At 43.7% G+C, this 72,089-nt stretch overlaps 3 protein-coding genes across 3 annotated transcripts; all 3 read right to left on the bottom strand.

The window, feature by feature from the left end:
* Positions 1-291: 291 nt before the first annotated feature.
* On the bottom strand, positions 292-1,260 carry LOC139380143 (trace amine-associated receptor 13c-like). Its single transcript, XM_071122586.1, has one exon. The coding sequence runs from the start codon at positions 1,258-1,260 to the stop codon at positions 292-294; it is 969 nt and encodes a 322-aa protein (XP_070978687.1).
* A 38,706-nt stretch (positions 1,261-39,966) lies between these two features.
* On the bottom strand, positions 39,967-40,926 carry LOC139380470 (trace amine-associated receptor 13c-like). The gene has a single exon (XM_071123160.1). The coding sequence runs from the start codon at positions 40,924-40,926 to the stop codon at positions 39,967-39,969; it is 960 nt and encodes a 319-aa protein (XP_070979261.1).
* Positions 40,927-62,436: 21,510 nt separating this feature from the next.
* On the bottom strand, positions 62,437-63,399 carry LOC139380142 (trace amine-associated receptor 13c-like). The gene has a single exon (XM_071122585.1). It carries the CDS (start codon positions 63,397-63,399, stop codon positions 62,437-62,439), a length of 963 nt encoding a protein of 320 aa, XP_070978686.1.
* Positions 63,400-72,089: the final 8,690 nt, after the last annotated feature.

Below are 72,089 nucleotides of genomic sequence, written 5' to 3'. Positions count from 1 at the left end.
ACATATAACAAATGTGGAAGTAATGATTAATAAATGGTGAACAAACTGTAAATTCCTTACAAATGGTTTATTACTGAATGATATCATAAAGTGTTACCCAAAGTTGCATATTCTTAAATTTGACCATCAACTACTTCCACAATACACCATTGAGATAGACTTGGATGTTATCTGATATCATGCATATTGTACATTTAATTTTTACTGTACTTGTTGAAGTGAGCCACTAGACACTAGAAGGGCAATTCCAGTCCTCGGTGGCCTCATTGGTGTCACACTTTTTCCCCATCCCTAGCTAACACCTGAACGCCTTAAGTTCAGAGTTAAAATATGTTTAGCTGTCACTTTGAACCATGGATAAAAGAAAGCATAAATTATTGGATTAATTAAGGAATTAACAAGAGGCAGAAAGCCAATGATAACTGATAATAAATTGTCAATTACAAAAGTAAAAAAGAAAACAAATAGAAATGGAATCCAACAATTAAAATAGTTGAAAACAACAATAGATAGAGTTTTTGTTGCTTTTCTCTCAGACTTATTTGCCTGTACAGTTTTAACACCAGACACACTGGCAGCCTCTTTTGAAAAAACATTTCTGGCCTGTGATCTGGCCACCACAAAGATTTTCACATAAAGTGTTATAATAATAGAGCACGGGACAACCATTGTAATTACAAGATCGATGATATTACCCCAGGTTATTCCTTCAACAATAAAACATTCTTTCAAACACCTACTGGGTACCTGTACATTGACAAAGTTTTTTATAATAGCAGCACGGTATATGATACAACAACACCAGGTAATGGATATACAACACATCATTCTTGTTGTTGTTATTTTAGAGTGGTACAATAAGGGATCACACACAGCAACATAGCGGTCAATAGCTATCAAGACCAAATTACCCAGAGATAAAGAAGTACATAAAAAAGTAATGTAGATCTGAAACACACAGAAATATTCTCCAAAACCCCAGCATGATTCCATTAATGCTACAGTCACTACTGGTATCACAATCAGTCCCACCAGGAGATCTGACACAGCCAAAGAGAGGATGAGCAGGTTGGTTGGAGTGTGGAGCTGCTTGAAGTGAGAGATGGAGATGATCACCAGTAGGTTCAAAAATACTGTAACTGCTGAAATCAATGAGAAGAAGATGTACAGTGTTATGTAGATAGATGTCGATAGCAAAGCCTTCCTGCATGAAGAGTTTCCGTCTTGAAAACAGTACTGAACATCTTCATGTTTCTCCATTTGTAACAAATGCTGAGGTCCTGCTCCTGCTTGGTTCTGTGTGTGACCTTGTCAGGTCCGCCTTTTGACTAACTCTGAGCTCTGCCTCTCTATTTATCCCTGAGCTACTGACACTCCCCTCCCAGGAGCCTCTCTGTGCACATACACATACACACACACTAACAAACGGTTAGATAAGCAAATAATTTGTGAAAACATGATGTAATGTATGACAGGATTGGATGTTGCTGTTTCCACCAAGCCTGTCCTTCAGCCTTACTGATATTCGGAGATGATAGAAAATGATGATGGAAAAAATAGCATGGGTGATGTTTTGGTCACTCAAAGTCTTTTTTACATTTTAAACTGTGTAAGACTAAATGTTTTGGGCGATGTCAGAGCTCATTTTGGACCATAAGCCACAAGCTCAGGACACATGATGGCCCACCACATGTCAGCTGGTCAGTGTGTAGGAAAGTTGACAGTAGGGAAGTTGATGAGATAGTATAAGTTTATGGTGTACATGCTAATAGCAAATACAATCAAAATAGTGGCATTCCATAGACCATAAAAATGTCGATCTGAACTGATTTATTAATACATCCCGTGTCTGAGCCGCTCAATTGCGACTCCGCTTTGTCTCTATACTGACATTTTGCCTGTTTGTTTCACACCCTGATCTGTTTCACCTGTCTTTGTGATTGTGTCCACCCCCCTCCAGGTGTCTCCCTTCTTCCTCATTATCCTCTGTGTATTGATACCTGTGTTTCCTGTCTGTCTGTGCCAGTTCGTCTTGTTTGTTCAAATCAAATGTATTTATTTATAAAGCCCTTCTTACATCAGCTGATGTACAGTGCTGTACAGAAACCCAGCCTAAAACCCCAAACAGCAAGCAATGCAGGTTGAGAAGCACGGTGGCTAGGGAAAACTCCCTAGAAATGCCAAAACATAGGAAGAAACGTAGAGGAACCAGGCTATGAGGGGTGTCCAGTCCTCTTCTGGCTGTGCCGGGTAGAGATTATAACAGTACATGGCCAAGATGTTCAAATGTTCAGAAATGACCAGCATGCTCAAATAATAATAATCACTGTAGTTGTCGAGGGTGCAACAAGTTAGCACCTCAGGAGTAAATATCAGTTGCCTTTTCATAGCCGATCATCGAGAGTATCTCTACCGCTCCTGCTGTTTCTAGAGAGTTGAAAACAGCAGGTCTGGGACAGGTAGCACGTCCAGTCAACAGGTCAGGGTTCCATAGCCGCAGGCAGAACAGTTGAAACTGGAGCAGCAGCACGGCAGGTGGACTGTGGACAGCAAGGAGTCATCATGCCAGGTAGTCCTGAGGCATGGTTATAGGGCTCAGGTCCTCAGAGAGAGAGAAAGAAAGATAGCATTAGAGAGAGCATACTTAAATTCACACAGGACACCAGATAAGACAGGAGAAAAACTCCAGGTTTAACAGACGGACCCTAGCCTCCCAACACATAAACTACTGCAGCATAAATACTGGAGGCTGAGACAGGAGGGGTCAGGAGTAGATACATAAGTTGTTTCTAAACTGTAAAACAGATACAGTGCATTCGGAAATTATTCAGAGCCCTTGATTTTTTCCCAATTTTCTTACATTTACTTAAAGCCCTATTCTAAAAAAAATTGAATATTTTGTTTTCCTCCATAATCAATCTACTCACAATACACCATAATGACTAAGAACATTTTAAGATAATACCCAACGCAGAGGACTAACGGTCAAGAGGAAATCAACGATCAATGGAAATAGTGTTTTCCTGTAACAGGGAGTTAATGATCATTGGGTCAGAGACATGGAAGGATTTTGTCTTGGTGTTGAGCCTGAAACAGGATACCTGTTATTTGGCTATTGGCCCAGTTTTATTGCAAGACATTCTAATTGGTCAACCACAGGTTAGGGTTGGGTTATAAAACAACATCCTCTCTTTGTTCTGTGGAGAGAATCACTGAGGACATGGGAGAATGAACATCTACCTCTCAGCATAACATCTATGATTTGTCCTCTTTGAATAAACCTATTTTCTCCCCTTGATGTGTTTTGTGGTCTGTGTTATTGAAGAGTAACATCAACTTCTAACCTGACGAAGACAAAACAGGTTTTATTTTTTTGGCAAATTTATAAAACATTTAAAACTGAAATTTACGTAAGTATTCAGATCTTTTACTGAGTACCTTGTTGAAGCACCTTTGGCAGCGATTACAGGGTATGACGCTACATGCTTGGCACACCTGTATTAGGGGTGTTTACCCCATTTTCCTCTGCAGATCCTCCCAAGCTCATTTAGGTTGAATGGGCAGCGTCGCTGCACAGCAATTTTCAGGATTTTTCATAGATGTTCTATCGGCTTTAAGCCCGAGCTCTGGCAGGGCAAGTTAAGGACATTCAGGGACCTGTCCCGAAGCCACTCTTGTGTTGTCTTGGCTGTGTGCTTAGGGTCATTCTCCTGATGTTAGGTGAACTATCGCCCCAGTCTGAGGTCCTGAGCGCTCTGGAGCAGGTTTAATCAAAGATCTATCTTTACTTTGCTCCATTCATCTTTCCCTCAGTCCTGACTAGTCTCCCAGTCCTTGCCACTGAAAAACATCCCCACAGCAGGTTTCTTCCACCACCATGCTTCACCACAGGGATGGTGCCAGGTTTCCTCCAAACGTGAGTCTTGGCATTCAGAGCAAAGAGTTCAATCTTGGTATCATCAGACCAGAGAATCTTGTTTCTCATGGTGTACGAGTACTTAAGGTGCCCTTTGGCAAACTCCAAGGCTGTCATGTTCCTTTTATTGAGGTGTGGCTTCCGTCTGGCCAGTCTACAATAATGACCTGGTTGGTGGACTGCTGCAGAGATGGTTGTCCTTCTGGAAAGTTCTTGGATCTCCACAGAGGAACTCTGGAGCTCTCTCAGAGTGACCATCGGGGATCTTGGTCACCTCCCTGATCAAGGCCCTTCTCCCCCGATTTCTCAGTTAGGCCAGATGGCCAGCTATAGGAAGTGTCTTTGCGGTTTTCCCCAGATCTGTGCCTCGACACAATCCTGTCTCGGAGCACTACGGACAATTTCTTCGACTTCATGGCTTGGTTTCTGCTCTGACATGCACTGTCAACTGTCAACTCATGTCCAATCAATTGAATATACAGTACCACATGTTGACTCCAATCAAGTTGTAGAAACATCAAGGATCATCAATCAAAACAGGATGAACTTTAGCTCAATTTGGTGTCTCATACCAAAGGGTCTGAATACTCATGTAAGTATTTCTGTTTTTATTTTTAATACATTTGCAAATTTACAAAAAAAAAACGGTTTATGGGGTATTGTGTGTAGATTGATGAGAAATAAAAATAATTGAATACATTTTCGAATAAGTCTGTAACGTAACAAAATGTGGAAAAAGTCAAGGGGTATGAACACTTTCCAAATGCAATGTATGTATGAAAATACCCTCAAATGAAAGGTGACATTTCTAAAATGTCGCCTCATATAAAACATTTGAACTCATATCCAAAGTGCTGGAGTAAAGAGATACATATTTTAGACATTTTCCAGCAGAAAAAAACAGAAGACAGGGATTACTTTCAGTATGTACAGTGGACAGAGTAAGGCAGTATAATTCACAATCTGTGACAGAGGGATAATTTGACTTATTCTCTACTGATCAAAAATATAAAATGCAAGGTTACAGTGTCACGATCGTCAAAATGATTGGACCAAGGCGCAGCGTGAATAGAGTTCCACATATTTTATTAAATCGAAACTCACCAAACAAAACAATAAAACACAAACGAAACGTGAACCAATAATAGTTCTAACATGCAACTATCCATAGACAAGATCCCACAAATCACAAATGAGGAAATGGCTGCCTAAATATGATCCCCCTTCAGAGACAACAATAAACAGCTGTCTCTGATTGGGAACCATACCAGGCCAACATAAACCCTTAATCACCTTGATCACCCACCCTAGTCACTATCACGCCCCAACCAACAGAGAATAAACAGCTCTCTCTGGTCAGGGCGTGACATACATAGTTACAGTCAATTGAAACTAATTCATTAGGCCTATGGATTTCACATGATTGGGAAATATATATATATATATATATACAAATATATATATGTTGGTCAAAGACATACAAAAGTATATGGACACCCCTTCAAATTAGTGGATCTGGCTATTTCAGCCACACCCGTTGCTGATAGTTGTATGAACTCGATCACACAGCCATGCAATCTCCATAGACAAACATTGGCAGTAGATTGGGCTGACTGAAGAGCGAAGTGACTTTCAACGTGGCACTGTCATAGGCTGCCACCTTTCTAACAAGTCAGTTCGTCAAATTTCTACCCTGCTAGAGCTGCCTCGGTCAACTGTAAGTGCTGTTATTGTTCAATGGAAACATCTAGGAGCAACAATGTCACAGCCACGAAGTGGTAGGACACACAAGCTCACAGAACTGGGAAGGCAGGAATCCTCTGTCCTCGGCTGCAACACTCACTACCGAGTTCCAGACTGCCTCTGGAAGCAACGTCACCAAAATAACTGTTCGTCAGGAGCTTCATGAAAGGGTTTCCATTGCTGTGCAGCACCACACAGGCCTAAAATCACCATGCACAATGACTAGTTTTGGCTCATGTGGTGTAAAGCATGCCACCATTGGACTTTGTGGACTTTGGAACGCCGACTGCAAGTCAGGCCTAAACGGCAAAATATTGTCTGATGCAAAAGGCATCTTCAAACTGTATGATGATGTGGCCGGTGAGACTTTGATTCTTGAAAGTAAAATATCTTGAAAAGTTGACATGAGACACTCAAATCATTTTGGGACTGTATCAACAGTGGACTAGTAAAAAAAAAAAACTAAAGATAGTTTTTGAGTGTAATTTCCCTTTAAAGGCATAATTGCTAACCTCTAGGCCACTCCACACTATTAGCCACAAACCAGGGTCAGTGATGCAGCACCACCCCGGGCTGCATCACGTACGTGCTCTAAAGAAGTTAACACAGCCATCTACACAGACGTCAGCAACGCAGCCTGGGAGTACAGCCTGCAGGTATATGGTACGTTAACAACAACCTCAGAATACTACATGTAGGTGTGTGTGTGTGTGTGTGTGTGTGTGTGTGTGTGTGTGTGTGTGTGTGTGTGTTTTAATACACAGTATGTGTGTTTTGTCCCTCCAGTTTCCCCATTATCTGTGGTCAGAACCAGGTCCCAGAACATGTGATTGTGGTGGTGAACAACCCTGTGTCTCTAACCTGAGACATTCCTCTTCCTGTTATCACCTCGCTGAATGATGGAAACACAACAGAGCAGGAGACCGCAGCAGACATTTCAACCTCAACATGCTGGTTATGAACACTACCACTACTCTCACTACCACTACTCTCACTACCACTACTCTCACTACATCACCACAGCCAGGTCAGGGGTCACACCAGAGTCTTTTGGCACGTTAGATATGTCTATATTGACCCTGGATCATATTATATATGTGTTGATCCTGGACCATGCCCCATGAAATCAGGATGTGCCAACTCAGAGAGGCCATGTATAAAACATTTCATTTCAGTTCTGTACTTGTGAAAATGTCTTGTTATTTTTCAAAAACACTATAGAAAGGTGTAGGATTGAGACTTGAGTGAGGTTAGGGGGAGGTTAAGTCTGAAAACCTTGATTAATGCCACCCCCCTATCTGCTAAATGACTTAGATGGAAAATGTGTATCAGAGGTGAGTTAGACTCATGCTCTCATGATAAGGTAGCCCTGACTGGTACTTTAAAATCAGTGTCACACTCAATCCAGGAAGGGCTTTTCTCTTGGACTATTGGTTAAGATGTTGGTTTTCCACTCAGGATACCACAGTTCAGATCCCACCTGTGACAGAGTCTCAATTCAGAGGTGGGGTTCTTAACCTGTGCAGGGAAGACTCGTTTAGGGGTGAGGGTTGTAACTGAGGCTGAGGCCTAATGGAAGTTGTACTCACACAAAATACATTAGAGCTGTACTTAGGTTCACTACAGGTTTCAATGTTTATGCTGTATTGGGGCCTTATTAGGGCCCTGGAGGAATGTGTGTGTCTCCAACACCTTTAATTAGTAGAATTCCATAGAGTTTTGGACCTCATTGTTCCAGAACCTTGCATACAGGTGATAACAGGACCCTCTGGTGTCAGAAACTCAACCAAGTCAAACTAACATCATTAAAGAGTTACACAGTAGAGACAGTATAGTCCCAATGACATCAGTCACAGAGCACAGGTTGAGTTATGCTGATGTAATATGCTCTCTAAGAATCATTCAGAGGTGAAATATGTATTTGTTGTCAGAGCAACTTACAAGAACAATTAGGGTTAAGTGCCTTGCTCAAGGGCACATCGACAGATTTTTCACCTAGTCGGCTCTGGGATTTGAAACACTGCTACCTCTCTTTTACTGGCCCAACAATTAAACAGCTAGGCTACCTGGCACCAGATTTTGAGAGTTTGCTTTGATTAATCTTGTATATATTGTATGTTCATGTTCACAAGGCTTCCTTATAAATGAGACCTTGGTCTCAATGGTGACCCACCCTGTATGAATACATTTTAAAAAGTTCACAATGTATTAGATGTGTTGTGTGTAACACCTTTAATTGGTAGAGGGATATACGTGTCATTTTGACAGAGCCCTGCATGTTTTGAATAATATGTGAATATGTAAATGTGTGACTTGTGTAGTAACATTACAGTTTTCCGTACAACACATACTGTGTTGTGGATGCATTTGCATTTTGTTTTGAGGCTGCTGTCACCACCCACCTCAGCCCACACCGCCACAAGAAGCCATCATGCACCTGAGGAAGATGAGTTGCCTACACACCTCTCTCATCTAAGAGACCACCAGCCCTGTTCCAGGCATCCTCAGTGGTCAGGGAGTGACCACACCCTCACCCGTTGGGAGCTAATGAGGGAATACGAGTACCTACATCACGAGCAGCAAGAGATCAGTTGTGCGTACTCTAGGCCCTCCTGGCCTGAGTCACCACTGCTGGAGCACCGGTACCACTGCTACTCTCCTGACCACCACAGCTCTAGGCCTCCCTGGCTCATCACCACCACTCGCCTCAAGGTAACCCCGTACCAGTTTTTAAAAATGAAGGGAAGTATGTAAGTAATTAGGTGCCAACAAATAGAGTCCAAAAATAAATCAAAAGGAACTATCTGTTTTTACCATGTCTTAATACAGTATACAGTATACAGTGCGTTGGGAAAGTATTCAGATTCCTTTAGCTTTTCCACATTTTGTTACTTTACAGCTTTATTTTAAAATGGATTAAGAAAATAGCTAAATGATCCATAGTATGACCATCTTAAAACAATTCCTAGTCTCAGTTTAGAATCTTTGGAGGGTTCATCCTAGAACCCTCTATGTACAGTTCCACCAGCCTTATTACCCCTTAATTAGTCCTGATAGCTCTGGAGCAGGTTCTCAGACTGGGTCGAAAATTCACCTTCCAACAGAACAACGACCCTAACACACAGCCAAGACAACGCAGGATTGGCTTCGGGACAAGTTTCAATGTTTTTGTGGCCCGGATTTAAACCCGATCGAAGATTTCTGGAGAGACCTGAAAATAGCTGTGCAGCGACTCTCCCCAGCCAACCTGACAGCGCTTGAGAGGCTCTGCAGAGAAGAATGGGCCAAACTCCCCACATACTGTATAGGTGTGCCAAGGTTGTAGCGTCATACCCTGAAATCACTGGCAAATGTGCTACAACAAGGTACTGAGTAAAGGATCTGAATTCTTATGACTCTCCAGAGAGTGGTGTGGTCTGCCCAATGATCATCAAGGACATCAACCACCCGATCCACGCCCTGTTCACCCCGCTGTCATCCAGAAGGCGAGGTCAGTACAGGTGCATGAAAGCTGGCACTTAAGGCCCTCAAACTGTTAAATAGCCAGCACAAGCAGACTACCACACAGTTATTCAACCCTACACCTTAGAGTATGCTGCCCTATATACATAGACATGGAATCCCTGGTCACTTTAATAATGGAACACTAGTCAATTTAATGTTTACATACTGCTTTACTCATCTCATATGTGTGTGTATATATATATATATATGTATTGTATTTTCTCCACATTGACTCTGTACTGGTACCCCCTGTATATAAACTCCACATTGACTCTGTACCGGTACCCCCTGTATATGGCCTCCACATTGACTCTGTACCGGTACCCCCTGTATATAAACTCCACATTGACTCTGTACCGGTACCCCCTGTATATAGCCTCCACATTGACTCTGTACCGGTACTCCCTATATATAGCCTCCACATTGACTCTGTACCGGTACCCCCTGTATGTAGCCTCCACTATGACTCTGTACCGGTACCCCCTGTATATAGCCTCCACATTGACTCTGTACCGGTACCCCCTGTATATAGCCTCCACATTGACTCTGTACCGGTACCCCCTGTATATAAACTCCACATTGACTCTGTACCGGTACTCCCTATACATAGCCTCCACATTGACTCTGTACTCATTGATTTCAGCAGTTACAGTATTTTTGAACCTACTGGTGATCATCTCCATCTCTCACTTCAAGCAGCTCCACACTACAACCAACCTGCTCATCCTCTCTCTGGCTGTGTCAGATCTCCTGGTTGGACTGATTGTGATACCAGTAATGACTGTAGCAATAATGGAATCATGCTGGGGATTTGGGGAATATTTCTGTGTGTTTCAGATCTACATTACTTTTTTATGTACATCTTTATCTCTGGGCAATTTGGTCTTGATATCTTTAGACCGCTATGTTGCTGTGTGTGATCCCTTATTGTACCACTCTAAAATAATAACGACAAGAATCACGTGTTGTATATCCATCACCTGGTGTTGTTGTATCATATACCGTGCTGCTAATATACCGTTTTTTGTAAGAATACAGGTACCAAGTAGGTGTTTGAAAGAATGTAATACTGTTGAAGGGTCATCCTGGGTTAATTTCACTGACATTGTAATTACAATGGTTGTCCCGTGCTCGGTTATTATTACACTTTATATTAAAATCTTTGTGGTGGCCAGATCACAGGCCAGAAAGGTATTTTCAAAAGAGGCTCCCAGTGTGTCTGGTGTTAAAACTGTACAGGCAAATAAGTCTGAGAGAAAAGCAGCAAAAACTCTAGCTATTGTTGTTTTCAACTATCTAATTTGTTGGATTCCATCTCTACAGTGCCTTGCGAAAGTATTCGGCCCCCTTGAACTTTGCGACCTTTTGCCACATTTCAAGCTTCAAACATAAAGATATAAAATTGTATTTTTTTGTGAAGAATCAACAACAAGTGGGACACAATCATGAAGTGGAATGACATTTATTGGATATTTCAAACTTTTTTAACAAATCAAAAACTGAAAAATTGGGCGTGCAAAATTATTCAGCCCCCTTAAGTTAATACTTTGTAGCGCCACCTTTTGCTGCGATTACAGCTGTAAGTCGCTTGGGGTATGTCTCTATCAGTTTTGCACATCGAGAGACTGAAATTTTTTCCCATTCCTTCTTGCAAAACAGCTCGAGCTCAGTGAGGTTGGATGGAGAGCATTTGTGAACAGCAGTTTTCAGTTCTTTCCACATATTCTCGATTGGATTCAGGTCTGGACTTTGACTTGGCCATTCTAACACCTGGATATGTTTATTTTTGAACCATTCCATTGTAGATTTTGCTTTATGTTTTGGATCATTGTCTTGTTGGAAGACAAATCTCCGTCCCAGTCTCAGGTCTTTTGCAGACTCCATCAGGTTTTCTTCCAGAATGGTCCTGTATTTGGCTCCATCCATCTTCCCATCAATTTTAACCATCTTCCCTGTCCCTGCTGAAGAAAAGCAGTCCCAAACCATGATGCTGCCACCACCATGTTCGACAGTGGGGATGGTGTATTCAGCTGTGTTGCTTTTACGCCAAACATAACGTTTTGCATTGTTGCCAAAAAGTTCAATTTTGGTTTCATCTGACCAGAGCACCTTCTTCCACATGTTTGGTGTGTCTCCCAGGTGGCTTGTGGCAAACTTTAAACGACACTTTTTATGGATATCTTTAAGAAATGGCTTTCTTCTTGCCACTCTTCCATAAAGGCCAGATTTGTGCAATATACGACTGATTGTTGTCATATGGACAGAGTCTCCCACCTCAGCTGTAGATCTCTGCAGTTCATCCAGAGTGATCATGGGCCTCTTGGCTGCATCTCTGATCAGTCTTCTCCTTGTATAAGCTGAAAGTTTAGAGGGACGGCCAGGTCTTGGTAGATTTGCAGTGGTCTGATACTCCTTCCATTTCAATATTATCGCTTGCACAGTGCTCCTTGGGATGTTTAAAGCTTGGGAAATCTTTTTGTATCCAAATCCGGCTTTAAACTTCTTCACAACAGTATCTCGGACCTGCCTGGTGTGTTCCTTGTTCTTCATGATGCTCTCTGCGCTTTTAACGGACCTCTGAGACTATCACAGTGCAGGTGCATTTATACGGAGACTTGATTACACACAGGTGAATTGTATTTATCATCATTAGTCATTTAGGTCAACATTGGATCATTCAGAGATCCTCACTGAACTTCTGGAGAGAGTTTGCTGCACTGAAAGTAAAGGGGCTGAATAATTTTGCACGCCCAATTTTTCAGTTTTTGATTTGTTAAAAAAGTTTGAAATATCCAATAAATGTCGTTCCACTTCATGATTGTGTCCCACTTGTTGTTGATTCTTCACAAAAAAATACAGTTTTATATCTTTATGTTTGAAGCCTGAAATGTGGCAAAAGGTCGCAAAGTTCAAGGGGGCCGAATACTTTCGCAAGGCACTGTATTTATTTTCGTATTTTCTTCTATTTTAAGTGCTAATTATATTTCATATTTCATCCATTTTATGGGACTTGTTAATTCCTTAATTAATCCAATCATTTATGCTATCCTTTATCCATGGTTCAAAGTGACAGCAAAAAGTATTTTATCTCTGAATTTAAGGCGTTCATAGTTCATGTTTTTTATTCCCTAGTTTGACAAACATAAGTTTTATATAGTTTTGTTATACAATTGTTGCAAGTATTTATTTCATGTAACAATACACTGACATGACTTAGTGTTGACTCAGTGTTTTCATCATCGGTACATGTGGTGTTGATACAGAATGATTTGGCAGGATTTGATTGGGATGGTGTTGATACAGAATGATTTGGCTGGATTGGATTGGGATGGTTTTGATACAGAATGATTTGGCTGGATTGGATTGGGATGGTGTTGATACAGAATGATTTGGCTGGATTGGATTGGGATGGTGTTGATACAGAATGATTTGGCTGGATTGGATTGGGATGGTGTTGATACAGAATGATTTGGCTGGATTGGATTGGGATGGTGTTGATACAGAATGATTTGGCTGGATTGGATTGGGATGGTGTTGATACAGAATGATTTGGCTGGATTGGATTGGGATGACTTGGAGAAGGCATAAGAAGGAAAAAAGCTTGTTTAATAAAATACATTGTAGTCATTTTGGGTTGTATACTCCAAATACCAAAGTGTGTGTGGTTGTTCCGTGTTATTTAATGATAAATAGTTTGTAAGTATTCTAATAGTACATTTTGAGAATGTCATGAGTCTTACTATATGTTGTTCAACATCTCCCTCTAGTGGCTCAATTGGGACACAACGCCTTCATCAAGTGAAGTAAAATGTAAATGTACAATATGCATGATGTAAGGTAACATCCAAGTCTATCTCAATGGTGTATTGTGGAAGTAGTTGATGGTCAAATTATAATTATATTCAAATATGGGTAACACTTTATAATAGCATTCAGTAATAAAACATGTGTAAGGAATGTACAGTTTGCTCACCATTTATTAATCATTACTCCCAAACTTGTTAAATGTTACTCAGGTATTCTATTCTCAAATGTGTAAAATACTGGTATATGCATTAATGATTATGTACAACAGTGCTGGAAATCACAGTAGACACTTCAAACTCAACATACTGGTTGTGAACAGTACCACTTCTCTCACTACATCACTGCTGCCAGGTCAGGGGTCACACCAGAGCAACTCTCTCAGATGCCGTGGAGTCTGAATTAATATAGATATTGGCAACACTTTATAATAACACTATGTAATAAATAATTTATAATGTTTATTCTGACTCCACATCATTAATGTCTCAATACTCTCACATTTGTTTTAGTAAGCTTCACACATTCACACATTGATAAACAACTTTTATGGTATGTAAAAATATTTTATAAGATCATTCAAAAGATGTTTAATTAACGAACGTATAAACCATTAACTGATCATTAGTAAAGTAGTTTTGCAGTCCCTAATCTAAAGGGAAGAATATTCACACTTTCTTAACTTATAAACAATTTACTAATCATTAGTAAAGTCATTTTGCAGAATCTAAAGGGAGGACTATTCACACTTTCTAATACTTTATACATTTTTTGAACAGTGACCAGTTTAATTTATCACATTTATCACATAAAGATGGACATGCTATTGGTAGACAATACTACCTGATTCTACTTAAGATCTCAAAATAATCTAGAACAAACGATAAGCACACAACACTCATTAAACACACTCATTAAGCGCTGTTGTGTGAATGATTTTTTTTATTTTTTTATTTTTTACCTTTATTTAACTAGGCAAGTCAGTTAAGAACAATTTCTTATTTTCAATGACGGCCTGGGAACAGTGGCCTGTTCTGCCTGTTCAGGGGCAGAATGACAGATTTGTACCTTGTCAGCTCGGGGGTTTGAACCCGCAAACTTCCGGTTACTAGTCCAACGCTCTAACCACTAGGCTACCCTGCCGCCCCAGGGTAGCCTAGTCTTCTGAATCATTATTACAGACTATAAAAGTTGTTAATAAATGTGTGAATAACCAGCTTACTAAAACAAATGTGGGAGTAATGATACATGAATGATGAATAAACTATTTACTTAGCAAGTGTTATTGCAAAATGTTACCAATCTCTATATTCATTCAGACTCCTCAACATCTGAGAGAGCTGCTCTTGAGTGACCCCTGACCTGGCAGCAGTGATGTAGTGAGAGTAGTGGTAGTGAGAGTAGTTATTGTGTTCATAACCAGTATGAAGATGTTCAAGTGTCTTCTGCGGTCTCCTGCGCTGTTGTGTTGAATCATTAATGGATATAGTAGTATTTACACATTTGAGAATACCTAGTTTATTAACATTTAATTAAAGGTGGAGTAATGATTAATACATGGTGAGCAAACTGTAAATGACTCACAAATGGTTTATTACTGAATTTATAAAGTGTTACCCATAATTGGATGTTCTTACATTTGACCCTTAACTACACCATTATACCATTGAGACAGACTTGTACGTTATCTGATATCATGCAGCATTGTACATTTCAACTGTACTACACTTGATAAAGACGTCTTGCCTCAATTGAGCCCCTAGAGAGAGATGTTAAACAACATATAGCGTGAGTCATGACGTCCTCAGAATGTAATATTAGAACACTAGATACTATTTATCATGAAGTAACATGGGACAACCACAGCCTTAGGTATTTGGAGTACACAATGCACAATGACTACAATGTATTTTATAAAACAAGCTTATGCCGCCTTATGCCTTCTCCAAGTCATTCCATTCCAATCCAGCCAAATCATTCACTATCAACACCACATGTATCTATGATAACAACACTGAGATAAGTAATGTCAGTGTATTGTGAGAATACCTAGCTGAGTAACATTTCACAAATGTGGGCTTAATGGTGAACAAACTGGAAATTCCTTACAAATGGTTTATTACTGAATGTTATTATAAAGTGTTACCCATAATTGCATATTCTTACATTTAACCATCAACTACTTACACAATACACAGTTTAGTTAGATCTGGACGTTATCTGATATCATGCAGTATTGTACATTTGAACTTTACTACACTTGATGAAGACGTTGTGCCACAATTGAGCCACTAGAGGGAGATGTTAAACAACATATAGAATGACTCATGACGTCCTCAGAATGTTCTATTAGAATACTTACTATTTATCATCAAATAACACTTAACATGCACAGAAGTATGCGTTCTCCAATTCAAGTGTTTTCCTTTTCCGGTGTGTTGTTTTCTCTGATTTAAACCAAAAAGACTAAGACATGTCATTTCCATTTCATTTAGTTGAATCAATCATCTCCAAAGCACTAATAAAATAATTTCCCACACAACAATGACAACTCGTTCAGAATAAATCATGATTAGCAATTTAATCAAGTTAGCCCTCCTCAACAGCTTCAGCGGTAGCCCCCAGACCCTCGGTACAAGGACCATCTATAATACAGTTCTAATTACTGTATTGTAACAGTAAACATACCTTCCACAAAATCTTGTGATTGTGTGAATGTCACGTTTGTGTCATTTTTTATTCATGACTTAATTTGGTAACACTTTATAATAATGTTCAGTAATAAGCCACTTGTCTACAGTCATTTACAGTTTGTTCCTAATTTACTAATCATTAGGTCCCACATTTGTTAAAAGTAAGTAAGCTATGTATTCTCACATGTATAAATAACTTTTAAATGATATTTTAATGATTAATTAATTTACTAATCAAGTATTTTTGCAGTCACTAATCTAAAGTGAGAGCTATTTGTATCTTTGGAACTATTAATCAATGTTTTGGGTGACCTGTGTAATTTCTCACAATAAGTAGACATTTAAGGTGTCAAAATGGGCTAGAACATATCACTAGTTGTAATGTATACGCTTGGAGTCAGGAAGCAGGTGCAGAAGGTAAGTTTAATGATGAGAAAACAGATAAACAAACAGATAAACAAAACAGGAGAAGAGTACTGAACAAAACCAATACTGCCTGATGACTGAGGCTACATGAAGGGAGAGTAATCAGGGTGGTGATGATGTCTAGGTTTGCACAATGTGGGTTGCCAAGACCGGTGGTTATCAGACTGACGACGTCGAGCTCTGGAGGGAGGGAGCAGGAGTAGGCGTGACAGTACCACCCCCCCCAATGTGCGACTTCAGCCCCAGGATGACTATGGCCAGGAGGACGTACCTGAGGGCGAGGAGCGGGTCTGAATGGTGGATGTGGAAATACCGGATGATGTTGGTGTCCAGGATGTCTGCCACCAGAACCAAAGAGCAATCCTCAGGACCGTACCCCTCGCAGTTCGCCAGGTACTGGAGCCGACCCCCACGACATCGGGAGTCCAGGAGGGACCTATAACAGGCTGGGGTACCCTCCATGTCCAGTGGAAACGGAGGATTGTTGCGGGGGACGGCATCAGTCAGGGGACCAGGAACCACCGGCCAGAGAAGGGAAACATGAAAGGAGGGTGAGATCCGATAGTTGATGGGGAGTTCTAAACCTCATTGACCCTCCGGAGGACTTTGAAGGGCCCCACAAACTAGGGGCTCAGCTTCTGGTAGAGCAGGCGGAGCGGGAGGTTCCAGATGAGATCACCAGGATGGAGCACAGGAGCCTCACTGCGATTGCAGTCCGCATGATCCTTCTGATGGCGAAGGGCGCGCGGCGTTCCACACCTCCTCTGCCCGCCAGAACCACTTGTCTACTGAAGCCCTCAGTCTGGCTCGGGGTCCACGGAGACATGGCCGGCTGATATCCCAGGACGCACTGGGAGGGAGTAAGCCCAGTGGAGGAATGACGAAGCGAATTCTGTTCGAAACATTTATGAAGTATTAAGAAAGTTTGAATAGTCTTCACTTTAGATTAGGGACTTCAAAACTACTTGACTAATGATTAGTAAATGGTTTATACAGATAGTTACTAAACATCTGATGAATGATCTTCTGAATCATTATTACATACTATAACAGTTGTTTATAAATGTGTGAATAACTAGCTTACAAAAAACATGGGAGTAAATGAAAACCCTAATCATTGGCGACTCCATTACCCATAGTATTAGACTTCAAACGAATCATCCATACACTGTTTACCAGGGTGCAGGGCTACCGAAGTTAAGGCTAATCTGAAAATGGTGCTGGCTAAAGCTAAAACTGGCAAGTGTATAGGGTATAGGGATATTGTTATCCACGTCGGCACCAACGATGTGAGGATGAAACAGTCAGAGGTCACCAAGCGCAAATAGCTTCAGCGTGAAAATCAGCTAGAAAGATGTGTCAGCATCGAGTAATTGTCTCTGGCCCCCTCCTAGTTAGGGGGAGTGATGAGATTTACTGCAGAGTGTCACAACTCAATCGCTGGTTGAAAACCGTTTTCTGCGCCTCCCAAAAGATAGAATTTGTAGCTATTTGGCCCTCTTTCTGGGACTCACCCACAAACAGGACAAAGCATGGCCTGTTGAGGAGTGATGGACTCCATCCTAGCTGGAGGGGTGCTCTCATCTTAACTACGAACATAGACTGGGCTCTAACTCCCCTAGCTCCACAATGAGATAGGGTGCAGGCCAGGCAGCAGGCTGTTAGCCAGCCTGCCAGTTTAGTGGAGTCTGCCACAAGCACAGTCAGTGTAGTCAGCTCAGCTATCCCCATTGAGACCGTGTCTGTGCCTCGTCATAGGTTGGGCAAAACTAAACATGGCGGTGTTCGCCTTAACAATCTCTCTGGAATAAAGACCTCCTCCATTCCTGCCATTATTGAAAGAGATTGTGATACCTCACATCTCAAAATAGGGCGACTTAATGTTAGATCCCTCACTTCCAAGGCAGTTATAGTCAAATAACTTTTCACTGATCATAATATTGATGTGATTGGCCTGACTGAAACATGGCTTAAGCCTGATGAATTTACTGTGTAAATGAGGCCTCACCTCCTGGTTACACTAGTGACCATATCCCCCGCGCATCCCGCAAGAGCGGAGGTGTTGCTAACATTTATGATGGTAAATTTCAATTTACAAAAAAATGTAGTCTTTTGATGTTCTAGTCATGAACTCTATGCAGCCTACTCAATCACTTTTTATAGCTACTGTTTACATATATAGCGTTCCTCGCTGAGTTCCCTGAATTCCTATCGGACCTTGTAGTCATGGTAGATAATATTCTAATTTTTGGTGACTTTAATGTTCACATGGAAAAATCCACAGACCAACTCCAAAAGTCTTTCGGAGTCATCATCGACTCAGTGGGTTTTGTCCAACATGTCTCCGGAACTACTCACTGCCATAGTCACACTCTAGACCTAGTTTTGTCCCGTGGAATAAATGTTATTGATCTTAATTTAGACTGAAAAGCAGTGCCGAGCACCTATGAATGGCAGGTCTTACCCTTCGCAACGATGTGTAGGCCCTGCTGTGCCATCTATGCCCTCCAGAAACATTCTCAGGACCACCATGATGGCAACACAGATGTTCAGGAGTCAGTCGAGCACACCTTCTATGTTGACAAAGGTCTCCAAAGTCTACCCATGGGGACCGAAGCAAAGTCGTTGCAGGACAGGCTGCAAAGCTGCCTCTTGGCCGGGGGGGTTCAATGGGCCAGTAACATTACCTCTGTGGAACACCTTCCTCCAGAAGGGAGGTCAAAGAGCAGTGAGCTATGGCTCTCCCAGACCACCATCCACAAGAACCAATTCTGGGCCTGAGCTGTTATCCAGACACCCTCGACTGCAAACATCGACCTGTCCAGAGAGAAGAGGAACCAACCTTCAGGGTCATTTACAGAGTTTACAAGCCAACTCCACCTTATCCTCCAGTGACAGGGTGGTCAGATCCTCATAGTGTTACGATATATGGCAAAACCTTCCTCCTTCCTTCAACTGCCCTTGGTACTCCATGGGGCAGCAGTACCAGTCCCCTTCATCATCCTCCTGCCTGACCAGACTCAGTCACTCACAACGTGCTTCTCATGGGGGGATAAGCGACAGATCTCTGCCCCAAACTATCTATGTTGACAGTGATGTCAGTGGTCGACAGTGCTGGTGCCAATGCCAAATCCTGGCTGATCACTTCTGGGCCAACATCAAACCCTGCCTCAGACTGGTGGCCCATCTGATTCCCTTGTCTGATGTCAAGGATGACCCAGAATAAACCAGGCGAGAGCATTTGTGGAGCAAGAGCATAGTCTTTAAATTTGTCACGATTGTCATGATATTGAAATATCTGAAGTCGGTATGGTTTGTAAATTGGTTGTGGGGTGCATTGGCAGAGACACCTGTTGGTGGAAAACGCGTTGCATAGATGTTATGAAATTGGCATCAAAATGTTGGAAATCTGATATCCTCCTAGCTGATCATTGTCTCTGGCCAGCTCTGATCGTAGTGTAGGCCTCATGAAACAGACAGGGAGAGTGAGCTGGTTCTTAGTGGTCGGCGAACCCTCAACCTTTTGGCCCGTAGCCCTGAGTGGCATCGTCTGTGCCACAAAAGCATCCTGAAGTGGCAAAGTCTATACCCATATTTTTAGGGTCGCTACAGTTAGTGTTATTTGTGGTCGTACACATTATTTTGGATACATTTTTTAAGTACAAAGGGAGGGTGGTGAAAAAATTCAGAGTAAATTGTTGACTTTCCCTAATAACTTGAGATGCTTTTGAAACCATTGATTGATACAACTGAACTGGAAATCACATTTCTCAGTCCCATTTTCTTCTGAGAAAACAACACCACAGAAATGGAAAACAACATCAAGGGATAATTGGGTCAGAGTGCAGTGTGGTTGTTCTGATGTCTGACAAATAGTATTTGTCCCCAATATGTAACTGAGACAAAGCCTACCTCAACTTGAAGAAGTATGGTTAAAGGTTGTAACCCCTTAAACTTAATGTTTAATGAAATGAAGTATTTACATATTGGTTCCATTACCCTGTAAGCAGTCTATAAACTGTTCTAATGAGTGAGTGCAATCCACACTTTAGTTTTGGTAGTCACTGCCAACAAAAAATAATTACTTCCTTCAGCACACAAGTGTGACTGTTTTGGAATAAAATGTTCAATATATTTCCTTTAACATCCTCTGTGTTGTGTGCTTATCGTTTAACCATTGATTTGTTCTAGATTATTTTGAGACCTTAAGTAGAATCAGGTAGTATTGGAATGTCTACCAATAGCATGTCCATTTTTTTGTGATAAATTACACTGGTCACTGTTTTGCACACGGTTCATTTATAAAGTTTAAGAAAGATGGAATAGTCCTCCCTTTATATTAGGGACTGCAAAACGACTTTACTAATGATCAGTAAATGGTTTAAAAGTTGATTCATTAACATCTCATGAATTATCTTATGAATCAATATTTCAGACTATAAAATGTGTGAATAACTAGCTTTCTAAAACAAATGTGGGAGTAATGATACATGAATGATGAATAAACTATTTACTAATCCATTATACATTCTTCATTACAAAGTGTTATTATAAAGTGTTATCAATCTCTATATTCATTCTGAGTACACAACCTCTGAGAGAGCTGCTATTGTATGACCCCTGACCTGGCAGCAGTGATGTAGTGAGAGTTGTGGTGGTGTCTGCTGTGGTCTCCTGCGCTGTTGTGCTTAAACATTAACACATAATGTAGTTATTTATACATTTGATAATACCTAGTTTATTTTACATTTAATTAAAGGTGGAATAATGATTAATACATGGTGAGCAAACTGTAAATGACTCACAAATGGTTTATTACTGAATTTATAAAGTGCTACCCATAATTACATGTTCTTACATTTTACCATCAACTACTTACACAATACAGAATTTATTTAGACCTGGACGTTATCTGATATCATGCAGTATTGTACATTTCAACTTTACTAAACTTGATGAAGATGTTGTGTCACTATTGAGCCACTAGAGGGAGATGTTTAACAACAAATAGAATGACTCATGACGTCCTTGGAATGTACAATTAGAATAATTAATATTTATCATTAAGTAACACGGAACAACCACAGACTTAGGTATTTGGAGTACACAATCCACAATGACTACAATGTCTTTTATAAAACAAGCTTATGCCTTCTTATTCTCCAAGTCATTCAAATCCAATCCATCCAAAAGATTCTGTATCAACACCACATGTATCTTTGACGAGAACAATGAGATAAGTCATGTCAGTGTATTGTTACATGAAAGAAGCAATTACAACAATTGTATATTATAACGATGGCTGCATTTCAATCCATCGCATTCACCGATGTCGCATCTGCGGTGGAAGGTGGCAGAGCTACAGCGGTTTTTGTCACACCAGGAGACATCCCAAAAATCGGTCTTTTCATGACAATGTCTGTAGCGTCTCTTCTATGCCCACAAGCTTCACGGGCCTTGTCTGAAGTTGGTACCTCCGATGGGAAAACTTCTGTCTGTAGCATCCGAACGGTTTGGACTACAAACTAATATGACCACACCGTCGACTCTCTCAAACTCCTACATGTTGGTTGTTTTGTATGATGCCCTCAAGACTCACGAAACTCACCTCAAGGTAACCCCGTACCAGTTTTAAAAAATGAAGGGAAGTATGGAAATACTTTAGTGCCAACAAATAGATATAGGACAGACAATTCAAAAGATAGTTCAAAAGGAACTATCTGTTTTTACTATGTATACAGTGTGTTGGGAAAGTATTCAGACCCCTTTAGCTTTTCCACATTTTGTTACATTACAGCTTTATTTTAAAATGGATTAAGAAAATGGCTAAATGATCCATAACATGACCATCTTAAAACAATTCCTAGTCTCAGTTTAGAATCTTTGGAGGGTTCATCCTAGAACCCTCTATGTAGAGTTCCACCAGCCTTATTACCCTTTAATTACCCACAACCTTCATTCAGAATGATTGCCAGGGTAGAGTAGATTTAATACTGACACTACCTCAATCATCTCAACTGGAACAACCATCTCAGTAACGTGTGGAATAAATCCAATTACTAGTAGATTGGATTAGATTGGTTGAAACATTTTATACTACACAATCAATCAAAAGTCATAGATATTGTAGTAAAACAATTCTGCAAAGCTCTCTGCAATAGAGCATGCTGGGAAATATGAGATGGTTCTATGTAGAACCCTTCTTGCCTTCCGAATAATCATTCTTGCTTTCCCAAAAAGGGTTCTTCTGATCCATACGGTTCTTGGTAGAACCCTATCCCTCCACAAAGAACTCTCGTGGAACCCTTTTTTGTGTAGTGGGTAAGTGAACAACTCTTTAATAATGTTAGTTTGAATTGTTCAAGTTTTTCACATCAGAGGGTCCTGTTATCACCTGTAGGCAAGGCTCTTGAATAATAAGGTTCAAAACTCTCAATTTAAGATCAAGCAATTATTAAGCTACATGGGCCTAGACAATCCATATTTGAACATGTTTGATATTTAAGACCATTTGCATTTTGAAAACAATTGCGTCTGGAGTTCCTTCAAAATTAACCAATGTGACATTAATGAGGGGGACAAAGTCAAAAAGTATTTTGTTTATTGAAGATAAAGGCAGATGTTGACTGTGACCTAAAATGGCTCCGGAGAAGGCTGACGTTCTACGTGTCCCTAACCGATTGTGTTTTTATGTTTATTTTTTTACTTAATTTGTTCATAATTTTGCTGCTACCATCTCTTATGACCGAAAGTAACTTCTGGACATCAGGACTGCGATTACTCACCACAGACTGGCAGAATCCTTTTATTCCTTTAACGAGTCTGACGAGCCCGACGCAAATTATGTACTAGGCCCAGATCCTCCTGATTTGCATGAGAAAGTGGCCAAAGGGCAAGCTGCCTTCTGAGAATTTGTAGGCGATCGAATAAACCCCCACTTCCTTCCATTCTGCTAGCAAACATGCGATCTTTGGAGAATAAAATCGATGACTTATGCGGAAGATTAAACTATTAACAGGACATTCAAAACTAATCTTATGCTTCACAGAGTCGTGGCTGAACGACAACACTATCAACATACAGCTAGTAGGTTATACGCTGTACCGGTAGGATAGAACAGCGGCATCTGCTAAGACAAGGGGTGGCAGGCTATTTATTTTTGTATATAACAGCTGGTGTACGATATCGAAGGAAGTCTCAAGCTATTGCTCGCCCGATGTAGTGTGGTCTAAAGTTATCTTGAGATACTCTATCTACCTAGTTTTCATCTGTATTTTTCGTAGCTGTTTACATACCACCACAGACTGAGGCTGGCACTAAGAAATCATTGAATGTGCTGTATTCCGCCATGACCAAGCAAAAACGCGGCGTTCCTTGTAGCCGGGGACTTTATAACCTCTTACAGCTACACCCTTGGTTGAAAACAACCAAATCTAACTGCCTATAGCTCAGGCCCAGAACCAAGGATATGCATATTCTTGGTTTCATTTGAAAGAAAACACTCTGAAGTTTGTGTAAATGTGAATTGAATGTAGGAGAATATAACACAATAGATCTAGTTTAGATAATACAATGAAAAAACCATACGTGTTTTCTTTTTATTGTTGTATCAGCTTTTTTTAAATTAAAATGAACAAAACAAAACAAACATTTAGATAGGATGATGGGGACAATTTCAGTGAAAAACATATGAGGGCAACAGTACTTGTGCAAAGTTTCAGAATGCTAACTTCCAAAATGAGTGTGCTACATGACATCTATCATGAAGTCATCAGGGTGTCCCACAGAAGTAGCCCAAATGTACACAAGTGGCCAAATTGGTGAAGTTATACATTTTGAATGGAATAACTATATTCAACATGCCAAAATGGTATTCCAACACCCCCCTTTCAATATTTGGAAGACCCTCAGTCACACTCACACAATATTGTGCTGCTGATGCCAGGAGCCATAGCAGTCTCTTTCTGTTGTAAAGCAGAGGGTCACCAAGCATGTGGTGCAGGTGATGGGGGACTTCGTTTTGCAAAGAACACAGCGATGCCTCCATGCTGTGCCCTTTTGGCCCTAAGGCAGATCCATGCCTGCAGAAAGAAATTTAGGCAGATGAACACCACTTGTGGCAGGAGCAGAAGGGACAGAGGTAGAGGGGCCAGAACATGGTGCTGTAACCAGAAAGCTCCTTGATGAGCAGCTCTCTGAAGGCTAGCTGTGAGAGGGGGGCTTTCCACAGCTCTTAGCCATTTCCTTGTGTAGGATGAATGCATTCACCACAGCAATGTCGATGAAATGATAGAAGGTCTTGTACCATTTCATCGTCTTATGGAGAACATTGTAGTAGCCTATCACACCTCCCATGCTCTTGTTGCAGTTGGAATCGGGGCATTTTTTGCGGTCCATGCCCCAGTAGCGCTGAGACAACAGGTGTCCGGCTGGATGAACCAGCTTCAGTGGGAGATGGACACCTTGGCACTGGGGGCTCCCATTCGGAGTCAGTGTCACTGTGAAAGAAAATGCTCAGTTAGAATAGTTTCACATATGAGCCCTGTATCAACAGGTATAATGAACAGATATATATAGAGTACAGGGAACATAAGGTTGAATATATTATTTTAGACCTGCTAGAACTACTGTCTCATTTATATTATGACAGACCAGCTAGATCTACTGTCTATATTATGAAATTTCAGCTAGATCTACTGTCTCTATTATATTATGACAGACCAGCTAGATCTACTGTCTTTATTATATTACAACAGACCAGCTGTTTCTACTGTCCACTTTGGTCATTGTTGTAGGCCTGCCCTCCCCTCAACAGCCTCATAGGCTATTTCATGTGGGGGTGGGGTGGGGTGGAGCGGCAGACACACGCATCTCGGCCATGCTCCCTCTAATCCACAATATGTGTATATATGCACACACAACATACCCCCACCCACAATGTATAGCCAACGTGTACTTTACACATTTCATTACATTTTTATATATTGCTATTAAAATTTTACAAAAAATCACATTTCATGTGATTAATTTCAAACAACGGCATTAGCAAGAGAAGAACTTACCAGTCCAAAATGATGTCCTCTCCGTTCAAAAAATATTCAAAGCTATGCTAGCTAAATGAATAGTCCTCCAACAATCTGTCTCACTTTCCCAACAATCTATCTCACTTTCCCGATCAATTTCTTCTAAAATTGTGTGTACTCTATATCTAGACTTAGATTTAGCTTTCCCTGACTTAGTCGCCATACTGACAAGCGGTTCAGAAAATGTTTCGTGTTAGGCTATAAACATTGATTTTATCAAACAAAAGACCATTCATTGTGTAACAATGAGCATTGGGATTGCAAACAGAGGAAGATCGTCAAAGGTAGACAATTTATTTTATTGCAGTTTGTGATGTTACACCTGTGCTGGTTGAAATAGTTTTTTTATGGGCTCTGCTGTCAGATAATCGCATCGTATTCTTTCGCAGTAAATCCTTTTTAAAATCTGACAACGCAGTTGGATTAGCAAGATTCTAGGCTTTCGACATTTGTGAGACACTTGTATTTTCATGAATGTTTAATATGAATATTTCTGTAGCGATCACCGTATGTTGTCAAATTTAATCCCGCTAACGGGTTCGGTGCGCAAAGAGGTTAACCTATAGCGTCGAGCAATTCCGTATCCGGGAGCGTAATCATAGCCTCAAGCTCATTACCATAACGTTTCCTATTCATGAAAGTCGCAAATGAAATGAAATAAATATATTGAAACACAAGCTTAGCCTTTTGTTAACAACACTGTCGTCTCAGATTTTCAAAATATGCTTTTCAACCAAAGCTACACAAGCATTTGTGTAAGAGTATTGATAGCCTAGCATAGCATTAAGCCTAGCATTCAGCAGGCAAAATTTTCACAAAAACAAGAAAAGCATTCAAATAAAATCATTTACCTTTGAAGAACTTCGGATGTTTTCAATGTTCATTTTTTCCAAAAAGATTATTTGTGTAGACGAAATAGCTCCGTTTTGTTCATCACGTTTGGCTAAGAAAAAGACCGGAAAATGCAGTCATTTACAACACCGAACTTTTTTCCAAATTAGCTCCATAATATCGACAGAAACATGGCAAACGTTGTTTAGAACCAATCCTCAGGGTGTTTTTCACATATCTATTTGATAATCTATCAGTGGTGGCAGTTGGCTTCTCATCAGAAGCAAACGGAAAAATACTGCAACTGGAGATTACGCAAAAATTGCGACAGAGGACACCAAGCGACCACCTGGTAGATGTAGTCTCTTATGGTCAATCTTCCAAAGATATGCCTACAAATACGTCACAATGCTGCAGACACCTTGGGGAAAACGTGGAAAACATAAGCTGACTCCTAGCTCCTTCACAGCCATATAAGGAGTCATTGGCATGAGGCGGTTTAAAAAAATGTGGCACTTCCTGATTGGATTTTTATCTGGGTTTTTTCTGTAACATCAGTTCTGTGGCACTCACAGACAAAATCTTTGCAGTTTTGGAAACGTCAGAGTGTTTTCTTTCCAAAGCTGTCAATTATATGCATAGTCGAGCATCTTTTCGTGACAAAATATCTTGTTTAAAACAGGAACGTTTTTCATCCAAAAAATAAAACAGCCCCCCCTATATCCAAGAAGTTAATGGAGGGAAACTTAATAAATCCATTTTACAACATTTCTATCAGCATGTTAAATGTGCATCCAGAGGGAATAAAAAACTCTGGACCAACTTTACTCCACACACAGAGATGCTTCCAAAGATCTCCCTCCATTTGTCAAATCTGACCATAATTCTATCCTGATTTCTGCTGACAAGCAAAAATGAAAGCAGGATGCACCAGTGACTAGATCAATTAAGTGGTCAGATGAAACAGATGCTAAGCGACAGAACTGTTATGCTAGCACAGACTAAAATATGTTCTGGGATTCCTCCAATGGCATTGAGGAGTACACCACATCAGTCGTTTGCTTCATCAATAAATGCATCGACGACATCGTCCCCACAGTGACCGTACGTACATACCCCAACTAGAAACCATGGATTACAGGCTACATCCGCACTGAGCTAAAGGCTAGAGCTGCCGCTTTCAAGGAGCGGGACTCTAACTTGGAAGCTTATAAGAAATCCCGCTATGCACTCCGACGAACCATTAAACAGGCAAAGCTTCAATACAGGACAAAGATCGAATCATACTACACCGGCTCTGGCTCTAATCGGATGTGGCAGGGCTTGCAAACCATTAGACTACAAAGGGAAGCACAGACGAGAGCCGAGAGCTGCCCAGTGACACGAGCCTACCAGACGAGCTAAACTACTTCAATGCTCGCTTCGAGGCAAATAACACTGAAGCATGCATGAAAGCAGCTGTTCCGGAAGACTGTGTGATTATGCGCTCCACAGCCGATGTGAGTAAGACCTTTTAAACAGGTCAACATTCACAAGGTCACAGGGCCAGACGGATTACCAGGACGTGTACTGCAAGCATGCACTGATCAACTGACAAGTGTCTTCACTGACATTTTCATCCTCTCCCTGTCTGAGTCTGTAATACCAACATGTTTTAAGCAGACTATCACAGTGCCTGTGCCCAAGAACACTAAGGTAACCTGCCTAAATGACGACCAACCCGTAGCACTCACGTCCGTAGCCATGAAGTGCTTTGAAAGGCTGGTCATGGCCCACATCAACACCATTATCCCAGAAACCCTAGACCCACTCGAATATGCCTACCGCCCTAACAGATCCACAGATGATGCAATCTCTATTGCACTCCACACTGCCCTTTCCCCCCTGGACAAAAGGAACATCTATGTGAGAATGCTATTCATTGACTACAGCTCAGCATTCAACACTGTAGTGACCTCAAAGCTCATCACTAAGCTAAGGACCCTGGGACTAAACACCTACCTCTGCAACTGGATCCTGGACTTCCTGACGGGCTGCCCCCAGGTTGTAAGGGTAGGTAACAACACATCCACCATGCTGATCCTCAACACAGGGGCCCCTCAGGGGTGCGTGCTCAGTCCCCTCCTGTTCTCCCCGTTCACCCATGACTGCACGGCCAGGCACGACTCTAACACCATCCTTAAGTTTGCCTGAACAACGACGAGACAGCCTATAGGGAGGAGGTCAAAGACCTGGCCGTGTGGTGCCAGGACAACACCCTCTCCCTTAACATGATCAAGACAAAGGAGATGATTGTGGACTACAGGAAAAAGAGGACTGAGCACATCCCCCATTCTCATCAATGGGCTGCAGTCGAGCAGGTTGAGAGCTTCAAGTTCCTTGGTGTCCACATCACCAACAAACTAACATGGTCCAAGCGCACAAAGACCATTGTGAAGAGAGCACGACAAAATACATTCCCCGTCAGGCGACTGAAAAGATTTAGCATGGGTCCGGAGATCCTCAAAATGTTCTACAGCTGCACCGTCGAGAGTATCCTGGTATTGTAACTACTCGCACTCTGACCGCAAGGCACTACAGAGGGTAATGAGTACGGCCCAGTACATCACTGGGGCCAAGGTTCCTGCCATCCAGGACATCTTATACCAAGAGGTGTCAGAGGAAGACCCTAAAATTGTCAGCCACCCTAGTCATAGACTGTGTACAGACGTTGAAGACGGACATGCGTGAATTATCATGCTGAAGCATGAGGTGATGGAGGCGGATGAATGGCACTACAATGGGCCTCAGGATCTCGTCACGGTATCTCTGTGTATTCAAATTGCCATCAATAAAATGGAATTGTATTCGTTGTCCGTAGCTTATATCTGCCCATACTATAACCCCACAGCCACCATGGGGCACTTAACAAAATGTGGAATAAGTCAACAGGTCTGAATACTTTCCGAATGCACTGTATATCATAAGATAGTGTTGCAATTAAAATTATTTTGAAGACCAATACATCCTTAACTATTACAACACTTTCAGTAATGGTTACAGAAATGTTTTACTTGCTTTGACTGATATGCGTTCTTTACTATCAACCTTGGTTGAATGCAATGACGGTACGTTACTAAGGACAAGAGCGCCCGCTAAATGACCAAAATGTAAAAATGAAAACACGCAAAGAACACTGGGTAATATGTAGCTGCATGGGCAATTCCAGTAATATACTGTCAATTAGATTACGGTAACATTTTTAGTACCATAAAATTCATTGCCATAAAATTGATTACAGTCACTGTACCGTGAAATGAATTACAGTAACTTACTGGCCAATTGCTTCCAGAAAGTTACTGTATATTTTACAGGGAATGTTTTAATGTGGTTCCAGTTGCACCTACTGGGACAGCACCAGTCTGTGGTTGGCCTCATGGCACAATATACAGGGACATGCTGAGGACCTATGGGTCCAGGAGGATCTTGAGATCTTCATTTCCAACTGAGCTGCTCCACTGGCTGCAGGACGGACATGTTGAAGAACCAATGTTTCTCCACACAGCCGTGGCAGCTGCTGCTCCAGCCTGACACCAGTCTACCTGCAGGGGACAGACAAAACATTAGGTTCACAGATAGGTTTCAATTTAGAATGTCAAATCAAATTGTATTAGTCACATGGGCCGAATACAACAGGTTCACCTTACAGTGAAATGCTTAAATACGAGCCCCTAACCAACAAAACAAATACAGATAAGAATAACAAATACAAGTAACAAGTAATTAAAGAGCAGCAGTAAAATAACAATAACGAGACAATATACGGGGGGTTACGGGTTAGTTGATATATATGCATATGCATATGTTGGTAGAGTTAAAGTGACTATGCATAGATAACAGAGTAGCAGCGGTGAAAAGGGGGGTGCAAATAGTCTGGGTAGCCATTTGATTAGATGTTCATCTTTTGGCTTGGGGGTAGAAGCTGATTGTGTAGTATAAAATGTTTCAACCAATCTAATCCAATCTACTAGTTATTGGATTTATTCCACCCGTTACTGATATGGTTGTTCCAGTTGAGATGATTGAGGTAGTGTCAGTATTAAATCTACTCTACCCTGGCAATCATTCTGAATGAAGGTTGTGGGTAATGAAAGGGTAATAAGGCTGGTGGAACTCTACATAGAGGGTTCTAGGATGAATCCTCCAAAGATTCTAAACTGAGACTAGGAATTGTTTTAAGATGGTCATACTATGGATCATTTAGCCATTTTCTTAATCCATTTTAAAATAAAGCTGTAATGTAACAAAATGTGGAAAAGCTAAAGGGGTCTGAATACTTTCCCAAAGCACTGTATACATGGTAAAAACAGATAGTTCCTTTTGAACTCTTTTGAATTGTCTGTCCTATATCTATTTGTTGGCACTAAAGTATTTCCATACTTCCCTTCATTTTTTAAAACTGGTACGGTGTTACCTTGAGGCTAGTTTCGTGAGTCTTATACAAAAACAACCAACATGTAGGAGTTTGTGAGAGTCGACGGTGTGGTAATATTAGTTTGTAGTCCAAACCGTTCGGATGCTACAGACAGAAGTTTTCCCATCGGAGGTACCAACTTCAGACAAGGCCCGTGAAGCTTGTGGGCATAGAAGAGACGCTACAGACATTGTCATGAAAAGACAGATTTTTGGGATGTCTCCAGGTCTGACAAAAACCGCTGTAGCTCTGCCACCTTCCACCGCAGAAGCGACATCGGTGGATGCGATGGATTGAAATGCAGCCTAGGCCAAAAAATAAAGCTTCTCTAGCTTAAGGATGGATTTTGATGGGGAGGCCTGTTTTGTCATGGGCAGCCCCATTGAGGGAGTTCACCATTTTTAAATAGTCAACACATTAACATCAACACGCCACTGTTACGATCAACTAGGAGTGGTGGGTGGAATCAGGCGCAGAGAGCAGGGTTCAGTCGTTTGTCAAATTTATTCACCAGCGCAACAAAACAGTCACGCCAACACACAGAGCGTATATAAGTTGCCAGTCCAAACAACAGGACAAAAATAGTCCGGAGAATAAAGACACAAATAAATCACACCATCAAACACAGCGTAACAAAAAACAAGCCCGCACAAATACCCAGCGGGCCTAGTGCCCTTAAATACCCTACAAACAAACCCTAATACAAAACAGGTGTACCCAATTACTCAATAACCAAAACAAACGGAAAGGGAATCGATGGCAGCTAATAGGCCGGCGACGAAGACCGCCGAGCACCGCCCGAACAGGAAGAGGCACCATCTTCGGCGAGGTTCGTGACAGTACCCCCCCCCCCCCCCCCCCGCCTGACGCGCGGCTCCCGCAGCGCGCCGACCCCGGCCTCGAGGACGACCCGGAGGACGAGGCGCAGGGCGATCCGGGTGGAGGCGGTGGAAATCCTTCAAGAGGGAAGGATCTAAAATGTCCCTCCCCGGTACCCAGCACCTCTCCTCCGGACCGTACCCCTCCCAGTCCACGAGGTACTGCAGGCCCCTCACCCGGCGTCTCGAGTCCAGAATAGCTCGTACTGTGTACGCCGGGGACCGCCCGATGTCCAGAGGGGGTGGAGGGACCTCCGGTACCTCACTGTCTTGTAGGGGACCAGCTACCACCAGCCTGAGGAGAGAAACATGAAACGAGGGGTTAATACGATAATAAGAGGGAAGTTGCAATCTATAACACACCTCGTTTATCCTCCTCAGGACTTTAAATGGCCCCACACACTGCGGCCCCAGCTTCCGGCAGGGCAGGCGGAGGGGCAGGTTTCGGGTCGAGAGCCAGACCCTGTCCCCTGGTGCGAACACCGGGGCCTCACTGCGGTGGCGGTCAGCGTCTCTCTTCTGCCGTTCACTGGCCTGCCTGAGAGAACCCTGGACTGCCCGCCAGGTCTCTCTAGAGCGCTGTACCCACTCCTCCACCGCAGGAGCCTCGGTCTGACTCTGATGCCACGGAGCCAGGACTGGCTGGTAGCCCAGTACGCATTCGAATGGCGACATATTCGTGGACGAATGCCGAAGAGAGTTCTGGGCCAACTCTGCCCACGGGACGTACCTCGCCCATTCTCCTAGCCGGTCCTGGCAATACGACCTCAGAAACCTACCCACTTCCTGGTTTACTCTCTCCACCTGCCCATTACTTTCGGGGTGATAACCAGAGGTAAGGCTGACCGAGATCCCCAGACGCTCCATAAACGCCTTCCAAACCCGGGACGTGAACTGGGGACCCCGATCGGAGACGATATCCTCTGGAACCCCATAGTTCCGGAAGACGTAGGTAAATAGCGCCTCTGCAGTCTGTAGGGCCGTAGGGAGACCAGGCAATGGGAGGCGACGGCAGGACTTAGAGAACCGATCCACAACGACCAGAACGGTAGTGTTCCCCTAAGATGGGGGAAGATCAGTAAAGAAATCCACCGAGAGATGGGACCATGGCCGTTGTGGAACCGGGAGGGGCTGTAACTTCCCTCTAGGAAGGTGCCTAGAAGCCTTACTCTGGGCGCATACCGAACAGGAAGAGACATAGAGCCTCACATCCCTAGCTAAGGTGGGCCACCAGTATTTCCCCCTAAGACCCCGCACTGTCCTATCAATCCCTAGATGACCCGCAGACGGTAGTGTGTGGGCCCACCGAATCAACTTATCACGGACACCAAGCGGTACGTAACTTCGACCAGTCGGACACTGTGTAGGCGCAGGTTCAACCCTCAACGGCCGCGCGATGTCCGTGTCCACCTCCCATACCACTGGGGCCACCAGCCGAGAGGCTGGAAGGATGGGAGTGGGTTCGATGGACCGGTCCTCGGTGTCATAGAGACGGGACAGCGCGTCGGCCTTAGTGTTGAGGGAACCTGGTCTGTAAGAGATCGTAAATCTAAAACGTGTAAAGAACATGGCCCACCTAGCATGACGCGGATTCAGTCTCCTCGCTGCTCGAATATACTCCAGATTACGGTGGTCAGTCCAGATGAGAAAAGGGTGTTTAGCCCCCTCTAGCCAGTGTCTCCACACCTTGAGGGCTTTTACCATAGCAAGCAACTCCCAGTCCCCCACATCATAGTTCCGCTCCGCCGGACCCAGCTTATTAGAAAAGAAAGCGCAGGGATGGAGCTTCGGTGGCGTGCCCGAGCGCTGAGACAGCACGGCTCCAACCCCAGCCTCGGACGCATCCACCTCCACTATGAATGCTAACGAAGGGTCCGGATGCGCCAACACGGGAGCCCCAGTGAACAGTGCCTTCAACTGGTTGAAGGCTCCATCAGCCTCTGCTGACCACCGCAGACGCACCGGCCTCCCCTTCAGCAGTGAGGTAATGGGCGCCGCTACTTGACCAAAACCCCGGATAAACCTCCGGTAGTAATTGGCAAACCCTAAAAACCGCTGCAGCTCCTTTACCGTGGTCGGAGTCGGCCAATTACGCACGGCGTTAACGCGGTCACACTCCATCATCATCCCCGAGCTGGAAATGCGATAACCCAGGAAGGAGACGGCTGGTTTGGAGAACACACATTTCTCAGCCTTGACGTATAGGTCATGCTCCAGCAGTCGCCCAAGAACCTTGTGCACCAGGGAAACATGCGCGGCGCGTGTGGTAGAATAAATCAAGATGTCATCAATATAGACTACCACACCCTGCCCGTGCAAGTCCCTGAGAATCTCTTCTACAAAGGATTGGAAGACGGCTGGAGCATTCTTCAACCCATACGGCATGACGAGCTACTCATAGTGGCCTGATGTGGTACTAAACGCTGTTTTCCACTCGTCTCCTCCCCGAATATGCACCAGACTATACGCGCTCCTGAGGTCCAGTTTTGTGAAGAAACGCGCTCCGTGGAATGATTCCACCGCCGTAGCGATGAGAGGTAGCGGATAACTAAAACCCACTGTGATCGAATTGAGACCTCAATTATCAATGCACGGACGCAGACCTCCCTCCTTTTTCCTCACAAAAAAGAAACTTGAGGAGACGGGTCACATGGAGGGCCTAATGTACCCCTGTCTCAGAGCTTCCGTGACATATGTTTCCATAGCCAGCGTCTCCTCCTGTGACAGTGGGTACACATGACTCCGGGGAAGTGCAGCGTTCTCCAGGAGGTTTATCACGCAATGCCACCGTCGATGGGGTGGTAATTTGGTCGCTTTCTTCTTACTAAAAGCGATAGCCAAATCGGCATATTCTGGGGGAATGCGCACAGTGGAAACCTGGTCTGGACTCTCCACCGTCGTGGCACCGATGGAAACTCCTATACACCTCTCTGAACACTCGTCTGACCACCCCTTAAGAGCCCCCTGTTTCCAGGAAATAAGGGGATTGTGAATAGCCAGCCAGGGAACCCCCAACACCACTGGAAACCCAGGTGGATCAATAAGGTAGAAACTGATCCTCTCCCTATGATTCCCCTGTGTTACCATGTCCAGCGGAATCGTGGCCTCCCTGACCAGCCCTGACCCTAACGGTCGGCTATCTAAGGAGTGCACGGGGACAGGTGGGTCTATCTGCACTAACGGAATGCCCAATTTACGGGCGAGTCCACGATCCATAAAACTCCCAGCTGCACCTGAATCGACTAGCGCCTTATGCTGAAGAGAGGGGAAAAACACAGGATTTTTTTTTTACAAAAACATGTGACCAACAGGGAGCTCTGGGTGAATTTGGTGCTTACTCACCTGGGGTGGCCGTGGAGTGTTCCACCGACCATCTCGACTCCCAGAGGGACTCCTCCAACACCGGTCCAAAGTGTGTCCTCTCCGTCCACAATAGGAGCAGGAGGAGCCCCCTCTGATCCCCCTAGATGCAGCTCCTCCCAACTCCATCGGAGTGGGAGTGGGAGAGCTGGAAGGTGGAATTAACAGGACCCCTTCTGAACGCCCGCGGGCAGCAGGCAGGTTGTCTAATCGAATAGACATGTCTATTAGTTCATCCAGGGAGAGAGTTGTGTCCCTGCAAGCTAGCTCCCTGCGGACGTCCTCCCGGAGACTACACCGGTAATGGTCCATCAGGGCCCTGTCATTCCACCCAGCACCAGCAGCAAGGGTCCTAAACTCCAACGCAAAGTCCTGCGCGCTCCTCGTCTCCTGTCTGAGGTGGAACAGTCGCTCACCCGCCGCTTTATCCTCTGGTGGATGATCGAACACAGCTCGGAAACGACAGGTGAACTCCAGGTAGTTGTCCCGAGCCGAGTCTGGACTGTTCCAGACCGCGTTAGCCCAGTCCAGGGCCCTGCCCGTTATTAAACAGGAGACGAGGAGGCTCACACTCTCCTCACCTGAGGGAGCCGGACGCACGGTAGCCAGGTAGAGCTCTAGCTGGAGCAAAAATCCCTGGCACCCAGCCGCCGCTCCATCGTACTCCCTCGGGGGGGAGAGACGCAGTGCGCCGGACCCAGAGGACGACGTAGGTGGAGTAGGTGGTGTCGGCAGTGGGGGAGCTGGGGTAGACGTCGGTAGACCACTCCTCTCCCATCGTTCCATCCTCTCCATCATCTGGTCCATCGCGGTACCAATCCGATGGAGGACAGCTGTGTGGTGATGGACGCGCTCCTCCATAGTGGGGAGAGGGGTGGTCGCTGCTCCTGCTGACTCCATTTCTGGTGGTGCGAGCTTCTGTTACAATCAAAAAGGAGTGGTGGGTGGGATGAGGCGCAGAGAGCAGGGTTCAGTCGTTTGTCAAATGTATTCACCAACAAAACAGTCACGCCAACACACAGAGCGTATATAAGTTGCCAGTCCAAACAACAGGACAAAAATAGTCCGGAGAATAAAGACACGAATAAATCACACCATCAAACACAGCGTAACAAAAAACTAGCCCGCACAAATACCCAGCGGGCCAAGTGCCCTTAAATACCCTACAAACAAACCCTAATACAAAACAGGTGTACCCAATTACCCAATAACCAAAACAAACGGAAAGGGAATCGATGGCAGCTAATAGGCCGGCGACAACGACCGCCGAGCACCGCCCGAACAGGAAGAGGCACCATCTTCGGCGAGGTTCGTGACAGCCACAGGATATACCCCATTGGACTTTGGGCTCTGCTGGGAGTTTACCTCATAGCCTATGGGATTTTCATTGAATATTTAATGGAGGAGGATGGTGAATGTGATCTATATAACATACCAATATTCCTCCTTATACCATCAAACACAGACACAAAATTGAGCAGTTCAGTCATCTGCACCCAATATATCTAGCCTTCAACATAATTCTCATAGCGTACATATTTGTACCTCTGTTGATTCATATGCATTGAATTGTGTCCAGTCTCTGTTTTAGAAAGATTTGTACAGAGATGAAATGATCAATTTAGATCATACAAGGATAAAACCTTACCTTAAACTGAGGAGATCTTTACATTTTTCTGTTAAATGGCTGCATCTGCTGTCCTTTCAAATTAAAATCCATATGTTTCAGTTGGGCAGTTAGGTTCCAGCAAGAAACCCCACCAACTAAGGAGGTTCCTCGGTGAAACCCACCTCCTGTGGGGTTCTTGGAAGAACCTTTTGGGGGCCATTTTCGGTGCCAAAAACCCTTATGTTCTTGAAAGAACTTAGAGGATCTTAGAAGAACCCTTGTTGAACCCCTAATTTTTAGAGTGTACAGGGATGTAGTGCCGTCATAGCGCGAGGGTGAATATAACGAGCTGGTAAAAATATGTCTGGAAATGTTATTCTGATAAATTCTAAATTAATTATATTTAATTACCACAAAATTCTATGAAAACGACACACTAAATAAATGTTCAAAAAAAATAATTCAAGAAGATCTATAAGCACATTCCCATAAAACGGATTGACATCATTGATTGGCATTCGTTTAGGACGTGAAGAATTATCATTCACCGTTGACAGTGATGGCCTATTTTGAAATTAGTTATGCTTAACTGTCTGCGACGGCATTACAAATATACATTTTTCTTGAGACAAAAAGCCTGTGCTTTGGCATAGGCAGATGTTGCAATTGGAGGATGCATTTTGTGCCTATTCTACAGTAATATTCAATGGGCTATATCTGTCGGTACAATGATGAGAAATGATGACCTCATAAAGATTTGCTCTTCCCATAAAACGTTAGGTGATTGTTGCAGTCACTCATTAGAGCAGTTCATAGACTGCTTACAGGGTAAGGGAAACAATATCAAAATACGTTCATTACATCTAAAAGGTTACTACATTTAATAAACTACAAGTGATGTTGTCCAAATACGCATGACTTCATCAAAATGTGGGGGGAGACTTTATTCAGAGGTGTATTCATTTTTGAAAACTGTTTTGGTTACTTCATGATTCCTTACGTGTTATTTCATAGCTTTGATGTCTTTACTATTATTTTACAATGTAGAAAATAGTACAAATATAGAAAAACCCTTGAATGAATATCTAAAACATTTGTCCGGTACTGTATACGGACGGGTAAGATAGTCTGGATAGCTACATTTTCAGATATTACGCGTTTCTAATTTTGTCAGAAAGTCATTTCATTTCAAAGTTATAGTGTACTGTTAGCTTGCGAGCTAACGTTAGCTGGCTGGCTTGCTTGGTAACGTTACGTGTTTGATCTGTGTAGTAATATTATTTGTATCTCAGAGCCCTTTGCATTGCTAGATATAGCCTAATGTTAACTAGCTAACATTGAACATGGTTGTTTAGCTACCTGCTGATTCATACAGTGTTCATTTAGCTAGTTTGCTACATGTCTAAACAATAGACTCCACTATGAAAGTAACAATTTCAATAGATTGTTTGATGAATATACAAACGCTCAACACCCATTGAATATGGCCGGTGACAGTAAACATTGTCAAAAAAGCATAATTAAATTGTTGCCAGCAGCACAGTTGAAGTCACCAATGCTCTGGATAACATGAAAACAGCCCAACTAGCTCTGCTAGGCCGAGTAAAGTGGTCAGAGTGGGGTGCTCTCTCATCATGTGTCTGGAAGTAGCTAGCAAGCTATCCAACGCTAGAGGAGTGCTGTCTACTTCCCGGTGATGCCCAGTCATGTGTGTAGGCCTGTCCCCTCTACATCGACTTCAAGAACGTGGTTCTGGCAGGTCTACATCACCCCACCACAAGGCTACCTGGCCACCTCCTGCCACGGAAAGTGCCTGTTACCGCTGAGCGGCACCAATCACACCATCCTGCAGACACTTTTTTGCTGGGGTCTCAGGACTTTTAAGGTTAACTTGAAGAAAGTGGGTGGTTGGTGGAGTATATTTAAGGAAAGGTTTGTTTGCCATGTTTTGTGCTTCATTTGTTTTGTATCACTCATAATAAAACCCTTATATTCAGTGAGTCTCCTGTAATGAAAAGGCGTTGGTATTATTCAGACAGATGGTCTCTTCTCAGTTTGATACAGAAACACTTTTCACCTAACATAGAATGTTCAGATAGAAATGTACTTCATAGAACAGACATACTTCTCTTTCATATAGAATGAGTCATATTATACCTGTCAGTCACAGATTGGGAACTATACTGCCATCCTATGGCCACTGCACATACTGACAACAACCCCTGCCCACTGGGCACAGACGTCAATTCAATGTCTACTCCATGTTGATTCAAAAAGAAACAAAGCTGATTCAACAAGTTTGTGCCCAGTGGGTTTAAAGCTCTGCAGAAAAACTGTTTTTAAACTGGGCTTTTTACTCCAGCATTTTGGACATGCCCCCCTCATTTGAAGAGAGTCACACGTTTTTGGAAAACTTCACTTGTAGTGTATTAAAGGTATTAAGCCTTTAAATGTAATGTTCAGTTAAATTATATATTTAGATATTGGTTCCCTTCCCCTGTAAGCAGACAATGAACTGCTCTAATGAGTGACTGCAATCCACACTTTGGTTTTGGTAGTCACTGCCAACAGACAAGAATGTTATCATTTTCAGACAAAACACAATACTTCCTTCAGCACACTATTACAACAGAGTGACTGTTTTGTAATAAAATGTTCAATATATTTCCTTTAACGTCCTCTGTGTTGTGTGCTTATTGTTTAACCATTGATATGTTCTGGGTCGTTTTGAGACCTTATGTGTCATCAGGTACTGCTGGAATATCTACCAATAGCAGGTTCATCTTTTTGTGATAAATTACACTGGTCACTGTTCAAAACATTTATAAAGTATTAATAAAGTCTGAATAGTTTTCACTTTAGATTAAGGACTGCAAAACTACTTTACTAATGATTAGTACATGGTTTATAAGTTAATTCATTAAACATCTTCTGGATGATCTTATGCATCACTATTACAGATTATAAAAGTTGTTTATAAATGTGTGAATAACTAACTTACTGTAATGAGAGTAATGATACATGAATGATTAATAAACTATTGACTTATTTACTAATCCATTATACATTCTTTATTACAAAGTGTTATTATAAAGTCTTACTAATCTCTATATTCATTCTGACTCCACAGCATCTGAGAGAGCCGCTCTGGTGTGACCCCTGACCTGGCAGCAGTGATGTAATGAGAGTAGTGGTAGTGAGAGTAGTGGCTGTGAGAGAAGTGGTAGTGTTCATACCCAGTATGTTGAGGTTAAAGTGTCTGCTGTGGTTTCCTGAGCTGTTGTGTTGAATCATTAGTGGATAGAGTAGTTATTTATACATGTGATAATACCTAAGTGACTAACATTTAACAAATGTGGAAGTAATGATTAATAAATGGTGAGCAAACTGTAAATTCCTTACAAATGGTTTATTACTGAATGCTATTATAAAGTGTTACCCAAAGTTGCATATTCTTAAATTTGACCGTCAACTATTTACACAATACACCATTGAGATAGACTTGGATGTTACCTGATATCATGCATATTGTACGTTTAAATGTTAATGCACTTGTTGAAGTGAGCCACTAGACACTAGAAGGGCAATTCCAGTCCTCTGTGGCCTGATTTTTTTTACACTTTTTCACCATCCCTAGCTAACACATGTACTATGAAAACATTTGTACTATGAACGCCTTAATTTCAGAGTTAAAATATGTTTAGCTGTCACTTTGAACCATGGATAAAAGAAAGCATAAATTAATGGATTAATTAAGGAATTAACAAGAGGCAGAAAGCCGATGATAATTGATAATAAATTGTCAATTACAAAAGTAAAAAAGAAAACAAATAGAAAGGGAATCCAACAATTGAAATAGTTGAAAACAACAATAGATAGAGTTTTTGTTGCTTTTCTCTCAGACTTATTTGCCCGTACAGTTTTAACACCAGACACACTGGGAGCCTCTTTTGAAAATACATTTCTGGCCTGTGATGTGGCCACCACAAAGATTTTCATATAAAGTGTCATAATAATAGAGCACGGGACAACCATTGTAATTACAAGGTCGATGATATTACCCCAGATTGACCCTTCAACAATAAAACATTCTTTCAAACACCTACTGGGTGTCTGTACATTGACAAAGTTTTTTACAATAGCAGCACGGTATATGATACAACAACACCAGGTAATGGATATACAACACATCATTCTTGTTGTTGTTATTTTAGAGTGGTACAATAAGGGATCACACACAGCAACATAGCGGTCAATAGATATCAAGACCAAATTGCCCAGAGATAAAGAAGTACATAAAAAAGTAATGTAGATATGAAACACACAGAAATATTCTCCAAAACCCCAGCATGATTCCATTAATGCTACAGTCACTACTGGTATCACAATCAGTCCCACCAGGAGATCTGATACAGCCAGAGAGAGGATGAGCAGGTTGGTTGGAGTGTGGAGCTGCTTGAAGTGAGAGATGGAGACGATCACCAGTATGTTCAAAAATACTGTAACTGCTGAAATCAATGAGAAGAAGATGTACAGTGTTATGTAGATAGATGTCGATAGAAAAGCCTTTCTGCATGAAGAGTTTCCGTCTTGAAAACAATATTGAACATCTTCATTTTTCTCCATTTGTAACAAATGCTGAGGTCCTGCTGCTCCTGCTTGGTTCTGTGTGTGACCTTGTCAGGTCCGCCTTTTGACTAACTCTGAGCTCTGCCTCTCTATTTATCCCTGAGCTACTGACACTCCCCTCCCAGGAGCCTCTCTGTGCACATACACACACACACACTAACAAACGGTTAGATAAACAAATCATTTGTGAAAACATGATGTAATGTATGACAGGATTGGATGTTCCTGTGCCCACCTAGCCTGTCCTTCAGCCTTATTGATAGTCCGAGATGATAGAAAAGGTACATTTACTCAACTGAGTATTTTAATGGGGAAAATATAGCATGGGTGATGTTTTGGTCTCTCAAAGGCTATTTTACATTGGAAACTGTGTAAGACTAAATGTTTTGGGCGATGTCAGAGCTCATTTTGGACCATAAGCCACAAGCTCAGGACACATGATGGCCCATCACATGTCAGCTGGTCAGTGTGTAGGAAAGTTGACAGTAGGGAAGTTGATGAGATAGCATAAGTTTATGGTGTACATGCTAACAGCAAATGCAATCAAAATAGTGGCATCCCATAGACCATAAAAATGTCGATCTGAACTGAATTATTAATACATCACTTGTCTGAGCCGCTGAACTGCGACTCCACTTTGTCTCCATACTGACATTTTGCCTGTTTGTGTCCCTGATCTGTTTCACATGTCTTTGTGATTGTGTCCACCCCCCTCCAGGTGTCTCCCTTTTTCCTCATTATCCTCTGTGTATTTATACCTGTGTTTCCTGTCTGTCTGTGCCAGTTCGTCTTGTTTGTTCAAATCAAATGTATTTATTCATAAAGCCCTTCTTACATCAGCTGATGCCACAAAGTCCTGTACAGAAACCCAACCTAAAACCCCAAACAGCAAGCAATGCAGGTGTAGAAGCACGGTGGCTAGGAACAACTCCCTAGAAATGCCAAAACATAGGAAGAAACCTAGAGACGAACCAGGCTATGAGGGGTGGCCAGTCCTCTTCTGGCTGTGCCGGGTGGAGATTATAACAGAACATGGCCAATATGTTCAAATGTTCATAAATGACCAGCATGGTCAAATAATAATAATCACTGTAGTTGTCCAGGGTGCAACAAGTTAGCACCTCAGGAGTAAATATCAGTTGCCTTTTCATAGCCGATCATCGAGAGTATCTCTACCGCTCCTGCTGTTTCTAGAGAGTTGAAAACAGCAGGTCTGGGACAGGTAGCACGTCCAGTCAACAGGTCAGGGTTCCAAAGCCGCAGGCAGAACAGTTGAAACTGGAGCAGCAGCACGGCAGGTATACTGGGGACAGCAAGGAGTCATCATGCCAAGTAGTCCTGAGGCATGGTTATAGGGCTCAGGTCCTCAGAGAGAGAGAAAGAAAGAGAGCATTAGAGAGATCATACTTAAATTCACACAGGACACTAGATAAGACAGGAGAAATACTCCAGATATAACAGACTGACCCTAGCCTCCCAACACATAAACTACCGCAGCATAAATACTGGAGGCTGAGACAGGAGGGGTCAGGAGTAGATACATAAGTTGTTTCTAAACTGTAAAACAGATACAGTGCATTCGGAAATTATTCAGAGCCCTTGATTTTTCCCACATTTTCTTACATTTACTTAAAGCCCTATTTTAAAAAATGTTGAATATTTTTTTTCCTCCTTATCAATCTACTCACAATACACCATAATGACTGTAAGAATATTTTAAGATAATACACAACGCTGAGGACTAACGGTCAAGAGGAAATCAACAATCAATGGAAATAGTGTTTTTCTGTAATAGTGAATGAATGATCATTGGTTCAGAGACATGGAAGGATTTTGTCTAGGCGTTGAGCCTGAAACTAGATGCCTGTTATTTGGCTATTGGCCCAGTTTTATTGCAAGAAATTTTAATTGGTCAACCAAAGGTTAGGGTTGGGTTATAAAACTGCATCCTATCTTTGTTTTGTGGAGAGAATCACTGAGGACAGCGGAGAATGAACATCTACCTCTCAGCACAACATCTATGATTTGTCCTCTTTGAATAAACCTATTTTCTCCCCTTGATTTGTTTTGTGGTCTGTGTTATTGAAGAGTAACATTAACTTCTAACCTAACAAAAAAAAAAACAGGTTTTATTTTTTGGGCAAATTCATAAAACATTTAAAACTGAAATGTACATAAATATTCAGACCCTTTACTCAGTACCTTGTTGAAGCACTTTTGGCAGCGATTACAGGGTATGACTACATAATTGGCACACCTGTATTAGGGGTGTTTATCCCATTTTGCCTTGCATATCCTCCCAAGCTCATTCAGTTTGAATGGGCAGCGTCACTGCACAGCTATTTTCAGGATTCTCCATAGATGTTCCATCGGCTTTAAGCCCGAGCTCTGGCAGGGCAAGTTAAGGACATTCAGGGACCTGTCCCAAAGCCACTCTTGCGTTGTCTTGGCTCTGTGCTTAGGGTCATTGTCCTGATTGATGTTAGGTGAACTATCGCCCCAGTCTGAGGTCCTGAGCGCTCTGGAGCCGGTTTAATCAATGATCTCTCTTTACTTTGCTCCATTCATCTTTCCCTCAGTCCTGACTAGTCTCCCAGTCCTTGCCACTGAAAAACATCCCCACAGCAGGTTTCTTCCACCACCATGCTTCACCACAGGAATGGTGCCAGGTTTCCTCCAAACGTGACACTTGGCATTCAGAGCAAAGAGTTCAGACCGTCTCAGGAGGTTCCGGACCGTGAATCTTCTCAGGAGGTTCTGGACTGTGGACCGTCTCAGGAGGTTCCGGACTGTGAAACGTCGCCGGAAGCTCTGGACTGGGAACTGTCGCCGGAAGCTCTGGACTGGGAACTGTCGCCGGAAGCTCTGGAGACGCACTGGAGGCATGATGCGTGGTGCCGGCACTAGTGGTACCGGGGTGGTGACACGCACCTCAGGGCGAGTGCGGGGAGGAGGCACAGGACGTACTGGAATGTGGAGGCGCACTGGAGGCCTGATGCGTGGGACCGGACCGGGCTGATGACACGCAACTCAATGCGAGTGCGAGGAGCAGGAACAGGAGAGACCTGACTGGGAAAGCGCACTTGAGGGAGAGAGCGAGGAGTTGGCACAGGACTCACTGGGTTGTGAAGGAGCACTGGAGACCTGGTGTGTATAGCCGGCATCAATTGTTCTGGAACTTTAACACACTTCTCAGGACGAGTACGGGGAGCTGACTCAGGTGGCACCAAACTGACAACACGTTCCTTTATTCCAAATCCGTGCATCCTCCACCAATTCAACAACACTCCCATTTCTCTCCCCTCCAAATTCTCCTTCTTCTCCCAGACTGGCTCTGGTTCACTCCTCGGCTCCGCTGTCTGCCCCATGTGCCCCATGTGCCCCTCCCTCCCCATTTTTTTTTATTGGGGTTTCTGTGGCTCTTCTCTCCTGCTATTATGTCGTCCCAAGTCCAGTGTGTTCTCTCCCTAATCTCCTCCACAGACCAGGAAGCCATTAACTCCCGGGCACGCAGCTTGGTCCGTTGTTGGTGGGATCTTATCGTCGAAAAGATTGGACCAAGGCGCCGCGTGCGTAGAGTTCCACATATTTTAATAAATCGAAACTCACCAAACAAAACAATAAAAGACAAACGAAACGCGCCGCTAATAATAGTTCTAACATGCAACTATCCATAGACAAGATCCCACAAATCACAAATTAGGAAATGGCTGTCTAAATATGATCCCCAATCAGAGACAACGATAAACAGCTGTCTCTGATTGGGAACCATACCAGGCCAACATAAACCATTAATCATCTAGATGACCCACCCAAGTCACTATCTGTCACGAATTCCGTTTCCTGAGTCTGTTTTTTGCCTATGTTCTGTCCTGGAGAGTTTTTCCGGCGTCCTGGAACGCACCCTGTCTGGTTGCCGGGCAATGTAGCCAGTTGGGGTTTCTGATTATCCGCACCTGTATCCCATCAGCTATCTGCACACCTGGTCCTGATCATCATCTCTCCTCTTCATAAGCCCGGACCTGACATCCATTCCCTGCCGGATCGTTAGCCATGAACATTACTCACCCGGATCATTTACCCCATTCCCGCCTGGTCGTCAGAAGATTCCGCTTCCCCATTGGATCCACGTATTTACTCCCATCAACTCATCACCGCTACTCGCTACACCACCTGGATATATCTACCCATTCACTTGTAAATAAATACTCACCTTTTTCCTACTCTCCTTGTCCTGGTCTGCTTCTGGGTTCGACTTTGAAGAATCGTGACAGAACGATCCGGCCAAGAATGAACCCAGCGGACCTGGATTCCGTTTGCCATGCCATTACCCAGCAGGGGAGGACATTGGGACAACACAAGACGGAGCTACAGGAGATAGCGGTTGCAATCCAGAAATTATCTGCTAGCTTGACACAGATCCAGGATCAGCTCAGTTTGCTGGTGATTCATTCACCACCTATTTCACCCATCTTACCTGCCGTGCCTGATGCATTTTCCTTCCGTGAACCCAAGGTACCGACGCCTGATAAATATGAAGGGGATTTGGGAAGATGCCGTTCGTTTCTTATGCAGTGTGGGTTAGTGTTTGATCTGCAGCTCCATTCTTACGCCACTGACAAGGCTAGGATAGCCTTTGTTATTGAACTGCTGCGTGGAAGAGCTCTGGAATGGGCTTCAGCCATTTGGGAACGACAGGGGACCTGCATGTCTTCATACCAGGAATTCACGGGAGAGCTGAGAAGGCTTTTTGATCATCCAGTCCGAGGTAAGGACGCAGCTAAACGTTTGTTCACTATTCGCCAAGGAGCTCGCAGTGTGGCAGACTTTATGATCGAGTTCAGGACATTGTCTGTGGAGAGTGGTTGGAATGAGGAGTCACTACAAGCGGCTTTTTACCAGGGGTTGTCGGAGCAACTCAAGGACGAGCTGATATCCTATCCAGAGCCTAGTGATCTAGACAGCTTGGTCACTTTATCTATTCGGGTAGATAATAGAGTCCGAGAGAGAAGGAGGGAGAAGCAGTGGGGCCCATCCAATCAATCAGCAACTCGGTTACCATTCGGTTCAGGAAGTAAACCAGAACGTATTGATCGTTATTCCCCACACGGGATTAGTGGAGGGGTCTTGCCACCAGATCCTGAACCAATGCAAGTGGGGCGACACGGGCTAACTAAGGAGGAGCGCCAACGTAGACGTGAGACCAACAGCTGTTTCTACTGTGGTAGCTCAGGACATTATATCTCCACTTGTCCACAGCGCTCGTTAAACTGCCCGGCTCGCTAGTTTTGGGAGGAATTTTAGCGAGCCAGATTCAACCTCTCCAGAATCCTGTCAGACCCCGTTTTCCTGCGACCCTTATGAATAAGGATCAGAGCTTAGAGATTAACGCTTTTATCGATTCAGGTGCCGATGGCAGCTTTATTGATGCCGACTTGGTGGAACAGCTGGGGCTTTCTAAGGAGCAATTGCCGGAAGCCATTGAAGCAACCACTCTGAACGGCAGTAGTCTGGCACGGATCACTATGAGGACTGAACCGGTTAAGATGTTGTTGTCAGGGAATCATTCAGAGTTGATCTCCTTCTTCATTCTGTCCTCACCCCATGTTCCTCTGGTTATTGGTTACCCCTGGCTGAAGGAACACAATCCCTCGTTTGATTGGGTGACGGGTAAGGTAACTAGTTGGAGCATTGATTGTCATGCTAACTGTCTTAGGACTGCCTGTTCTCCTGCCATTTCCAGTCAGGTCAGTGACTCTGTTCCTCCTGATTTGTCCCTGGTTCCAGAAACATATCACGAGTTGGGTGAAGTATTCAGTAAACAGAAGGCTCAGTCCCTTCCTCCCCACCGACCTTATGACTGTGCGATTAATCTGTTTCCTGGAGCCTCCTTACCCATGGGACGGTTATACAGTATCTCTCGACCTGAACGTGAGGCCTTGGAGACCTACATCAAGGAGTCTCTAGCTGCAGGTCTCATTCGGCCCTCGTCATCACCTCTGGGAGCAGGATTTTTTTTTGTGAGCAAGAAGGATGGCTCTCTTCGACCGTGTATTGATTATCGGGGTTTGAATGATATTACGGTCAAGAACAAGTATCCCCTGCCCTTGATGAGCTCGGCTTTCGATTCTTTACAGGGTGCTACGGTTTTTACGAAGCTTGATTTACGTAATGCTTATCATTTGGTTCGGATCAAGGAGGGAGACGAGTGGTTGACTGGGTTCAATACTCCGATGGGACATTTCGAGTACCAGGTGATGCCGTTTGGACTGACCAACGCTCCTGCTGTGTTCCAAAGTATGGTGAATGACGTTCTGAGAGATATGATTGGTATTTTTGTGTTTGTTTACCTGGATGATATCCTCATCTTCTCGAAGGAGCTTTCTAGCCACGTTCAGCATGTCAAGCAGGTCCTGCAGCGGTTATTGGAGAACCGTCTGTTCGTGAAGGCTGAGAAGTGTGATTTTCACGCCCACACGGCATCCTTCCTCGGTTACATCATCTCCAGGGGAGAGCTCAAGATGGACCAAGAGAAGGTTCGGGCGGTTCGGGATTGGGTCCAGCCCGGTTCGAGATTGCAGCTCCAGAGATTCCTGGGGTTTGCAAATTTTTATCGGAGGTTTATCCGTGATTACAGCCGGGTGGCCGCCCCTTTAACTGTACTGACGTCTTGCACCAGAAAATTCTGTTGGTCTCCTGAGGCAGACCGAGCATTTCTAGATTTGAATAGCCGATTCACCAACGCCCCGATTCTCTCTCAACCTGACACTTCCCGTCAGTTCGTTGTGGAGGTGGATGCGTCTGATGTGGGGGTGGGCGCCATCCTGTCCCAGCGTAGCTCCACTGACGGTAAACTCCATCCCTGCGCCTTCTACTCTTGTCGTCTTTCTCCAGCTGAAAGAAACTACGATGTGGGTAACCGGGAGCTTCTCGCTGTGAAGCTTGCCTTGGAGGAGTGGCGTCACTGGTTGGAGGGAGCGGAGCAACCGTTTGTGGTCTGGACTGACCACAAGAATCTGGCTTACGTGCAATCGGCTAAACGTCTCAACTCTCGTCAGGCCCGGTGGGCTTTGTTTTTTGGACGCTTCAATTTTTCCCTGACGTTCCGACCTGGGTCGAAGAACGGGAAGGCGGACGCCCTGTCCCGGATGTTCTCCAAGACGGAGGAGAGTGAGGCCAAGACTGAGACGATTCTTCCCCAGAACGTTGTCGTGGGAGCCGTTACATGGAGGATTGAGGAGGAGGTGATGGCGGCTCTTCGGACACAGCCCGGGCCCGGTAACGGTCCACCCGGTCGGTTGTTCGTGCCTGAGTCGGTTCGTTCTGCTGTCCTTCAGTGGTCCCACGCCAGCAAGATAGCTTGTCACCCTGGTGTTGCTCGGACTATGGCGCTACTGCGCAGACGATTTTGGTGGCCTGCCATGGGAGAAGATACCCAGAGGTTTGTTGCCGCTTGTCCTGTTTGTGCGCAGAATAAGAGTACCAATCGGGCCAGCTCTGGGCTTCTTCACCCCCTACCTATTCCCCGACGACCTTGGTCGCATCTGGCCCTGGATTTTGTCACAGGGTTGCCCTCTTCTGTTGGTAACACGGTTATTCTGACCATTGTGGATAGATTCAGCAAGTTTGCCCACTTTGTTCCCCTCTCCAAGCTGCCTTCTGCCACTGAGACGTCCGAGATACTGGTTAGGGAGGTGTTCAGGGTCCACGGGTTGCTCTGTGACATTGTTTCTGACCGTGGTCCTCAGTTTACCTCTGCTGTCTGGAAATCCTTCTGTTTGGCCATTGGAGCTACAGTCAGTCTCACATCTGGATTTCACCCCCAATCTAATGGTCAGGCGGAGAGAGCCAACCAGAAGATGGAGTCCACGCTGCGTTGTCTTGTCTCCTCTGATCCCACCTCTTGGTCATCTCAATTACCCTGGGTCGAGTATGCCCATAATACCCTTCCTTCATCTGCCACTGGGATGTCCCCCTTCCAATGCCTGTACGGATACCAACCTCCCTTGTTTCCTTCTCAGGAGAGGGATCTTTCGGTCCCTTCTGTCCAGGCCCACATTCGTCGTTGCCACCGGACCTGGCATCGGGCCAGGAAGGTTCTCCTTAGAGTTTCTGACCGGTATCAGATCCAGGCGAATCGTCGCCGTATTCCTGCTCCCGCTTATACCATCGGAGATAAGGTGTGGTTGGCTACACGGGATCTTCCTCTACGGACTGAGTCGAGGAAACTGTCACCAAAGTTCATTGGTCCGTTCGTGGTGGAGAGAATCATTAACCCTGCTGTGGTCCGACTAAAATTGCCGGCAACGCTTCGAGTACACCCCACCTTTCATGTCTCCTGCCTCAAGCCGGTTCACCTCAGTCCTCTGTTGCCCCCTCCTCCTCGTCCTCCTCCTCCTCGGATGATCGGAGGTGGTCCTGTCTACACGGTGCGCCGCATCATGGACTCCAGACGGCGGGGTCGAGGGTTCCAGTATTTAGTGGATTGGGAAGGATATGGTCCTGAGGAGAGGAGTTGGATTCCTCGGCGTCAGATCCTTGACGATGACCTGCTTCGTGACTTTTACCGCCTCCACCCTGGCGCTCCGGGTAGTCCGCCCGGTGGCGTTCGTCGGAGGGGGGGTACTGTCACGAATTCCGTTTCCTGAGTCTGTTTTTTGCCTATGTTCTGTCCTGGAGAGTTTTTCCGGCGTCCTGGAACGCACCCTGTCTGGTTGCCGGGCAATGTAGCCAGTTGGGGTTTCTGATTATCCGCACCTGTATCCCATCAGCTATCTGCACACCTGGTCCTGATCATCATCTCTCCTCTTCATAAGCCCGGACCTGACATCCATTCCCTGCCGGATCGTTAGCCATGAACATTACTCACCCGGATCATTTACCCCATTCCCGCCTGGTCGTCAGAAGATTCCGCTTCCCCATTGGATCCACCTATTTACTCCCATCAACTCATCACCGCTACTCGCTACACCACCTGGATATATCTACCCATTCACTTGTAAATAAATACTCACCTTTTTCCTACTCTCCTTGTCCTGGTCTGCTTCTGGGTTCGACTTTGAAGAATCGTAACACTATCACGCCCCAACCAACAGAGAATAAACAGCTCTCTATGGTCAGGGCGTGACATACAGAGTTACAGTCATATGGAAATCAGTCAATTGAAACTAATTCATTAGGCCTATGGATTTCACATGATTGGGAATACAAATATATATATGTGGGTCAAAGACATACAAAAGTATAGGGACACCCCTTCAAATTAGTGGATCTGGCTATTTCAGCCACACCCGTTGCTGACAACGGGTGTGAACTCGATCACACAGCCATGCAATCTCCATAGACAAACATTGGCAGTAGAATGGGCTTACTGAAGAGAGAAGTGACTTTCAACGTGGCACCGTCATAGGATGCCACCTTTCCAACAAGACAGTTCGTCAAATGTATGCCCTGCGAGAGCTACCCCGTTCAACTGTAAGTCCTGTTATTGTTCAATGGAAACATCTAGGAGCAACAATGTCACAGCCACGAAGTGGTAGGACACACAATCTCACAGAACTGGGAAGGCAGGAATCCTCTGTCCTCGGCTGCAACACTCACTACCGAGTTCCAGACTGCCTCTGGCAGCAATGTCAGCAAAATAACTGTTCGTCAGGAGCTTCATGAAAGGGTTTGCATTGCCGTGCAGCACCACACAGGCTTAAAATCACCATGCACAATGCCTACTTTTGGCTCGTGTGGTGTAAAACATGCCACCATTGAACTTTGGAGCAGTGAAAAATGAATTCTCTGGAGTGACAAATCTGGATTTGGCACATGACAGCTTTGGAGTTTGCCAAAAGGCACCTTAAGTACTCTTAGACCATGAGAAACAAGATTCTCTGGTCTGATGATACCAAGATTGAACTCTTGCTCTGAATGCCAAGCGTCACGTTTGAAGGAAACCTGGCGGATGCCATGAGAATGCTTCCTGCCCCAATGCATAGTGGCATCTGTATAGTTTGGTGGAGGAAGGAAAATTATCTGGGGCTGTTTTTCATGGTTTGAGCATGACCCCTTAGATCCAGTGAAGGGAAATCTTAACACTACAGCATTAAATTACATTCTAGAATTTGTTTCAACAGTTTTGGGAAAGCCATTTCCTGTAAGAGCATGAAAATGCTCCTGTGCACAAAGTGAGGTCCATTCAACAATAGGTTTGTCGAGATAGGTGTGAAAGAATCTGACTGGCCTGCACAGAGCCCTGACCTCGACCACATCGAAAACCTTTGGGATGAATTGGAACGCCGACTGCAAGTCAGGCCTAAACGGCAAAATATTGTATGATGCAAAAGGAATCATCAAACTGTATGATGATGTGGTCGGTGAGACTTTGATTCTTGAAAGTCAAATATCTTGAAAAGTTGACATGAGACACTCAAATCATGTTGGGACTGTATCAACAGTGGACTAGTAAAAAAAAAAACTAAAGATAGTTTTTGAGTGTAATTTCCCTTTAAGGGAATAATCGCTAACCTCTAGGCAACTCTACACTATTAGCCACAATCCAGGGTCAGTGATGCAGCACCACCCCGGGCTGCATCACGTACGTGCTCTAAAGAAGTTAACACAGCCATCTACACAGACGTCAGCAACGCAGCCAAGGAGAAGAGCCTGGAGGTATATGTAAACAACAACCTCAGAATACTACAACATGTGTGTGTGTGTGTGTGTGTGTGTGTGTGTGTGTGTGTGTGTGTGTGTGTGTGTGTGTGTGTGTGTGTGTGTGTGTGTGTGTGTGTGTGTGTGTGTGTGTGTGTGTGTGTGTTTTAATACACAGTATGTGTGTTTTGTCCCTCCAGTTTCCCCATTATCTGTGGTCAGAACCAGGTCCCAGAACATGTGATTGTGGTGGTGAACAACCCTGTGTCTCTAACCTGTGACATCCCTCTTCCTGTTATCACCTGGCTGAACGATGGACACACAGCAGAGCAGCAGACACTTCAACCTCAACATATTGGTCATGAACACTACAACTACTCTCACTACCACTACTCTCACTACATCACTGCTGCCAGGTCAGAGGTCACACCTGTCTTTTGGCATGTTAGATATGTCTATATTGACCCTGGATCATATTATATATGTGTTGATCCTGGATCATGCCCCATGAAATCAGGATGTGCCAACTCAGAGAGGCCATGTATAAAACATTTAATTTCAGTTCTGTACTTGTGAAAATGTCTTGTTATCTTTCAAAAACACTATAGAAAGGGTGTAGGATTGAGACTTGAGTGAGGTTAGGGGGAGGTTAAGTCTGAAAACCTACCTCTTAATGAGTCTCTTGATTAATGCCACCCCCCTATCTGCTAAATGACTTAGATGGAAAATGTGTAGCAGAGGTGAGTTAGACTCATGCTCTCATGATGAGGTAGCCCTGACTGGTACTTTAAAATCAGTGTCACACTCAGTCCAGGAAGGGCTTTTCTCTTGGACTATTGGTTAAGATGTTGGTTTTCCACTCAGGATACCACAGTTCAGATCCCACCTGTGACAGAGTCTCAATTCAGAGGTGGGGTTCTTAACCTGTGCAGGGAAGACTAGTTTAGGGGTGAGGGTTGTAACTGAGGCTGAGGCCTAATGGAAGTTGTACTCACACAAAAGACAATAGAGCTGTACTTAGGTTCACTACAGGTTTGAATGTTTATGCTGTATTGGGGCCTTATTAGGGCCCTGGAGGAATTTGTGTGTCGCCAACACCTTTAATTAGTAGAATTCCTTGGAGTTTTGGACCTCATTGTTCCAGAACCTTGCATACAGGTGATAACAGGACCCTCTGTTGTCAGAAACTTAACCAAGTCAAACTAACATCATTAAGGAGTTACACAGTAGAGACAGTATAGTCCCAATGACATCAGTCACAGAGCACAGGTTGAGTTTTGCTGATGTAATATGCTCTCTAAGAATCATTCAGAGGTGAAATATGTATTTTTTGTCTGTCATTTAGTAGTGGATCTTATCCAGAGCAACTTACAAGAACAATTAGGGTTAAGTGCCTTGCTCAAGCGCACTTCGCCAGATTTTTCACCTAGTCGGCTCTGGGATTTGAAACACTGACCTCTCTCTTACTGGCCCAACATTTAAACAGCTAGGCTACCTGGCACCAGATTAAGAGTTTGCTTTGATTAATCTTGTATATATTGTATGTTCATGTTCACAAGGCTTCCTTATAAATGAGACCTTGGTCTCAATGGTGACCCACCCTGTATGAATACATTTTAAAAAGTTCACAATGTATTAGATGTGTTGTGTGTAACACCTTTAATTGGTAGAGGGATATAAGTGTCCTTATGACAGAGCCCTGCATGTTTTGAATAATATGTGAATATGTAAATGTGTGACTTGTGTACTTTTCCGTACAACATGTAATCTACTGTGTTGTGTTTGTGTATTTGTATGCTTATGTCTCTAAATTAATTTCCATGTAAATGGACAATAAAGTATATGGGATTATAGTGCTAAATTAACCCTCTGGAATCTGACAGAAAAACAACAAACTAGATAAAAAAATATACAAAAATGGAATCAAGTTTATTGGTCACATACACAGATCTGCAGGTGTTATGGGATGTGCAGCAAAATGATTGTGTTACTAGATCCAACAGTGCAGTAGAATGTCTCTACACACATAATCAAAACAAGAAATCAATGAATATATATTTTATGTTCATACATATTTACAGTAGTAGATACAGTGGGGCCTGAAGGGATTGACAGCATTGACACAGATAAATAATGACTGTATAAAATAAGTAATTACAATTTTTTTGTAATTATATTATTTTATACTCATGCAATTGCTCAGTGAATTTTGATTTCTCCCAAAAAGGTAAGGGTAAAAATTATTGACACCTTTTAAAGATTCTTACAAATAAAGTAGTCAAAAGGTCACTATTTTGTCCCATATTGCTAGCACGCAATGACTACATCAAGCTCGTGACTCTACAAACTTGCTGGATGCATTTGCAGTTTGTTGTTTTGAGGCTGCTGTCACCACCCAACTCAGCCCACACCGCCACAAGAAGCCATCATTCACCTGAGGAAGATGAGTTGCCTACACACCTCTCTCATCTAAGGGACTACCAGCTCTGCTTCAGGCCTCCTCAGTGCTCAGGGAGTGACCAGACCCTCACCTGTTGGGAGCTGAAGAAGGAATATGAGTTCCAACATCATGAGCAGCAAGAGATGAGCCTGAGTCACCGCCGCTGGAGCTCTGATACCGCCGCTACTCTCCTGACCACCACAGCTCTAGGCCTCCCCGACTGGAGCAAAATTCACTATCATAAGAGCACCATCACTGGTACTCCCCGAGTCGGCCAGGCTACTCCCAAGAGACGCTACTCCAGGACCTCCCAGCCTGAGTGCTCACCATCTCCACGTGACCATTGGGACCCCCACTACATCCCGATGGCCCAGTAATTTAACAGATCTTCGTCGCTGCAGGCCCCCCGGCTGGAGTCTAAGTCGTGTCTGCCAGAACATCGGCAGTGCCACCTCCCTCCGAGGTGATCCAGCCACTCTCCCGACAGACGTCCCTCCAGGCCCCCCCGGCCAGAGTACAGGAGCGTCAGGTCCACTTCTGCTCCCCAGAGCATCCTAGCTACAAAGTATATGAAATCCAGAGAGCCCAGTCCTCAACACCAAGGTCTGCACCCTTCTCAGCCAGCTCCTCAACTAGCCAGAGTTAAGGAGACTCCCGCTCCAGATTAGAGTTACAGTTTCGGACATTCCTGGAAGGTGTAATGTGACCAGGCTTTGAGTGTCCTGCCCCTCAAGTAGGTCCAGTGTATCCTGCATCCATGTTAGGTTTAGAGTTCTGTCACTTCTGGGTAGGTTTACGGATCCCTTCCTTCCCTGTAGGGTCAGAGTTCCCTTCCCTGTCTGGTTACAGTTCCCTTCCTTCCCTGTAGTTCGCTTCCTTCCTTGAAGGGTGAGAGTTCCCCTCCTTCCTGGTTCCCTTCCTTCCCGGTAGAGTCAGGCATATAGTCCCATGCCATCCAAGTAGGCAAAGTATGTTCTGACCCTCAAGTAGGTCTAGTGTATCCTGCCATGCTAGGCCATAAATTAGCTGCCTCGTTTGCAGGTCTGCAGTCTCCTGCCCAGCTCAGATCGCAGCCCCTTACCTTAGTTGTTTGGCAGTTCCCTATCCCAACAGGCTTTGAGCCCCCTGCCATGCTAGGCCATAAGTTAGCTACTCCATTTGCAGGTCTGCAGTCTCCTGCCCTGCCCAGATTGCAGAACATCTACCTTAGATGTTAGGCAGTTGCCAATCCCAACAGGGTTACAGCATCTTGCCTTACTAGTCCCAAAGTTTGTTGTACTAGGCTCGCAGTCTCCAGGCATAGTCATCCAACAGCTACTTAAAAGCTTCAGTAGGTCATTGGTGTCCAGCTACACTATGTCATTGGTCTCCAGCTACACTAGGGCATTGGTCTCCAGCTGCACTCGGTCTTTGGTCTCCAGCTGCACTAGGTCATTGATCTCTATCTAAACTAGGTCATTGGTCTCCAGCTGGACAATGTCTGTTGTCTCAGGAGTTAGTCGTCCCTCAGTCCCTTGACCATTTGGGCCATCAGGCTCTTGCCCCGCTAGGTTCAAAGGTACCAGTTGCACTAGTAGGGACAGTGCTCTACTATTCTACAAGTCTAGCATCAATGTCCCTTGCAGGTCCAGAGTCATTCTCCCCGTCAGGTTCAGAGTCGTTCTCCCTGTCAGGTTCAGAGTTGTTCTCCCTGTCAGGTTCAGAGTCGTTCTCCCTGTCAGGTTCAGAGTGTTCTCACTGTGACCAGCTCTAGTCGGCCCTCAGTCCACTGCCGTACCAAGCTATAGGTTCTCTGTCCCACTAGGTTTGCAACATCTGCCCTCAGTTGGTCGGCAGCCTCCAGCCTCTGTCGGCAAGCCAGTCAGCTCCCTCAGTGCTACATGCCAAACCACCTGCCCTAGTTCTAGGCCCTGGGTCTCCCGTCCCGCTAGACTACTCTTGGTGTGCATTTAGACAGTTCACAGCCCTCAGGCTGCAACCAGTCACCTATTCTAGGACTTGGCTATATACGTTCCCTGCTTGGATAGATTTGCGGCCTCCCACTATACCTGGCTTGCAGTCCTCAGATTTAGTAGTGGGTTCCAAGTCCCCTGCCCTGCTAGGCCCTCAGCTCCCTGACATCGGGGAACAACCATTTCCTGACCTGGTGGGCCTGATGTCTGTAGCTGCCTCCAGATCCCTGATGATCCTCGCCCAGGGTTCCCCACATGCTCCACCATGGGAGTTAGCACTTTCAGCAGTGGTGAAAGAGTCAACAGCCTCAGCCGCAGCCAGTGAGCTGCCAATAACAGTTGTGGCCGGCATGCCAAATTTGTTCGCCTCAGTAGGCGAGCCACCAGCTTCAGCTTCAGCCGTGTCCAACCTCTGGCACTGCACTCAGCGTATAAGGATGGGGCCCAGCTGCCCTGCACCAGCTGAGTTAGAGGGCCCTCCCCCACCCGCATTGCATTCCATGAAACGGCCCAGGACTGTCTCCGAGGATCTATTTACCTCCCTCGTGGGACGACCCCTAAGCCATGCCTTTTCTGAAGGGTAGAATTAGACACGCTAAGATTAGGCTTTTCAGAGACTTTGGTCTTTTCACCTTTCTGGCGCAGGCGTTCCGCTAGTGACCCACCACGACAACATCTGGTGAAAATGCAGAGCGCCAAATTCAAAATACAGAAATAGTCATAATAAACATTCATAAAAAATACAAGTGTTATGCATCGGCTTAAAAATCAATGTCTTGTTAATCCAGATAACTTTGTCAGATCTCAAAAAGGCTTTACGGCGAAAGCATACGATGCGATTATCTGAGGACAGCGCCCCGCTTACAAAAGCATACAAACATTTTACAACCAAGTAAAGGAATTACAAAATTTAGAAATAGCGATAAAATTAAACACTTACCTTTTGCAACCGTATGAAGCTCTTCAGAGTCCCAGCTACACAATAAATGTTTGTTTTGTTCGATAAAGTCCCTCATATCCCAAAAACTCTGTTTGTTGGCGCGTTTTGTTCAGAAATCCACTGGCTCGAAGGCGGTCAAAACATGCAGATGAATACATCCTAATAGTACCAGTAAAGTTCTTAATCCTCAGGTTGTCAATTGTCTAAGTAATCGATCATATTTCAACCGGACAATAGCGTATTCAATAGAAAGGTAAAACAATGAAGGGCGAGCACTCGGTCACAAGCGCAAATCAGCACTGCCACAGTCCTAGTTTTGGACCTAGTTTAGTCCCGTGGAATAAATGTTGTGGATCTTAATTTTGCCTGAAAATCAGTGCCGAAGGGTCTTACCCTTCGTAACGATGTGTAGTCCCTGCTGTGCCATCTATGCCCTCCAGAAACATTCTCAGGACCACCATGATGGCAACACGGATGTTAAGGAGTCAGTCGAGCCAACCTTCTATGTTGACAATGGTCTCCAAAGGCTACCCTTGGGGACTAAAGCAAATTTGTTGGTGGAGAGGCTGCAAAGCTGCCTCTTGGCCGTGGGGTTGAATTGGCCAGTAACATTCCCTCTGGGGAACACCTTCCTCCAGAAGGGAGGTCAAAGAGCAGTGATCTATGGCTCTCCCAGACCACCATCCACAATAACCAACTCTGGGCCTGAGTTGTTAGCCAGACACCCTTGGCTACAAACATCAAACTGTCCACAGAGAAGAGGTACTAACCTTGAGGGTCATTTACAGAGTTTACAAGCCAACTCCACCTTATCCTCCAGTGACAGGGGGGTCAAATCATCATAGAGTAACGACAGATGGCAAAACATACTTCCTTCCTTCAACTGCCCTTGGTGCTCCATGCGGCAGCAGTAGCACTCCCCTTCATCATCCTCCTGCCTGACCAGACTCAGTCACTCCCAACTTGCTCCTCATGGAGATAAGTGACTGCTCTCTGCCCCAAACCATCTATGCTGACAGTGATGTCAGTGGTCGACAGTGCTGGTGCCATAGCCAAATCCTGGCTGATCACTTCTGGGCCAACATCAAACCCTACCTCAGACTGGTGGCCCATCTGATTCCCTTGTCTGATGTCAAAGATGACCCAATTAAACCAGGCGAGATCATTTGTGGAGCAAGAGCATAGTCTTTGAAATTGTCACGAATGTCATGATATTGAAACACCTGAAGTCGGAATGCTTTGTTTATTGATTGTGGGGTGCATTGGCAGAGAAACCTGTTGCTGGAAAATGTTGGAAATGTGATATCGCCCTAGCTGATCATTGTCTGGATCCAACTCTGACCGTAGTGTAGGCCTCATGATACAGACAGGGATAGTGAGCTGGTTCTTAGTGGTCGGCGAACCCTCAACCTTCTGGCCCGTAGTCCTACATGACGTCGTATGCACCACAAAAGCATCCTGAAGTGGCAAAGTCGATTTCCACATTTTTGGGGTCGCTAGAGTTATTGTTGTTTGTGGTCGTACACATTATTTTGGATAATTGTGATTGAGAAATTGTTAACTGACCCTAATTACTTGAGGTGCTTTTGAGATCATTGATTGATACAACTGAACTAGAAATCACATTTTCTCAGTCACATTTTCTTCTGAGAAAACAACACCTCAGAAATGGGAAACAACATCAAGGGATAATTGGGTCAGAGAGCAGTGTGGTTGTTCAAATGTCTGACAAATAGTATTTGTCCCCATGATGTAAGTGAGACAAAGCCTACCTCAACTTGAAGAAGTATGGTTAAAGGTTGTAACCCCTTAAACTTAATGTTTAATGAAATGAAGTATTTACATATTGGTTCCATTACCCTGTAAGCAGTCTATAAACTGCTCTAATGAGTGACTGCAATCCACACTTTACTTTTGGTAGTCACTGCCAACAAAAAATAATTACTTTGTTCAGCACACTACTACAAGTGTGACTGTTTTGGAATAAAATGTTCAATATATTTCCTTTAACATCCTCTGTGCTGTGTGCTTATCGTTTAACCATTGATATGTTCTTATCGTTTACCATTGGTTTGTTCTAGATTATTTTGAGACCTTAAGTAGAATCAGGTAGTATTGGAATGTCTACCAATGGCATGTCCATCTTTTTGTGATAAATTACACTGGTCACTGTTTTGCACACGGTTCATTTATAAAGTATTAAGAAAGATGGAATAGTCCTCCCTTTATATTAGGGACTGCAAAACGACTTTACTAATGATCAGTAAATGGTTTAAAAGTTGATTCATTAACATCTCATTAATTATCTTATGAATCAATATTGCAGACTATAAAAGGTGTGAATAACTAGCTGTCTAAAACAAATGTGGGAGTTATGATACATGGATGATCAAAAAACTATTTACTAATCCATTATAAATATTTTGTTACAAAGTGTTATTATAAAGTGTTCTCAATCTCCATATTCATTCTGACTACACAACCTGGGAGTGAGGGAGCTGCTATTGTGTGACGCCTGGCCTGGCAGCAGTGATGTAGTGAGAGTTGTGGTAGTGTCTGCTGTGGTCTCCTGCGCTGTTGTGCTTAATCATTAATGCATATTGTAGTTATTTAAACATTTGAGAATACCTAGTTTATTAACATTTAATTAAAGGTGGAGTAATGATTAATACATGGTGAGCAAACTGGAAATTACTCACAAATGGTTTATTACTGAATTTATAAAGTGCTACCCATAATTACATGTTCTTACATTTTACCATCAACTACTTACACAATACAGAATTTATTTAGACCTGGACGTTATCTGATATCATGCAGTATTGTACATTTCAACTTTACTAAACTTGATGAAGATGTTGTGTAGTTGTTTTTCTATAAATAAATAAATTAAAAGGTGTTTTAAAAACAGGGTAAATCAGAAAAAAGTGAAATATCCGAAACTTGAAAAATCTCAACCAAGACAATGGAATTAGGGTAAAAAACAGAATTAGGCAAAAAAAACGAAAGTTGTGTGTCTTCCTCCTGCACAGCATATTGGAGAAAGTTGAGGTCAGGTCCCAATATTGTCTATGCCCCCAAGAGGGAAAGAGGTTGGGTCATCCTAGAAATGTTTTAGAGTATTATAATACATACAATTTAGCAGATGCTTTTATCCAACGCGACTTAAAGTCACTCGTGCATACAATTTTACCTATGGATGGTCCCGGCAATCAAACCATCTATCCTGTCATTGCAATGCTCTACTGAAATGCATGACAAGGTTATAAATGCTTTGTGATGCCTCAATGTAATATGATTCATAGATCCTTTATTAAGCATTGCTTAATACACCCTTTATAAAGCACAGGTTTATGTCATATTTGGCCTATTGGGTTATGTCACATTTGACATTAATGCTCATGTCACACAGTTAAGCCACATGTACGTGAAAACATGTTTTTAGACATTTTTGCAAATGATTTTGCAAATTAGATACAGAAATATGTAATTTACATAAGGGTCCCATTTTCACTTTTTTTCATTTGAGTTGATGTTATAGAATGTCACATTTTATTTGAATGTATTTTAATACATACAGTGAACCCTTTATAGAGGATGGCATGTGGTTATAGATGATTTGTGACACATTAATGTAGTGTTTAAAAAAGGCTTTATGAAGTCTTTATGAAACATTTATAAGATGCTTGTGATATAAAATAGGACCCTTTATGTCAATGAGATATTTCTGTATTTAATGTGCTTTCACATTGTTTTCACTTTGTCATTATGAGGTGTTGCATGTAGATGATGAGAAAAAAAGTGTTTTCATACATTTTGAATTCAGGCTGTAACACGATAACATGAGGAATAAGTGAAGTGGTATGAATATTTTCTGAAAACTCTATATTCAAGGAGGTTCCTGTTTTTTTTTTTTTTTTTTTTTGATTTTGTAGTGTATTAAATGTAGTAACCCTTTAAACGTAATGCTCAGTTAAATTATATATTTAGATATTGGTTCCCTTACCCTGTAAATAGTCTATGAACTGCTCTTAGTTTGTGTCACTCTGACATTGCTCATCCATATATTCATATTTTCTTAATCCCAGTCCTTTACTTAGATTTGTGTGTATTAGGTATTTGTTGTGAGATTGTTAGATATTGCTGCACTGTTGGAACTAGGTGCATAAACATTTCGTAACACCCGCAATAACATCGAATAAACAAATGTTTTTGATCAATAACATTTTATTTTATTTCTACTGAGTCACTGCAATCAGTCACTGCCAAGAAACAAGGATGCTGTCATTTTCAGACAAACACGTTACTTCCTTCAGCACACTACTATGAATAAAATGTTCAATATATTTCCTTTAACATCCTCTGTGTTGTGTGCTTATTGTTTAACCATTGATTTGTTCTTGGTAATTTTGAGAACTTAAGGAGCATCAGGTACTGCTGGAAAATCTACCAATAGCATGTCCATTTTTGTTGATAAATTACACCGGTCGCTGTTCAAAACATTTATAAAGAATAGGCTTTACTTTAGATTAGGGGAAAAACTACTTTACTAATGAGTATTAAATGGTAAAAATACATTTATTAAACATCTTTGGAATGATCTATTGAATCATATACTATAAAAGTTGTTTATAATTACGTGAATTACCAGTTTACTAAAAAACATTTTGGATTAATGACAAATGAATAAACGTTTTACTAATCCATGATAAATTATTTAGTGTGATACCCACTCTCTATATTCATTCAGCGTAAACAGCATCTGAGAGAGCTGCTCTGGTGTGACCCCTGACCTGGCAGCAGTGATGTAGTGAGAGTGGTGGTACTGTTCATACCCAGTATGTTGAAGTTGAACTGTCTGCTGTGGTCTCCTGCACTGTTGTGTTGAATAATTAATATATATACTGTAGTAGTTGTTTATAAATGTGAGAATACCTAGCTGAATAACATTATACCAAAGGGGGCTTAATATTAAAAGGTGAGCAGACTGTAAATTCCTTACAAATGGTTAAGTACTGAATGTTATTATAAAGTGTTACCCACAATTGCATGTTCTTACATTTTACCATCAACTACTTACACAATACAGCATTTATTTAGACCTGGACGTTGTCTGATATCATGCAGTATTGTACATTTCAACTTTAATACACTTGATGAAGACGTTGTGTCACTATTGAGCCACTAGAGGGAGATGTTTAACAACAAATAGAATGACTCATGACGTCCTTGGAACGTACTATTAGAATAATTAATATTTATCATTAAGTAACACGGAACAACCACAGCTATAGGTATTTGGAGTACACAATCCACAATGACTACAATGTCTTTAATAAAACAATCTTATGCCTTCTCCAAGTCATTCCATTCCAATCCAGACAAATCATTCTGTATCAACACCACATGTATCTATCATGACAACACTGAGATAAGAAATGTCGGTGTGTTGTTACATGAAATAATTACAACAATTGTAGAACAAAACCATATCAAACCGATGTTTGCCGAACAAGGGAATCTTATTATAGGAACTATGCACGTCTTATCTTTAAAGTTAAAATAAGTTTAGCTGTCACTTTAAACCATGGATAAAGGAAAGCATAAATTATTGGATTAATTAAGGAATTAACAAGTCCCAGAAAATGGATGAAATATGCTAATAAATAATCACTTAAAAAAGAAAAAAAAAAGAAAACAAATAGAGATGGAATCCAACAAATGAAATAGTTGAAAACAACAATAGCAAGAGTTTTTGCTGCTTTTGTCTCAGACTTACTTGCCTGTACAGGTTTAACACCAGACACACTGACAGCCTCTTTTGAAAATACCTTTCTGGCCTGTGATCTGGCCACCACAAAGATTTTCACATAAAGTGTTATAATAACAGAGCACGGGACAACCATTGTAATAACAAGATCAGTGAAATTAACCCAGATTGACCCTTCAACAGTAGTACATTCTTTCAAACACCAACTTGGTACCTGTACATTTACAAAGTAATTAATATTAGCAGCACGGTATATGATACAACAACACCAGGTGATGGATATACAACACATGATTCTTGTTATTGTTATTTTAGAGTGGTACAATAAGGGATCACACACAGCAACATAGCGGTCAATAGATATCAAGACCAAATTGCCCAGAGATAAAGAAGAACATAAGCAACCAATGTAGATCTGAAACACACATAAATATTCCCCAAAACTCCAGCATGGTTCCATTATTGCTACAGTCATTACTGGTATCACAATCAGTCCCACCAGGAGATCTGACACAGCCAGAGAGAGGATGAGCAGGTTGGTTGGAGTGTGGAGCTGCTTGAAGTGAGAGATGGAGATGATCACCAGTAGGTTCAAAAATACTGTAACTGCTGAAATCAATAAGAAGAAGATGTACAGTGTTATGTAGATATATGTCGATAGCGAAGCCTTTCTGCAAGAAGAGTTTCTGTCCTGAAAACAGTATTGAACATCTTCATGTTTCTCCATTTGTAATAAAAAGTAAAAATGCTGAGGTCCTGCTCCTGCTTGGTCCTGTGTGTGACCCTGTCAGGTCCGCCGTCTGACAAACTCTGAGCTCTGCCTCTCTATTTATCCCTGAGTTACTGACAGAATCTCCCCTCCCTGGAGTCTCTCTGCACACACACACACACACACACCAACAAAACATGGTTGGATAAACAAGTCATTTGTGAAAGCATGATGTAATGTATGACATGATTGGATGTTGCTGTGACCACCTAGCCTGTCATTCAGCCTTACTGATCGTTAGAGATGAGAGAAAAGGTACATTTACTTAATTGATCATTTTAATGAGGAAAATATAGTATGGGTGATGTTTTCGTCACTCAAAGTCTTTTTTACATTGGAAACTGTAAGACTAAATGTTTTGGCCGATGTCAGAGCTCAGTTTGGACCATAATCCACAACCTCAGGACACATGATGGCACGACACATTTCAGCTGGTCTGTGTGTAGGAAAGTTGACAATAGGGAAGTTGATGAGATAGCATAAGTTTATGATGTACATGCTAATAGCAAATGCAATCAAAATAGTGGCATTCCATAGGAACGTTCTATAGACTATAAAAATGTCAATCTGAACTGAATTATTAATAAATCCCATGTCTGAGCAGCTGAATTGCAACTCCACTTTGTCTCTCTCCTGACATTTTGCCTGTTTGTGTCATAACCTGATCTGTTTCACCTGTCTTTGTGATTGTGTCCACCCCCCTCTGGGTGTCGCCCTTCTTCCTTATTATCCCCTGTGTATTTGTACCTGTGTTTTCTCTCTGTCTGTGCCAGTTTATCTTGTTTGTTCAAGCCAACCAGCGGTTTGTCTCAGCTCCTGCTTTTCCCCAGTCTCTCTATTTCTCGCACTCCTGGTTTAGACCCTTGTCTGTCCTGTCTTTGAGCCTGCTTGTCTGACGTCTCTTTCTGCCCCTGACCCTTTACCTGCCTTCCGTCCTGTACTTTTCCACCGATTCTCTGGACTCTGCCTGCCTTTACCTGTCTGTCTGCCTGCCAGTTTGGGATATTTAAACTATTGGTAATCCAACATTGTCTGCATCTGGGTCTTACCTTCATATCTGATAGTAGGAATTGGCCCTGACTGACCCAGCAGACCCGGACCAGCTGCGCAATGACATCTCCTCCCAAGGAGCCTTCATTGGTAGGCATGAGGAATTGCTTTGTGGGCTGATGGAGTTGGTTCAAATGTTGGCTAAGCGCCATGACCGGGCATTGGACATGCTACAGGAACAATTCTGCCGGTTGTCTGGGGGGCAGCCTGCCACGGTGGCAAACCCACGGTCCTCCAGTAACTCGGCAGTGAGAAGCGCCGCCCCACCGGCCACTCCACCTTCCTTGGATCCCCGGTTATCACCCCTGAAAATATTTAATGGAGAGCCAAGCACCTGTCGGGCATTTTTTGGCTAATTTTGTCCTCATTTTCGAGCTTCAGCCCTCCTCCTTCCCCTCGGATCGCTCCAAAATAGCCTACCTCATCATGTTTATGTCTAGAAGGGCTCTCACCTGGCTACCAAGGAATGGGAACAGCAGCCAGCCATATGCGTGAGCCTGGGGGGGTTAGTGGGAGAGGTAAGGAAGGTTTTCGATGCCCTGTTCTCCAGGAGAGAAGCTGCCCGGAGTCTAATCCAGCTCCTACAGGACGCCCGCACTGTGGCCGACTATGCGGTGGTTTACCGCACGTTGGCAACAGAGAGTTCGTGGAGCCCAGAAGCATTATTTGACATGTTCCTGCATGGCGTCTCGGAGGAGGTTGAGGACGAGCTTGCTGCTCAGGAGTTACCCACGGATCTTGGCTCCCTCATCGCTTTGACCATCCACATCGATGGGTGATTGCTGGATTGACAGATGAGCAGGGAATTCGATGTAACTCGCTCGTCTAGAGATTCAACCTCGCCTTCGATCCATCCTGGATGTCCCCAACGGTCCCGTGGTTAGGAGCACCCAAGGTTTCCCGACCTTCCCCCGAGAGTCACCGAAAAGTGCAGTGGCACTGTTTCCCGACACCATGCAACTAGGCAGAGCTGGGCTGTCGCCAGCAGAACAGCAACACAGGATCAGCACAAGGAGATGTCTGTATTTGCAGGGACTTTTGGTCATTTTGTGATATCGTGCATAGAAAAGGACCAGGCTCTAGAGGGAGCGAGTATGGCCCACTCTGGTGGGTCATATGGAGGACTTTTCTGCTTCCCTTACTCGCACCCCTTTCCATGTCATTCTGCTGTGGGGGAACCAGTCCAAATCTCTCCGGGTTCTCTCTCATTGACTCGGGGGCCGATGGGAGCTTTCTGGACGCAACACTGGCTTCCGAGCGGAACATCCCCACTCAGCCCCTCTCCATTCCCATGGATTTTAGAGTGCTGGACGTGCGCTCTATAGGTCGGGTCACCAATAACACCACTCCCATCAACCTACATGTGTCAGGGAATCACAGCGAGACCATTCAGTTCATGCTCATCAAGTCCCCCCAGATTCCCATGGTGTTGGGATTCTTCTGTCTCCAGCGACACATTCCACTCATCAACTGTTCTACGGGAGCTATCATGGGCTGGAGTCTGTTCTGCTATGCCCATTGTCTGAAGTCGGCACAACCTGAGGGCCCCGGATGCCCCCTTGAGGGCCCCATTCCCGTGGAGTACCAGAATCTTCCGGGGTGTGTTCAGCAAGGTCCTTGCCACTTCCCTTCCACATCACCGTCCCTATGACTGCGGTATTGGCCTTCTCCCTGGCACCACGCCGCCCCGGAGACGTCTGTACTCGCTGTCGGAATCAGAGACCAAGGCAATTGAGGACCTCCTCCTCTCTCACTGGCGCAGGGTTCTTCTTTGTGTAGAAGAAGGACAAGAACCTGCAGCAGTGCATTGACTACCGGGGACTCAGTGATATCCCTGTGAAGAACCGTTACCCGCTAACACTCATTTCCTCAGCCTTCGAGCTGCTCCAGGTGGCCACTGTCTTCTCCAAGCTGGATCTACGAAATGCCAACCAAATTAAATGTATTGGTCACATACACATGCTTAGCAGATGTTTATGAAAGTCTAGTGAACTGCTTGTGTTTCTAGTTCTGACTATGCAGTAATATATAACAAGTAAACTTACAAATTCACAACAACTACCTGATACACACAAATGTAAAGGGATGAATAAGAGTATGTACATATACATTTATGGATGAGCGATGGCCGTGCGGCATAGGCAAGATGCAGTAGATGCTATAGAATACTGTATATCCTACATAACTCATCTCATATGTATATGTTAACATTGTTGATGTGGCGTTATTTAAAGTGACTAGTGATACCTTTGTTAGTGATGGCTTGAGATAGAAGCTGTTTTTCAGTCTCTCTGTCCCAGCTTTGATGCACCTGTACTGACCTCGCCTTCTGGATGATAGTGGGGGGAACAGGCAGTGGCTCGGATGGTTTTTGTCCTTGATGATCTTTTTGGACTTCCTGTGACATCGGGTGCTGTAGGTTTCCTAGAGGGCAGGTAGTTTGGCCCTGGTGATGCGTTGTGCAGACCGCACTACCCTCTGGAGAGCCTTACGGTTGAGGGCTGTGCAGTTGCCGTAGCAGGCGGTGATACAGCCCAACAGGATGCTCACGATTGTGCATCAGTAAAGTTTGAGTGTTTTAGATGACTAGCCAAATTTGCAGTGACCACGTTGTTTTGGGTCGGCCTCTGGGATAAGATTGCATGTCCAGAGTGGAGGTCCGAACAAAGGATCTGTTTCGGGAAAGACGTATTCCTGGTCATAATGCTGGTAAGTTGACATCGCTTTTATATCCAATCGTTCTTCCGGGCTGTATGTATTAACACTTGAGATTTTCTGGGCTAACAATGTAAGAAATAACACAATAACACAACAACACGAGGCAACTTTCTGTCGGCGCCATCGTTTTATCATCAAGGACCAGACCCTGCGGCCTGCTGCGGATATGAGGGGGATGAATGGAAGACCGCCTTCAACACAGCCAGCGGCCACTATATCTGGTCATGCCATTTGGCCTCGCCAACTCCCCTGCTGTGTTCCAGGCTCTGGTGAACCATGTTCTTTGCGACATACTGAAAAGCTTAATCTTTGTCTACATTGATGATATTCTCGTCTTCTCCCGCTCCCCCGAGGAACACGTGCTCCGTGTCCGATTCTCCAGCGCCTTCTGGAGGACTAGTTGTTTGTCAAGGAGGAAAAGTGAGTTCCATTGCTCCACTATTCCTTTACTGGGCTACATCATCTCTGTTGGGAGTGTCCAGATGGACCCTGAGAAGGTGAAAGCGGTGGAGGAATGGCCTCAGCCTACGTCCAGGGTGCAGCTGCAACACATCCGGTAGTCGCCAACATTTATCGCCGCTTTATCTGTAATAACAGCACCCTGGCCTCCCCCTGTCTGCCCTCACCTCTGTCAAGGTTCCGTTCACATGATCCATGGCCACTGACCGGGTGTTCCGGGACCTTAAACACCGCTTCACCTCGACTCCGATCCTGGTTCATCCGTACCCTTCCCGTCAGTTCGTGGTGGAGGCCAATGCTTCGAATGTAGGAGTGGGGGTTCTGTCCCAACGTTCTGCCCGGGACCTTAAGCTGCATCCCTGTACCTTCTTCTCCCACCGCCTCAACGCCACGGAGAGGAAAGATTGCCGAAGTTGTTCAAATTCTTATGAATTCTTCAAATGGGGCGATTAGATACATAAGGTGTCTTCATTTCTAAACAGTAAAACAGAAAGTGCATTCGGAAATTATTCAGACCTCTTGACTTTTTCAAAATGTTCTTACGTTACAGCCCTATTCTTAAATGTGTTGCATTGTTTTTGTTCAAGAACTGTTCATCAGGAGCTTCTTTAAATGGGTTTCGATGGCCGTGCAATGCCAAGTGCCGGATCGAGTGCTGGAAAGCACTTCGCTATCGGGCTCTGGAGCAGTGAAAAAAGCGTTTCTGGAGTAAAGAATCACACTTCACGAATCTGGATTTGGCGGATTACATGAAAACGCTACCTGCCCCAATGCATAGTGCCAACTGTAAAGTTTGGTGTGGGTGGAATAATGTTCTGGGCATTTTTTAATGGTTTGAGCTAGAATCCTTATTTTCAGTGAAGGGAAATCTTAACACTACAGCCATGAGATTTTAACACAGCATACCATGACATTTTAGACTTCGTGTGAGGTTGATGCGATGGGAGAGGAAAGCGCAAGGATGCAGCTGTTGGTCTTGGGCCGAACACTGGACAGGACAGCCCCCACTCTGACGTCTGAAGCGTTGTCCTCCCCCACGAACTGCCAATACGGATCTGGATGGATTACGATGGGGGAGAAAGTTAATTGGTGTTTGAGGTCCAAGAACGCCATGTCTGCAGCTGGAGACCACGTAAACAGGAAATTGTGGGAGGTGAGTGCTGACAGGGGGAAAGCCCAGATACTGTAGCCCCGGATGAACTGGAGGAAGAAATTGGCGGACCCCAGGAAGTGTTGCAGCTGCACTCTGGAGTTGGGTTGCAGCCAATCCACCACGCACTCACCTTTTCAGGATCCATCCTGATGTTGCCTGCAGCTAATATGTACCCCAGGAAGGAGATGGTGGAGCGATGGAATTCACAGTTTTCTGGTTCTACAGAAGATGCTGGAGAACTTGTCTGACATGGAGGACATGTTCTTGATCCGAGTGGGAAAACATGGGGATGTCATCAAGGCAGACAAATACGAACCGGTTCAACATGTTCCGGAGAACGTTGTTTACCAGGGCCTGGAACACAGCAGGAGCGTTGGTCAGTCCAAATAGCATCACCAGGTATTCATAGTGCCCGCTAGCTGTGTTAAATGGGGTCTTCAACTCATCCCCTTCCCAGATCCGTACTAGATGGTAGGCGTTCCGGAGGTCCAACTTGGAGCGGATGGTAGCCTCCTGGAGAGGCTCGAAAGCCGAGTCGATGAGTGGAAGATGGTAACGTTTTTTTAACCGTGATGTCAATCAGGCCCTGGTAGTCGTTACATGGACGCAGAATTTTGTCCTCAACAAAAAAGAAGACTGTGCCGGCGGGGGAGGCGGAAGGACTGATACCCCCTGCAGCCAGGGCGTGCTCAATATACGTCTCCATCGTCTTCATTTCTGGGTCTGACAGGGAATAAAGCTACCCCCGAGGTGGTGTAGTGCCCGGGAGAAGGTCGATGGCATAGTCATAGGGCCGATGCAGAGGAAGAGCTGTGGCACGGACCTTGCTGAAAACCTCCCGGAGGTGCTGGTACTCCGCGGGAACGGCAGAGAGGTCCGGGGCTTTTCCCAAGCCCGCAGGAAGACGTCTCAGGGCAGGCAGCACCGACTTCAGGCAATGCCCATGGCAAAACAGGCTCCAACCCAGGATAGAACCAGTAGACCAGTCAATCAATAGATTGTGCCTCTTTGGCTTGGAAAACCCCAAAACTATGGGTGCATGAGGGGATTCGGCAGGCAGGAACTACAAAAACTCACTGTGATTACCCGACAATCTCAGGTTAAAAGGATACGTGGTCTGGGTGACTCTGCCAATAGAGCACCCATCCAACGCTTTGACGTCCATGGGAATGGAGAGGGGTTGTGTGGGGATTGCCAGCATAGTTGTACTAATACCTCCTTGATGAGCCTGGTTCCAGGGATAGGCATCCCACTAGCGGGACACCAGCCAACACCACCGGTGAAATCGGAGGGAGCGAGATTCAAATAAATAATCATAACATTAAACATTCATGAACATATCATTTAAAAGCTTAAATCCTTCTTAATCCAACTGCGTTGTCCAGTTTCAAAAAGGCTTTACGGCGAAAGCATACCATGCGATTGTCTGAGGACGGCGCCCCACATCAACATATTTTTCATAAAGCTTCACAAAATCACAAATAGCAATGAAATAAATCACTTACTTTTGAAGATCTTCCTCTGTTTGCAATCCCAACAGTCCCAGCTACAAAGTGAATGGTCGTTTTGTTAGGTAAAATCCTTCTTTATTTCCCAAAATGTCTTGGTTTTTGTGAGAAACACTATAGAGAGCATGTAGGATTGAGACTTGAGTGAGTTTAGGGGAAGGTTTAGTCTGAAATCCTACCTCTTCATGAGTATCTTGAGTAATGGCACAACCCCCCCTTATCTGCTCAATGACTAAAATAGAAAATTGTAGCAGAGGTGAGTCAGACTCATGCTCTGGTCATGAGTTAAACCCTGCCTGGAACTTCTAAATCACTGTCACCCTCGGTCCAAGAGGGACTTTCCTCTTTTACTATTGGTTAAGATGTTGGTTATCCACTCAGGATACCACGGTTCAGATCCCACCTGTGACAGAGTCATGATTCAGAGGTGGGATTCTTGACCTGTGCAGGAAAGACTAGCTAAGGGGTGAGGATTGTACTGAGGCTGAGGCCCTAATGGAAGTTGTACTCACAAAAATGACAATAGAGCTGTGCTTAGGTTCATTTAGAATGTTTATGCTGTATTAGGGCCCTGGAGGAAATCCTTTGTGTGTCTCCAACACCTTTAATTGGTAGAATTCCTTAGAGTTTTGGACGTCACTCACAGAACAAAGATTGAGTTTTGCTGATGTAATATGAAATCACAGTGTACTAGATGAATGTGTGTGTGTGTGTGTGTGTGTGTGTGTGTGTGTGTGTGTGTGTGTGTGTGTGTGTGTGTGTGTGTGTGTGTGTGTGTGTGTGTGTGTGTGTGTGTGTGTGTGTGTGTGTGTGTGTGTGTGTTCTTGTTCGATACCTTTAATTGGTAGAGTGATGTGTCATTATTACAGAGCCTTGCATGTTAGTGCTAACAGGTCCCCCTGGAATCTGAGACAATAACAAACTATACAAACAATATGATTGGGTCAGAATACTGTGCAAGGTGATGTCCGGCAAACATTATGTGTCCCAATGTTGTAACTGTCTCCCTCAACTTGAATCATGATTTCATAATTCAGCTCAGATGGACATTTGTACAAGTCTATGGAATGTTCCTATGGTATGCCGTGAGCGCATACTGCATAAAGATATGCCATCTTTTCAACTGTCCGACAGTCAATTTTCTTATGCACTGGCAAAATGACATATGCCGTGACGTTTCCTGTAGTTTTACGAGGTCATCCTTCCGAATCTTATTTCATTGTCTTGACTATTGGAAGTCTAAAGAAATTCTGAGTGTTTGTGTTTGAGTGGCATCTAACAATCAACAATAGTTTCCTTTCTTATGATAGCTAGCTTGTTGTTGAACATTTTTCAGAAACAAAAGCTCAGTTTGGAGCTCCACCTATGCAAAGTGGCAACCTGTCACCAGTTCCCAGAACCTTTATAAAACCTTATGAAAGGGTTCTATATGGCACCATGAATGTTTCAATTAGAACCTTACGATCATGGTTCTTTATACCTTTAACTCTCTCTTCTTGAAAAACATGTTGAAAAAATGATTTAATCTTAAATTCCTATTACTAACAACTCAAATGGGAATTTCCAATAGTTTATTTTCAACTTTATGTTCATTTTGGAAATAACTGAACTCTACCAGGCAGTTCATTAATATCAAGATAGTCATACCAGCTATGCCATATTACAATGTTCAGCCTACATTTGGAGTTAATATATGTGACATGTTTCAGTAAACTAGGCATATGTCGCGGATCACAGGAGAGCCGTTTGAACGTAAACTT

Source organism: Oncorhynchus clarkii, chromosome 22, assembly GCF_045791955.1.
Source record: "Oncorhynchus clarkii lewisi isolate Uvic-CL-2024 chromosome 22, UVic_Ocla_1.0, whole genome shotgun sequence".
Lineage (NCBI taxonomy): Eukaryota > Metazoa > Chordata > Actinopteri > Salmoniformes > Salmonidae > Oncorhynchus > Oncorhynchus clarkii.
Note: the sequence above shows the minus strand (reverse complement) of the source record. Positions and strands in the feature narration are given on the sequence as shown.

Excerpts from the sequence above, each read along its gene's own strand:
- LOC139380143 (XM_071122586.1), bottom strand. The coding sequence starts at position 1,260 with ATGGAGAAACATGAAGATGTTCAGTACTGTTTTCAAGACGGAAACTCT.
- LOC139380142 (XM_071122585.1), bottom strand. The coding sequence starts at position 63,399 with ATGGAGAAACATGAAGATGTTCAATACTGTTTTCAGGACAGAAACTCT.
- LOC139380470 (XM_071123160.1), bottom strand. The coding sequence starts at position 40,926 with ATGGAGAAAAATGAAGATGTTCAATATTGTTTTCAAGACGGAAACTCT.